We start from the raw sequence: 66,597 nt of genomic DNA, 5'->3' as shown, positions 1-66,597 counted from the left end.
GAGGCGGTTCCCCAAGGATCTGATTACACTTGCAGCCCCACCGCGTGTCCTATATCCCGAACGATGAACACCCTCTCTGTCATTCATCTAAGCCCCAGTGCTGTGGTGGGGTGATCTGGGAACCAACAGTTTAATTTTTCCGGACCCCTTTGGTGGGCACGCCCCCAGAAACTAGCGGCTAAGATCTCTTATCCAGAGACCATGGTTTGTGACTCACAGGGAAAAGCTGAAATTACTGAAGTGGGGAACTAGTCAGAATAAACCCTGCATAGCCAAACCTCCCACTCCCCATGGGCCCACCCCCAGCATTTCTCCCACGATCACCCTGCCCCCTAGCAGAGAAGACTATCTTAGGACCTAAATTTTTCTTTAGTGAGTACAAGATGAAGATCCGAAGGTGAAGAACTTCTGTGGTCTTAAGGATTTTTCCCTCAGGCTATGATAGAATCAGGTGGGCCATCATCTGTCACTCAAAGTAAAGCAAATGCCAATAGCCCGGCCAGGTATACTTTGTTCTCACCCAATTCAAGTGTGAAGTAGCTTCACACATCTTCCCAATCCTCAGAAGAAGAAAAAAAACTGCTTATATCCAAAAACACTACGGAATTAGAATTGAGGTGATATTTAGAAAGGGAGATAAAGACTTTTTTATTAGAGAATTACAGTTATACATAGTAGTTGTTTTCATTTTGACAAAATTGTATATGTATGAAATTTGATTTCAATACCCATCCTCCAACCTCACCCTCCTCTCGCCCCCTGTTCTCCTTACTGTATTGATCTTCCTTTCATTTGTTTTTTATTCATGTTTCATTGGTACATATAAATAATGGTGAAATTCTTTGTGGTACATTTATATAATGTGATTTTGTTAAATCATTTCATATTTCCTCCCCTTTCCTGTCCCCCTTCCCTCCAGCTCAACCTCCTTATTCTACTCCACTGAACTTCCCTTTATATTTACGCTATCCAATCCCTCCACCACTCTCTCCTTTTTTCTCTTTCTTTACTTTAGCATCCACATAGGAAAGAGAAGATGAAGACAGTTTAGGTTTAAACCTCCATGGCGTATTATCTTGTGATGTCCTCAGCACTGTCTCTTTTCCCAAGCTCCTATTAGTACTGCACACCTGGATTTTTTTTTATCAGTTATTACCCAAGAGGCCCCCATCTCAAATTCTAGTCTCCTTTAAGTCTCTTTTAGTCCCTGACTTCTCTTTCATGGACAACCATGATTTATCTCTGTGTCATGTCTTCCAAATCCATCCATTCCTTCCCAAGCATCTATGCCTCAAAAACAACTATCTGACTCCCTAAGCCCACCCACCTTAAAAGACCATTTGAAATTATAAATAATATTCTCAAGAAATGTGTGCTTACTTTATTGTATGCTACTGAATAACACTGGAAAAGTGCTTGACACAACCTTCTTTTTCTAATATTTCTCCATTCCACGTTTCCAGTTTTCATTATTTCACATTAGTGCAATGTATCAGTCTGAGTATAGCTTGGGAATTGGCACATGGCATTTGGAATTGAAATTATCTGCATTCATTTCAAATATTTTATCTGTCACTCACCTGCTTTGAGTATTTCACTTTACAATGCCTTGGTTTCCTTATCTCTTGAAAATGTGAATGCATGAATTCAACAAAGATATATTGAGAAATTACTACTTATCATTTGTTTGGTCATTTATTCATACATCAAGTATTTCTTTCATATATTTTTATTAGTGCTCATAGGTTTGAACAAACTAATTGATGTGAATCTCTTAATATAGAGTTTTATCATATATTCATTGAGTACGCCATCATTTTGCTACCATTGTTTCCTCCATTCTTGAGAAAGGACATTTTCATTATGAGGAACATAGATCCCTGTTTATACCCATTTCATCAATTTGCCATATGTTTCCCCCACTCTCTTCATCCCAGCCTCAACCTTGAGGAAGTCAGGTACACTGTCCTTTTTGACTACTTGAGTCTGTTAGCTCATCCTGAATTTTCAAAGAATTAAGAGATAATGAGCTTCAATCAACTCTAACACTCTATTAATTATAGAGCAATCTTTCTGCCATTCCTTGAAGTCATAAGCCAAACCCCGGTTATCACTCTCTTGTGGATATATAGGAGTTATACAGTTTATCAAGTTACAAATCAGTTATTATATTGTTTATCAGTGAAGAATAAATAATATATTTTATCAATTATTATAATAATGAGTATGATTTAATAACTTCAAAATTCAGTTTACATTTTCCTTTCTTCCAACTTAATTTGTCCATTGGCACATCAAACCAATACAAATGATGTTAGCAAGAATAGAGATTAACTTTCCCCATTGATACAAGTTGGCAAATCCCTGAGAAAGGTAAGTCCTTATTTTAAACCACTAAGATTTGGGGGTGATTGTTATACAGTACTAGAGTACCAGAACACCATTGTGCCATAATGTAAAATCATACAAGTTGGAATATCAGGATTGTAAAAGCTCTGGAGAGTATCAAGGGAAGTCTGCTTCTCATAAATGGTCTTAGTAAGCTCAGAGAAGTAAAGTGAGTTGTCTTTGATCAAAGAGAAAGCACTAGTATATATGCAATTTTAATTTTTTCCATCATTTAGGACCTTTCCCTGTTCCGACCTCATTTCTATGTCTTCTTTCATTTTCTGCAAAAATTTTCACTTATTTGAATTAGTTTGCTTCCAAAAATAATTCAGAATTTATTTTTTTCTAGATAAATATTTATAAAAGGGCTCATGTATTTGGTGTTTATTTTTGCTTTTTCTTAACCTTAATGATCCATAATTGCAATCTGTTCTGCAATCACCTACATCAAAGCCAAAACTGGCAGAATGCAGGGTTTGGGGGTTTTGTTTACACTTTCAAGTCTATACTTTTTCAACCTTAAGGAGAAGACATGAAATTTAATGTTCCCAAAAGGGATTTAGAAAATACTGTGCCTGAGAGTGAAAAGCAAGAGAAGCCTGCCCTCCCTAGGCTGACTCAGGTATGGAGAAGGGCAAAAGTAGGTGGTCAGGGGAAAATATCCAACATCTCTTCTTTGTGTCAAATCCCAGGTAGGCAGGAAAGCCTTTTTTAAAATGCTTTTATTAGTGTATTATAGTTATACATAATAGTGGGGTCTGGGTTAATGTATTCATACATGCATATAACAGTTTTTTTTTATTTCAATCCCCAGTATTTCCCCCTTTCCTCCCCTTCTACTTTACCCCGATCCCCTTCATCTTCTCTATTTGTCTTCTTTCTATTAATTTATTAGTTTTTAATTGCTGTATTATAGTTAAACACAAAAGTGAAATTCAGTGGGCTAGTCATACATGCACATCACATAGTCTGGTCATTTCATTCTGCTGTTCCTGCTCTTTTCCATCCTTCCTCCCTCCTCCTGGATCCCCTTCCTCTACCCCAGTGTTCTTTCTATTTTCATGGGACCCCCTCCCTCCCTGTTTTCAGTTCTGTAATTCTCTCTGACTTATGAGAGAAGACGTTGGACTCTGACTTTCTTGACCTGGCTTATTTCACTCATCATGATATTCTCCAGTTCTATCCATTCACCGGCAAATGCCATGATTTCATTCTTCTTTATCACTGAGTAAACCTCCATTGTGTCTATATACCAGAAAGGAAAGGCTTTTTAAATAGTCTGGGGATGAGGGAAGGCGATTGAAGCAAAGGAGTTTCTCCTCTGTTCTGCTATGGAATCTTGGAAAGCATGCTGGGGTGATGTCAGTGTTAGTCACGGGCACTTTAGCAAACAAACAAACTCAGGAAAAAAACAAAGAAATGAATTCCCTTTCTCCCCACAACCCTCATATGACATGTACAGACAAAAAAAAAAAAAACACACACACAAACTCCTAAACCTTGAGGATGGACAGAATAGACATTAAGGAAGATAGTGGTTTGATGGGAGCTAGAAATCAAGCCCAAGAAACAGAGGATTCACCATTGGCAGCAAATAGCCAGGACCAAGCTGTCAGCATTCTGTGTCAGATCTTAATCCAGGATCAAACCAGACCGTTTACCCCACAGCAAGGACCCAAGAGGATCCAGAGGATCCTACATGAATCTGAAGTCCCCTTTCCACCTCATGTACCCAGAGGCCTTCTTGTTAGAAAGAAGAGAAGGAATCATCTGAAAGACTCAGTATATTGAACCAAAAGAAACTGAGTTATTCCAAAGACATCGTTTAAATCAACAGTGATAGGGAGCTATGTTTAGATTTACCAAACGTTCGACAAAAACAAACTATCTCAACCAGAAGAGACTGATTTACTAAATCATTATGTTCTCGTTACAGTGAGTCATGAGCTCATAAAAAAGATCAGAGAAAATAGGGAACTATACTTCAGATTAAACATGGCATGCTTAGCATAGTGATTTATTAATTATTTCGCATGGAAACTAAAAATAAACAAATAAGACTTTTAAGAAATAAAAAAGGCACATATAACCACAAGGACAAGAAGGACCAGGCAGGGAACAACAGTACTTAGGAGATGTCAACACAATTTTGGAAACTTGAAAGCAGATGGAGATTGGTAACTTAATTAGAAGTCCATATAAGGTTAAAAGTCAGGTCTACAGAGGGGTTCTTATGGAGAAGCGCACCAATTTTCAACACAGACATCCAAAAATTTCCATGGCTGAAATGAGCAGGTACTATGGAAGTAGATGATCTATCTGGGTGATCTAAAAACAAGTATTGAATTACTCAACACCCCATCTTCCAGCATGCTGGCATCCTTCTCCTAGCACAGGGTCCCTGGAAGCTGTAAACAAAGGAGGTACCTGAATTTGCAGGACCCAAGATTGGATTTTGAAGCTTTTTGTCTTGTGAGAAAGACAGGTAGGAGGGGGTAACAGATAGGAAGGTGAGGTTAGATGGAAAGGGGTAACAGAGAGGGCTGTCATCATATGAGGAGTGGGAAGAACACAGAAAGCAGGGAAGAAATATTCATACAAGACAAACTCCAAGGAACTACTTGACAAGGTCCTGTCCTCTAGTGTAGGGGGAGAATGCGGGGGAGGATAGGTTATACCAGGTACAATCTCTAGGTTTTTCATTTTACACTGTTTCAAGATATTAGCTTGAAATACTTGGTAAAATAAACTTTCACTGGGTCCAGTGATAAAGTATTTTGAGTAGAGAAGGCAATTCATTATCCCCCAGCTCTGTAGCTGTCATGTGAAGAAGGGCCCACCCCACAATGAAGAAGTAGGAAAGGATCAGGATTGAAAAGCAAACACCAAGCTGAAGACCTTAACTAAGCCCACCCCAGGAAGTAGCTAATAGTTTTCCCTGCAGGTCATAAAAAGAAGTCTCACATCCAAGAATTATTCTTTTTTTTTTCTTTTTTTCTTTTTTTTTTTTTTTTGGCAGGGGGAGGTTATTACAGATTGAACTCAGGAGCACTCAATCACTGAGCCACATTTCCAGCCCTATTTTGTATTTTATTTAGAGACAGGGTCTCACTGAGTTGCTTCGCATCTCACTGTTGCCAAGGCTGGCTTTGAAATTGAGATCCTCCTACCTCAGCCTCCCAAGCTGCTGGGATTACAGGCATGTGCCACCGCACCCAGCTCTAAACCTAGTTTTAATCCCTATTCATTGGTTTACCAGCAAACATATAGTGAACACCTTCCACATGCCAAGTATTGGACGAGCCACTCAGAATGCAGCAGCAAACTTAGAAAACTTAGGAAGGAGCCAGGAAAGTTCTCATCATGAAGAAAAGATTGACCTGGCTTTTCAGGAAGCGCTTCTCACAAAATATCAGGGAAGAGATTTTCAAGAAAGAACAGCAGAGGCAAAAGCTGTGATATGGGACAGTAACAAAGAAGTCCTCCATTGCTGGAATTCCATACACAGAAGAAAGCAGAGACCTCAAAGAATGAAAACCTACTCACGAGTTTTATGTTCATGGTTGGCATACTTAATTTAATACATATATATATATATATATATATATATCAAATGATTGAGTAAAGGAAAGTTACCAATGAAAGAAAATTAAAAGGAAAGACCAGTCAATGCATGGAAAACTAGGAGAATGAGTTGCCAAAAGACAAAGCCAAGAAAAGAAAGAGAAATGGGACCATCTGGGTATAGTGCAGCTTAAAATCTTGAATGAAATGAAAACAGAAACATGTGCATTGGTTTTGCAAGAGGGGCGTCATCTCATTGCGAGAAGAGCATCTTGTGTGGAGGGGGAGAAGGCAGCCAGACTGCAGTGGCTCGAAGAGCGACTGGGAAGTGAGCAAGTGTCAGCAATCAGGAGGCACAACTCCCTCAAAATGTTTTGCTGGGGCAAAGGGCCAAGAAATGAGGCAGAAGTTCAAGGTGATATCGAATCCTGCCTCCTTCCCTCCAAGGGACATAATACCAAGTTTTATGCTAGTGGGACTTTCCAGTAGGGAAAGAAGGTGGCGATGCACAAGAAGGCAGTGTATACTTTGAAAATATACAATTTAAATAGTTTAAAGGAGAGAAGAGGACGCACAACTGTAGCAGCACATCGCTGAGAAGAGAATAGACACAAATGCACAGTCAGGTGGAGGGAGGGACTGAGAAGATGTACATCTGTGCCTGCTAAGTGTAAACCCTGCTTGAAATAGCAGTTCCCTTCTACTGGTTTACCTTTTCTCAAGGAAGAATATATATATATGAATTGGAGAAGATGTGGAGAGAGAAGACAGTATTATTTTTTAAGTTAAAAATTAAATAAGGCAGGTGCAAATCTCATCTCACAACATAGTTGGTTAGGAATGTAATTTAAGATTAAGATTAAATGGAACTTAATCTCTACTTCACAAGGTGATTGATAGGAGCTGAATGGTAATCAACTCAGGATCTTACTCTTGTCTTAAACCTTACTTTCGATCTCTAGTATGAACTAGAGGTTTATATAGTGCTAAGCCTGCAGATTGTGTCCTAGTTAGTAGTTATTGAAAAAACATTCTGACAACCAAAGAGATGCTTTTTTCTATGTGGTCTTGACTCTGAGGTTCACATAGATTACTTTAAAATTGTCCCTGATCTCCAGCTACAAAGGCCTTTCAGGATCAAATTAACTCTAACTTTGTTCTGCTATGAATCATGATATTATTTTCCTGCTGAAAGTGAGGGTTTTAGATGTGTTGATGCCAAGGAGTGGGAAGAGGGATGGAGGGAAAGATAATTTGACATGTGGATATTAAATAACCGATAGCTCTGGGTGCCTGATGGTTCATTTTCATAAACCTGTGGTCATCATAAAGGTTGGAAGAATTGGAGTTAAAGACCAAGACAGAAAGCCAGGAGTGAAAGTCTTCAGAGAAAGTGAAAAGAAGGAAAGAAGAGGCCAGTGGCAGGATAAGGAAAGATAATAGAACAGTTAAATGCATCAAGCTTCAAAGGACCTGGGTTTTTAGGGGTTTTGTTGTTGTTGTTTATTTGTTCTGAGGAGGGAAAAATAGAGAGAGTTTTAGAAGCAACAAGTGAGAGCCACAGATACTTGGCTATTGAGGTTTATGAGAAATGGGGTCTTGCAAGAGTCACAGAAGCAGCTTCTGTGCTTAAGAGCCAGATTAAAGAAAAGACATCAAAAATCAGATGAAGGAAATGTGATATATATACACAATGGAATACTACTCTTCCATAAAAGAGAATGACTGTATGGCATTTGCCAGCAAATGAATGAAACTGGAGACTACCTTGCTAGTGAAATAAGCCAGTCCCCAAAAGCCAAAGGTCATATGTTTTCTCTGATATATAGAAGCTAACCCACAGTAAGTGGGGTGGTGAAGGGAAAAAAATAGAAGGGCAGTAGATGAGACAATGGGGAATTGAGGAAAAGGAGGGGAATAGGAAAAAGAAAGACAATGAAATGAATCTGACATAATTTTCCTATGAATATATTTGAAAACAATATAGAGATTCCCACCATGATGTACAACCATAAGAATGGGGTCCTACCTACAATAAGGTACATTTAATGTTCATATAATAGTATCAAAATGCATTCTGCTGTCATGTATAACTATAAAAAAACAATAAAAAATAAAATAAAGTAACAAAAAAAATCACAGGCAGCAAAGAAAGCAGGCTGGAGGTTAGAAGTTGTACAGAGAAGCAGAAGGTGATCATCAGGTCTTCTATGGTCCGAATGTTCATGTCCTCCTAAAATTCATATGTTGAAACCTTGTCCCCAAGGTGACAGATGGAATTAAGAGGTGGAGCCTTTGGGAGGTGATTATGTCATAAGGGCTCTCACTTCATGAATAGAATTAGTGCCTTTATAAAAGAGATGCAAGGCAACTGTTCTCCCCTCCTCTGTGTGTGGACACAATGAGATGCTGAATCTGCAGCACCTCGACCTTGGAATTGATCCCCCCCCCAGAATTGTGAGCAATAAATGTTTGTCATTTATAAACCATCCATTCTAAGGTGTTTTGATATAGTACCCTTAACTACAAGACACAGAGGTGCATTCCCAGTCAACATAAACTCCCCAACCAAGCCTGAAATTTTCTGTGGAAATTACCCTGTGTGTGGAAATTACTCAGATAGATAGATAGACAGACAGACAGACAGACATTCCACTAATTATAAAATAGATGTTAAAAATTAAATGAAGTACTGGGAAATATTTATATACTCAAGTCCATAAATACTTAGAATAAGTTATATTCCATTATGTATAATATGTCAAAGTACACTCTACACTCGTGTACCTAAAAACAACAAATAAAAAATTTAAAAAAGAATGTAGAATAAAATACGGGCACCCTTATCACCAAACTCAAAACAGAGAAGAGTGTTAAAACAGATGAAAGCACCAAAGTGAATCTCCAAGGCCCAAGGGCCCAAACTTCAGAGCCCAGAGTGGGCAGGGAGAGCTTTGGCCTGAGCTGTGAGAGGTCTGCTGTGAGTTGGAAACAGACCCCGGCCTGGCCCACTGGGTGCTGAGAGAGAAGAGAGAACATTGCAGGTACACTCATCTTCAATTTTTTATTCTCCTGTTTGTGTCACTCGTTCTGGGAAATAAGGCTAAACCTTCAGACTCTATCACACACGATTATTTCCTCCCTGCGTCCTGAAAGGCTGCTCTTTTACCAATGCACCTTTTCACAGGATCCGTGCTCCAGATCTAATTAGTTCATCACTTCAAAGCCAAAAGGCTCCTCTCTGTCTCACTTTGAATACCCTAATATCTACTGGGAAAATTCTTTATCACATATCATCTTTTCACCAATATCTTTTCTTTTCACTTTTTCTCTTTAATACACATTTTCTATTTAATACATATTTTCTATTAGTGAATTACAATAGTTTAATGCTGTATTTCTTGTAAAATTTGTAAAAGAAGCATGGACTATAAGGGCAGAAGAAAATCTTTAAATATTCCTTTCAAACTCTGAGAGTGTCTTTTCATTTTTTTTCTACTTTATAGCACATGATTAAATTAAACATAACTGCCCGCTATTTCAGCCTCACAATGAATCAACCACTGTCTTAAATGTTTTAGACATTTCATCTTATTTAATCTTCACAAATGAAGCAAATACTACCCTTTTGCCTACTTTACTGGTTAAGAAATTGAGGCTTAGAGAGGTTAAACTTGCCCAAGATGGTGAACCTAGGAAAGGGTACAGCTGGAGCTTTAACAACTTTGCTCCTTCAGTCACTAACTATTGCGCAAATTTGAGCCCCTATCTGACACCTATGAGTTAAAGTGACTTTATATATATACTCTTGAATCTACAGACAACCAAGATTAATCTTCAGATCTTAGAGGCTCTGAATAACAGGTGAATACATGACTACAATGATTGAAGGTTTCTTTGAGGAAAGTTAATGGAGAAGCCATTTGGTTTTTTGAATACAAGCAGCAAAGCATCATTCAAATAATTGCCACCAAGATCAAGATCATTAGCTTTGCTCATGAGTATTCTAATATATTTGGAAGGTAACACCTAAAATTAAAATTACAAAATCCTTGGAAGAACATTTTGCTCTGCATCTGAAATCATGCTTTCAAAGGAGTTGTTCTTCTAGCATTAGTCTCATCATTATAGTGGAAAAGAAAAATATATATACCTAGTTATGATGGACCCTGAAACTTTTGGGTCTCCTGCCTGGCAGACAATTTGCTTTCTTAAGCATTTTGATAAGTTTGTTCTTCTGCCAAAAGGCCTCTGCTGAGAACACCCAGTTATTAGTACAAATCTAAGGCGATGTCACCCTGTCTTATTTTCAATTGAACTTGACCTTGAAGAAATATTAAATATGATTTGTTTAAAGGGAAGACGAAGAGAATTACTTCATACTCCTGCCTCTGTCAGCTCTTCTTAATCAGAGGAATTTCACACCAAGAGGAACCTGTGACATAATGAATTACTAAAGTGTGAAATCCTCCAGAGAAGGTGTGCTGCTACTTTATGGTGATGGGGCTGAAAATGTACTACTGTAAATAGATTTTCATAAGACATCCCCTGTCACTTTTTGCCTAGTGAGATGAAGTAATTTCCCCATCACTGCGTCTTCAGATTGGACCTGAGAGAAAAGTGAGAAAATTCTGGGATCTATTTTTAAAGAAAACTTGTTATTACATTTCACCTTCAACTTGATCTTCAACTTACATAAAGTCTATATTACTTACATTTTATAGTTACCAAAAAACAAGATGGTAGCAATTTTACTGAATACAGATAGTTTTGAATTTAAGAAACACTAATATTTTTATTTAAGATTCTTCAAAGGCTATCAAAATCCCTCTGTGGAGAGCTAGTTTCTGATCATCTTCTGAGGATCCTGCACATATCACATGTATCAGCCCATTCAAACTCTCTTCTTGCTTTGTCACCAAGGACAAGGTCTCAGAGTCATGGACTCAATTCTCTCCTTTATCTGTCAGTCCCTGGTCCCCTTGTATTATTTTAAAGTTTCACATTGTCCATTTGTGCTGCTGTAACAGAATACCATAGACTGGGCAATTTATAATGAAGAGAAATATGCTTTATTTACCACAGTTCTGGAGGCTGGAGGGTCCAAGATCAAGGTACCAATTGTCTGGAAAAGGTTGCTTTCTACCTCCAAGAAAGAGCCTTCCTGCTGTGTCCTCCAGAGTGTAGGAGCACTGTATTCTCAGATGACAAAGGAGAAAGGCCAACTGTTGGGGGAGCCCTCCTTTATCCCACTCACGAGAGAGGAGTCCCTGTGGTCTGATCACCTCCTAGAAGCCCCACCTGTTAATACTGTCACATTGGCCATTAAGTTTCAATGCCTGAATTTTAGAGGGGACTCCTTTAAACCATATCCCCTACTCACCTTTCACTCCCATTTCTAATACCACCGTCTTCTGCTCCATGCTGTGACCTTTTTAGGAGGAAAATGTCACTTCCCAGCCTGCCATGATTTCCCATTATCACCAGGATAAAGTCAAAATTTTGACTTTATCATTTGTAAATTGCATGGTGCGATCTCCTAACTCCCTCATCTCCCAAATTCTGTCCCCATCCTCAATAATTCTGAACTACCATTTAAGTTATTCTTAAATGAATTATCAATCACTTATGTTTTCTCTCACTGCTACATCCCCCATTCACCTCACCTCTCCATCCCTTTTCTGGCTTCCTCAGTACTACCACCCCACAGGCCTGGGGTCAAGGCTGTTTCTGTAGCTTCTATAGTAATAGGACACCCCATATTATCCCACTGCTCTTGCTCCACCCCACCCCCACAGGGAAAGGAAACCAGGGGTATATGGGGTTTTTGCTTTTTCAATACTTTTATTCCTAAAGTCTTGCTCAGTGCCAGAGTAACCATAGGTACCATATATTAGATAGATGATTGAATAGATAGATAAATAAACTAATTAAACAAATTCATCCTCTAAATTCCTAAAATGCTATCACTTGCCAGTTTTCTCTCTCAGTCTCTTGGTATGTGAGATAGGAAGGATAATGGCCCTCACAGATAGATGTCCATAGCTCAATCTTCATTACCTGTGAATGTGCTTGTTATGGTTTGTATTTGGAATGTCCCCAAAGGCTCATATGTTGAAGGCTCGGTCCCCAATGCAGATGTGTTCAGAGGTGGGGCTCTTGGGAAGTGATTGAATCATGAGGGTTCTGACCTCGTCAGTGGATTAATCCATAGACGGTTTAAAATGTGATGGCATTATTGGAAGTTGGTAGAAATTTTAAGAGGTGGTGTGCCTAGTTGGAGGAAGTAGGTCACTGGGGCCATGCCCTGATGTATATATCTGGTCCCAGGCCCCTCCTTGTTCTCTTTTCCTCTGCTTCATGGCTGCAAGGAGGTGAGAAGTTTTCCTCCACTATGGTCTTTCATCACAAGGTTTCTGTATTGGAATCAACTGACTGAAACTCCTGAAATCATGAGCTAAAATAAATCTTTCCACCTTTAAATTATCGTCTCAGGCATGTGGTCACAGATATGAACATCTAACTACTGTTGTCATTTGGCAAAGGGCAATTGACACTACAGATGGAAGTAAGGTCGATAATTTGCTGACCTTAAAATATGGAGATTATTCTGCATCATCTAAATAAGCCCTATAAACAGGGTTGAATGGGGAAGAGGGAGTCAGGAGGGTTAGAACTGGAGAGAAGAAATCATAAAAAAAAAAAATCAGCCATCCATTTTTGGCTTTGAAGATAGAGGAAGGGGACCAGGAGATAAGAACTGTGGTCATCCTTTAGATGCCTGAAAAGGTAGCAAAATGAATCCTTTCCTAAATCCTCTAGAAAGCGGTGTAGCCCTGGTGACACCTTAACTTTAGCCCAATGAGACCATTTTAGACTATTGGCCTTCAGAATTCTAAGGTAATAAATTCATGTGTTTTTAAGCTATTAATTCTGCTTGTTAACAACATCAATTAGAAAAAATTTTCATTTTGGCTTGAGTTTTCGTTGTATAGAAATGTTTAGCAACTTCTCCAGTATGAAGCAATGTTTCTAAATGTGTGTGTGTGTGTGTGCGCGCGCGCGTGCACATGCACTTGTACTGGGATTGGGCACCAAAGGTGAATACATATCAGATGCACCCCAGAAACTCCTTATTACTTCAAACTCACCATACTTAAACCAGACAGTATTAAAAGAGTGTATCAGGAAATATTTTGTGGCACTTTTTTCAAAACACACAAGTTCTGCCCCTACACACATGCACACAGTAGAGGACTATTTCTCTAAAATCTCTGACTATTGACCAACCACTTCTTGAACTGAGACAATTTCCTCCATTCAGAGGAAGAAGTGTTCTACAGTTTTCTGTCTTTTGAGGATACATAGGAGTAAAGCCCAAAATCAGGGTAGGCAAAGAAATCACCCAGTCTTCCTTGATTAGAGGTCATGAGTAAAGATCAGGAACAGGCTTAAGTGTCACACTTTGGAAAAGAGTTTGAAAGCAAGAAATGATGTGCTCTTTCATTCTATTTTAAGAGACCACATTCTACCAATAACATATAAATAAGAGATCTGTGCTTATAGGAATTCAAACATTCCTAGGAATTATAACTGCCTACACACTTAAAATCAGCTTTCAGTACTGAACTGGTTGGAGCCCCCCAAATTTCTTATTTTGTAGTTAAGCAAATCAATGTTGAGATTTAGGACTTGTCCTAGTCACACAAATTTGTGGTAATGATGATTCTAATTCTAGTTTCAGTACCTCTGTCTCTATTGCACTCTCTCTGTAACATGGCGTATGGGGCAACTCATAAAAATCTCACCTTCAAAGGCATGTGGTTTTGATACTTCAAATGAACCTCACAGTTCCAAACCTGCTCCACTTCAGATTTAGTAGTAGACAATAAAATGCCAAAGAGGATTCCCAAAAGAAGAACCAGAGTGCATAAAAGCCAAATGGTAAGGGATTCATTCCAGTCATAAAAAAACAGAAAAATCAGATGGAGATAATTAAATAATTTACTCCACTGCCAGGGCAGGGGAGCTTCAAAATACCTGTCAAGATGATAAATGTTATGACTCTGTAATGCACTATTTTCCATCCTGCATGAGACTTTTTGTGTTAGTCATTCTGTGCCTATCCCACCATTGTCTGTTGTCTGGAGTTGCGCATGATGGAGATGATTCACATCACCCATAGGCTCTCCCAATGCATTACCAGATAGAATTTTGGAGTTGTCTTTCTGAGTAAGGGTTGGAAGCAAGAGATGGGGTGTATTCTAAGGATGACGAGAGGATGCTAGCAAGTTGACAGAGAAATGAACTATGGCTCTTTGTCCTCCATTCTCTCTCTTAATAATTAAACCCCATGTTTTAACCAGGGGAGAACATGTCTCCTACAACAGAAGAAAAAGCACTTCTTAATCTTTGTTGTAACTAGATATGATTGCATGACTACCTTCTATCTAGAAAATTGTGAAAAAAGAAATGCTATGTGACACTTCCAAATTATATCCTTAAAAAAACATGGGTATGCTCTCTTGTCCTTTCTACCCTCCGGGTCTCTAAAATGTGGAAGTGAGGAGAGAAAGCTGGACCCACCATGTTGGGCCTTTAGCACCAAGAACAGCAGAACAACAAGGTGGAAGGAGCCTGGGTCCCTGCTGAGACTGAATACATCTGTCAGCATTAGACCACACACCAGAGAAATAAACTTCTGACTTATTTGAACCATTATTATTCTTTTCGATAACTGGTTTTATTTTATTAATGTTAAATTCACACAACATAAAATTATCTATTTTGAAATGTAGAATTCACTGATATTTAGTACAGTCATAGAAGTAAGCAATCTCTTCTATCTACTTCCAAAGCATTTTTATCACTTCAAGAAAAATTATCATATCCATTAAACAGTAACTCCTTATCTCCCTTCCCTCCCCTCTGTCAATTACCAATCTGATCTGGACATTTCATACAAATGGAATCATACAGTCTGAATCCTTTTGTGTCTGGATTCATTCACATAGCATATTTTCAAGGTTCACTCATTCTGCAGCATCCATCGGGATCGCATTTCCTTTTACAGCTAATATTCCTCTGTATGTGCAGATCACATTGTGTTTACCCATCCATCTAGTCTCCATTTTAGATAATCTGAAGTGAATGTTGAAACCAGTTGATGATTCTGCTGGCAGATCGATGGTGTCCATTTATAATTCAGAATTAAACAAAATATGATTACATAATCAAAATATCATCTAAACTAGCTTTATTAACTTTAAGTGAAATTATCATTTCTTCCAACAATGTTATAATGAATAGAAATATTACTTGTTATTTAAATATGTAGACTAAGAAACTGGAGGAAAAACACAGGTCAAACACCTGAAAATTGTGAAATTTTTTCTAATTTTAATCTTACTGATCATAATTTCATTTCTTTTAGCAGTAGTTTCATTCTCAGCCAAAAAGATGTTATGTATTTTGATCTTTATCATAATTATCATGGCTTCACACTGCTAACACTAACACCAAATCCAATCATCACATGCAAAAATATTATTTAAATGTTAACTTTAATTTCTTATGATAGATCTTCTAATAATATGTCCTACAATTAAATTCACACATGTAAAAATTTAAAAATATGATAAACAACTTCAATGTCAATCAATATTGAACTGGTTAAACAAATCAGACTATATCCCTACACTAATGCCTACTAGCAGACAAAACAAATGAGGAAGCAGTGTGTATGACCACAGACTGAACACCAAACTAACTTGTTCATTTCAACCAAACAGAACAAAACTTGCATTTTAGAAAAATAATCCATCTCAAAAAAAAGAAAAGAAAAATAATCCATCTCTGAAAGGGCATAAGAATTCTACAAATTAAAAAAAAATTTACAATTACTCATATAAATCCAGGGACAATAATTTTCTTTGGGGGAAATGAGTATAGAGGAATAGAAGCAATTGGGAGAATTTTTACTTTAGAGTCTGTGGTATCTTTTGACATCTAAACCATGTGAATGTGTTAACTCTTTGAAAAATAAGTCACACTTACATTATAAGAATATGGTGCTGCCTTTATTGGAGAGAATTTTGCAGTGGTTACACTATTTGATTTAAAATGCCAAGGGAGTAGGAAGTGGGGTTTTTTTGTTTGTTTATTTGTTTGTTTGTTTTTTGTTTTTTTTTTTGGTCCCTCTTTTGTAAATGAGGAGGATTAGGTACAGAAGGGCAAAGTACCTACTTCTGCATCAAGAGAGATTCAACCTAAACACCATGTGTGAGACAAATATTTGATTAAACAATAGCTCTCAGTGAGTGAGATCTCTGGCTCTCACAGAAAATGAACAGATCAAAACTCAATTCTGGTTATATCACCAAACAAGTTCTTGAGTACATCTCATTTTTCTCAGCTATAAAATGAGTGATAGTATAATACTATCTACTTACACATGTAAAATGATTTACAACTGAAGTAAATTAGTATTGTAAAGCTTCCAGGATGAACCAGGAACTTAATTAATATTGAATAATATTGTTTATCCTCTACTATATTTTAACTAAGACCTGAAAAGATTTGAACAAATAAAATAAAAATACAAACCACCTAGGTCATGTTTTCAACAAAATCATTTCATTTTCTTCTTGGGCTCACAGAAAGATTCGTTCCTCCATACCTTGTTTCAGGTGGTTCAAATCACATGACTCTGTGCTGGACAAAGGAGAGTAGGCGAAACCATACATAAAACATCCTGACATGAAGTAAAATGTCACCTCCTGAGTCTCCATTCTCACTGCCTGCTTTTGTAGCAACCCAGGAGACTGCATATTGAAGATGGAGATGTCACAAAATGGAAGAAGCCTGACCCTAAAAGACTGCATGGGGCAGGGTCCCCCTGCCCATTGGCATTCAATTGTGGCACAAGCTAGCGATAGACTTTGTGCTTAACATCTGAGATGAGGGGAAGGGTGACTTGGGAGTTTTAGTTGTGTTTGATTGATGTTATTGCAGCATTGAATAGCCTTTGTTTTACATGGCTTTTGTAAAAGAGCAGTATTTATTAATAGCAATAGTTTAAAAGATTTTTAAAATGTGTCTGTCACTGCATGAGTGTGGGTTTACTTCTATGTGTCTGTAGTTCCCTTCTCTCTCTCTCTCTCTCTCTCTCTCTCTCTCTCTCTCTCTCTCTCTCCCTCTCCCACACACACATACATGCACACCCCCATACACATAAACTTGAATCCCCTTTTGTTTTCTTCTTTTCCTCAATACTGTCTGCAAGATTTTGTTTCTTTCTTAGTTGGCCATAATATAGGATTAACATGTTTGCTACGATATTGGGATCATTGGATAGCATGTCTCTCTAAATTTTGGAGACCTGTGCTGCTATTTGCATGACTGCTCTACTTATGGTGATGAGAGATCCACCTCTACTAACCAGAAAATCTTGCCTGTTCAAAGAATTGAAATGCAAAATTAATAAATAAATAAAATCATAAAAAAAGAAAAAAAAGCCATATTAAAAAAAAAGAAGGAATCAATGTTACAGTAGAAAATATTTTGGCAATTTTTAGAGTGCGACCTTGGGAGATTTCCTATTGTTTATACAAGGAAATCAGTGCCATAACTCAGAGAAATTCTGAGTTGTCTGGATAACTTCCAGTGCTGCCAAATGTTTAGAAATATTCCCAACTAGTGAGCATTTTTACCTAAGCCTTGTGGTTTTCAAAAACCACACAAATCACTGTTATGGGCAAGTGGAGAATTACTGAATTGTGCAATTTGGCTGGTTCCTTTAATGTAGGTTCCCTTATTTTAGTTCTGTCAAAGCCTCACATTTATTACCCATTGTGTTGCTGAATCTTTAGATTTAAAATAAACAATACCAACAAAACCAAAATGATTCAGAATGTCAATGCAGTATATTTTCTTTATTGAAAAAAGAAAGTACTTGAATAACACAGCTGTGGCTTAAAAAGAAAAGAGAGAGAAATTATTTTAAATGTGTGGGTAAAGAGAAACTGACAGAGATGAAAAGAACTAATACATTTTTTTTTCCCAGCGCAGTACTCAAATGTGTCCTTCAGTTCGACACACAACTAGGCTAGAACTAATGAGTCAAATGCTAAAACATCTTCTGAATATTCTCATAGAGAGTACTTACAAATACTGTATACAAGTTGACTTGACAGATTATGCTTCTAGAAGTTTCCCAGATAATATTCAAAATTCTAACCATCTATGGGGGAAGGACATTTTTACAATAGTAAATGCATCAATTGCTATCACAATAAATGAAAAGCTTATGCTACTCTGCATCTTCCCATTGCTCGGGATATCCTTTCCATCTTAGGTCACTAGTTTTTAATCACCTAGATAGAGTGAGCACTTAACACATGCATGTTATATACTTGTGGTTAAACTTCAATAACAACACTTAAGTTGGCATTGACCATGTATTTTCTCAAGCTTAAAACATAAATACAAATAAACACTACATTGTTTTCAGTATTTCAAAACATGTACTGGAGCTTGCCATTTAGCTGTGAAGCCCTGGTGAACAGGAGTGAGATTTCAGAATTTAAGTAGATATTTTTTTTTTTTACCACAGTCACCATCATTACTGTGACTCTCTCCATCCATAACACAGCTGTAACAGGGTAAATCTGGACCTGCTCTGTTGAAGAGAACTGCATTTTTGAGCTACAACATGTTTACTGATTTCAGCATCTATTCAACAGCTGTTCATACCCATTCACAGAGGCAGAACAGAGTTATATTAAGCTCTGCATCATATAACCATGCCAACCCTTGAGCCATACTCTCTGAGACCAGAATCATGTACGGACACTGGGGTGGAGGTGGGAATCGCTTAGTTAGATGGTTGGATGGTTGCTTTTTGTTTTGTTTTACAGAGCAGCAGATTTAATGCTTTACCTTAGGGAACTCCAGATAAACCCTATAATTGAAAGCCCAATGGGAAGGAGAGAGTTCTAAAAGTAGTGTCTGAACCCAGTTGAATTAATAACTAGAACAACCAACTGTTTTGTGTCCCACTAGAAATGTGTAAAAGCAGTCTACTTCTTTTAAAATACGAACAATGACCACAAGAAAATGCACAATTTTCCAATTTCAGAGAACTCCAAAAATAACACAATTATTATTCACCACATATCTTGACAAAAGCCAAAAGTCTAGGTGAAAGATAGACCTATTGTATCCATGCAAACACATGTGTATATAAAGATTTATATACATACATACATGCATGAATATGAATATAAATAGATGAATTGATAGATGAATACATATGTATGTAGGTAGATGATAGATAGAAGTTTTTTCCTCAAATTCTCTCATGAAGTGGACAGATAGATTGTATAACTATTATAGTATTTGTTGTCATACAATTTGGATAGCATGCTTCATGCCAATAAGCCAAAAAAAAAAAAAAAAAAGAATGAAAACAAAAAGTAACCCTGAATTACTGGTATAATCTCTCATTGGGTTAGATTGAAGTTTCACCTCTGCATAAGAGAATCACCTTTCATTCAGGCCTTCCCAGTGTTCTGTTCACAAGACAGAAGGAGCAGCATGTCCAGAAGTGGTCAACTACTCCTGTCCTGGCCCAGCTTGTCCAAATGGGAATCTGCACCAAGCACTCCTCCCTCATTATCCCAGAGAAGGCAAACCACACGCATAACAAATATACTAAGTCTTTGGTTCCTTCATCTACTTATTTTACTTGGTCATCAGCCTTTTATCTTGTTTTCTCTTTCTATGCTCCAGAAGACTGTGTAGCTTGATTTCTTAAGCTTTGCATCATATAACCATGCCACCATGATGTATGTTAAATAAACTTTGGTAAGAAGAGCTGTACTAAGGATACATGATAGTCAAAGATTGACATGCCACCATATACATTTCTCTGTTAATCTTTGTTAAGGGAATGGGGATGGGTTTAGGAAAGAAATCTGATTGTCTTGCGTCTGGGATTCTGCACAGGGTTGTTTTTCTAGAAACACATTCTCCTAGATATGCTTCTTTTAGCACCTTTTTTTGACCTTCCCCAGACTCTAACCCCAAACCTTCAATCTAGATTCTTCTACACTAAGATTCAACACAAAGAAGGTAGCTTTAGTTGTCTGTGATTCTGCTGAAAAGTCTCAAGGACTTTGAGATTCTTTGGTTTTATCCAATATTTTGCATCTTTTTAATTTTTCTCTCCCATGTGGAAATAAGAAGTTATATGGAAAGACACATATCATGCTAACAATACTCAGATAAACTGGAGGGAAGGGTAGTTTCCAGAGACAGAACTGCCAGAGCTTATTCTAAGTTCAGGAAACCCTCCACTTACTCCCTTCTAACCTAACTTATGATGGAAATTCCTCACATTGTCCGTTCACTCACCTTTAACTGACTTTTTTGTTTTAACTCACTTTTTCACCTCCCCACCAAGTTATTAGCTGCATCCTTCTCCTGCTCTTCTCCAGTGTCCCCTAGGACCTCTAGGCAGGCATTCTCTTTAATTTGGAAAAATTATATACCCTATCTTCCTATATAGGAAGTAATTACTGCAGCCTTTCTCTGTCTCTTTTTCAACCACATCTCCAAAATCCCTCTGAAAGTTACCCACAACATATTGCAGATATATCCACTTACCCTTGCTACTTCTGCCTCCTTTTTCCTTAGTAATATTATTATTATAGAGCAACAGCCATACTTGGAATATTTTACTAAACACCCGATTAACTTTCAGGAGAAGAAGTAGGTGGGAAAGCCCTGAGAGATGAAGTCATCTCTGCTCCATCCTTAACCATCTGTGCCATTTGGGAAGTCTTTGGGGAAGGTCTCTGAGCCTCAGTACCTCCAGGAGGGAACCATGAATATGATTACTGACTTCCCATGGCAAGTGAGTGCTTAAAACTTTCATTGGTTTCAAAATTTGGTGTTAGTAGGATTCCTGGGGGAGCATGAAATAAGTGGTTTTTGACTCTGGATTATTGCAACCTAATTTAAACCCAATCAGTTCAAACAAGATTTATTTTTTCACAATACAAAGACCATTGGCTACCATTATGCATACTTGAAATAAGAAACCAGGTAGCCAAGGCAGAGAGAATTTCGCCTTTCTTTCCTGTTGGTGGCACAGATGTCAAAGTCAGTACTTACTGCATCTCTTGGGGTGACATCTAGTGTGTGACTGGCTCTTCTGCTTTTCTCTGGTTCCTATCTCTTGGACTGACTGATCTTCTTCTCCCTGGTAAAGTCACAGGGCTGCCCGAGGCAGTCCTGTCTTAGAGGAGCAGATCTCGTGTTTGCACATCCAGAGATGACAACTCTATAAGAATTCTTGCCTTTGGTTGATGCCTTTCTACTCTGCCTTTATTGCCCTTGTTTTTTTAAATCACTATTATTAAAAAAATTGGGACTTTTCAAGTCCATATATAATTTGTTCACCCCACCAAAAAAAATAAATATTTACTATTATCCTCATTTTCAAATAAGCAAACTACAGCTCAAAGAGACAAAATATTTTCCTAAGAACCCACTGTCAAAGGTAAGAAGTGATTCCCTAACCCTAATTATTTGATTCCAGCATCAATGCACCCTTCACTTTACCATGGCCTCCACATGTTTAATAGCAAGTTTTAAGTTTATACTTTCCTTAATTATGAGAGTGGATATAATAAACAGTAGAATCATGGTACCTCTTTTAATCTCTCCAGAGGCATTTCTCTTTAATCACCTGCAATGAATGATTGTTTATTACATAATTTTATGGTCCAGATATATACAGGACAAAAATTTACTGAATTACCCTTGGTAATTATAGCATGTGGAAAAAACCTATCACATTTGCTTACCTTGACCTACTTTAATGAAGTGACAATGTTCATTATTAGCAGTCTTACATCTAAGTGTTCCCTATCTCTACACAAGTCTGTCTCAGCCAGAATAAATGCCTAGTTAATCAGAAGTGTTTAATTTATTTGAAAAAGCTCTAATAATGCCAGTGCTTAATTTTCTGTAGCTATTATACAACTGTCCTACTTCCCATAATACATTTGAAAATAATGGTATAATTATTTGTAATTTTTTGCATGATTTGGTACTCAGAGGATAATATACCTACAATGCCATCTAGAAGCAGTTCTTTGACCTTGATAGGAAAATTGAGAAAGATAGCAAATAGCTATCCTTGCCATTTTCTATTTTTCCCTATTCTCAGCTATGGATAGATACCTCCATGAAGGAAACATTCAGTGGTTCCACAGAGGCTCTTCCACCACTGATGGGACTCAGATCAGAGTTTTGAAAACAGGGTGCATTTTCCATGGTCTAGAGGAGTAAAAAGGATGTGAAGATAGTCCATAGGTTGTCCTCAGAAAACTAAATCTTTCAATTTCTCCCTTCCTACCCTAAAATATGAAAAATATAATGTAGATGCTAACAAAAGCACCAGACCCTGTCTAAAATATTTTGAGAAGAGTATTACCACCAATGCATTCACAATTGTCAAGTAATTCTGTGTTAGACAGGATCCACCACATCCCTAGTTTATATCAAACAGAGCAGATCAAGAGTAGGGGCAGATCCTATTTGTCAATGAAATATAATTGTGTAGTCAAAAGAAAATTGCCCTGGCAGGTGTGATGGTACACACCAACAATCCCAGCAACTCAGGAAATCTCCTGAGTTGGAAGCTAAAGCAGAAAGATTGCAAGTTCAAAGCCAGCCTCAACAACTTATTGAGACCCTGTCACAAAAAAACAAAAACAGCTAAGGATGTAGCTTAGTCCTTGTATTCAATCCCCAGTACTATGAAAAGAGAGAGAGGAAGAGAAAGAAGAAAAAAAGAAATTTTCCCTAGACATAAATATCTAAGTTCTAATTCCAGCTCTGTAATAAACTTTTAACCTTGGGTGAGACATTTTCTGTGCCTTAACTGCTGAACAAGAAATATTCATACTCCCCTCTCCAAAGGCATTGGAAATTTTATCTAAGACAATAGAGGTAAGAATAATCCAAAAAATATAACACACAATGGAAACAAAAACATATGATTAAATGAAATCCTTTGCCTACTGACTTTGATCAAATGTGTTTGTTATACTTTTGTTCCCCTCATTACTGTAAGAAATTAGGACTATATTAGAACCAGCAAAGGATGCACAAGTCTTGAGCTATTGTTAAGATCCCTTTTAAATGCATATTGTGGTGGTCAAGAACTCTTGTTTACAGGTCACCTGGACCTAGAGTAAATCCTACTGTGTGACCTTGCCAAGTTATCATATATTTCTGAACTTCAATTCCCTCTTTTGAAAATGGGGTGACATATTCATATATAAATCCCATCTCACAGGATTATTATAAGAATTAAATCCATATGAAAATATTTAACAGAAGACCTTGCACATAGTGAGTACTTGATCAATGTTATAAATAATGTCCTTTAATATTTCTTCCATAGGATGTAAATAAAATCTCCTATAAATAAACAGTTCTAGATACAAGTTTGAAAGATACTGGTTTAAGTAAGTTTCTATTTGCAAACTTCTCAGAACCATTCTTGTGCTCATGAATAAAACAATTCTTCAAAATGCAGTGATGATATCATTTTCCCAAAGTATTTGATAATCAGAATCTATTATTTTTACAATAACTGTGAAGTACTGAGTTTAGGGGATTGTGCTTTGGAGAATCTTGTTCTCACAAAGCAGATACTCATAATACTGTGATGATATTGCAGGATGTTATTCTCTTCAAAATAATGGAGAGTGATAGGGAGGGAAGAAAGTAGGTAAGTATAAATGTGAAAGAATATAGTTTATGAGTTGGTCACTCTTGAATTTGGGGCATGGATACATTAGACTTGGTTATATTATTCTTTTTTTGTACATGTTTGAAAAATTCTGTAAAAGTTGTTCAAATATATTAAACCAGGAAAAAATGTGTATAGATGATGGCATCTCTTACTACATACAACAAGGTTTAAGAAAAATGACTAATCTCATGGGGTTTGCAAGATTCATTCAAGCAAAGGTAAATTATTTGCTGCTTTCATTAAAATGGGGATGAAATTCTTCCCACACCTCAGAATCAAGAGAGGTCACCAGTGGTGACAGCAGTCAAGGAGACTCTAGCTGGGACATCCGGAGGCAGTATCATATCTACTCATAATCTCAGCCTTTTTCCCACAAAGCCTTTTGCATTTAGAAAATGGAATGTAAATTATATTTGTAATTCAAAAAAAAAAGTTCATAACTTTTTCTCTTATGAACCTGTTAGATGTGCTATCACAGTGAAAATCAACTAAAATTTTAATAGGAGTTAAAATAGAACCAGTTTTTGAATAACCAAGAATGGAATATGTCGAACATTTAAGGGACATAGTGCGATAGTGGACTTAAAGCCTGGTGAACACCTTCATTTGAACTGAAGCTGCTGTGTTGGGAGAGGGCTGAGGCTTTTTGTTGCCAGGGAATCCTAAGGAAATTGCAGTTGACCTGGAACCCATTTCAAAAATGCCTAATTTATTATAGTAAAAGAATTTCCTCTCCTGCTAACAATGAGATCATTGGGCAACTCTCAGGGGCTTTTTAGGCAAATTCTCACTAACTGCTCTTTTACTCTAAATGTCATTATTTTAACAGACCTCATTATTTTGAATTATGCCCAATTCAAGGTACTTGCATATTTGAGTCATGTATTTTGTGCTTTCAATTCACTTTGTGCATTAACAAAATCCTATTATTGTTCATTTAACCTTTAGAAAGTTCACAGATCGCTAACCTGCCTGTCACCAAGATTTGTGTTCATGCATTAGTCATTTCCCAATTGGACCATTTCACGGTCTCCTGGCAGTCCCTTTCCATTCATCTATTTTGTGTTTACAATCCACTCAAAATTTATAAGGTGATTCAGTTTCCATCCTCTAACATTCCTATTTCTGCTCTCCCTCTAGCAGGGCATAATGACTTTTTTCTTTACCTAAGAGTTTAAAATGAAGGTAGAAGCTTCTTATTTTATTTCTGTTTGGGAGTTCCAAATAAAGTTAAAAAGAAAGAAAGAAAGATAAAAGCCATTCTATTGAGTCATGGGGATGATGATTTTCCAATGTCCTCTTTACCAAAAATGAATTCAGATTTCTCTGGTTTGACTACATATTCTGCAAAGATTTCTAAAAAGGGGGATGTCCCAAGAGTATTAAGAAGGAATTCAGTGGAAGAATTGCAGTTTCTGCCTACATGGAATCCATATCTGGAGCCTGCAGTGGGCTTGGGCAATGACTTACACACTAACTGTTAAGAAAGAGAATATTGGGGCATTGAAAAACCAACGCTTTCCTCACTGGAACTATAGCTTTTGCCTGAAAAAAAAAAAAAAATCCCTGAAAGGCTCTCAGATATCACGGCAAAACCATCAGATGTAAACATGGCTTTCTAAACTGATGACCCTTCCTATCAGGACACCCCTTTGCACTGTTCTGCCAGTCATAAATAAAAGCCTGCTTTTACCAATCCATGCCCCTTTCAACTCAATATGTCATCTGCAACAGAACAAATCAGATTATCAATGTGGAGTGAAGCTGTTGCAGAAGAGATAGCCTGATTTCCTTTGGTCAAACATTCTAGACCAGCTTTCACAAGTCCCAGTTCAGTAAAGAGTGAGGTCCTTACTCACTAGACTGAGATGTGCATTGCAGGACATGGGAAGCATGGGTCTAACACTCTCTAGTTGGTAATTTGACCACCATTCTGGACTAGAACAATTCAGCCAAGATGGTTGACTAGGATATTGCTAGGATGATTATTTTGATATTTCTTGTTAAAAACTTCTCTCCTAGTAACTAAGAACAGAGTAGGGACGAAGAGCATGAGAAGAAGATTAACATTAAACAGAGATGANTTTTTTTTTTTTTTTTTTTTTTTTTTTTTTTTTTTTGCTGGAGAAGAATAAGCTCCCAGAGGACTAAATTCATGTTTCATTCAATATTATCACCCAGGCACTTACTGGGCTGAGGTCACATAGTGAACCAGAGGCAGAACCCTCTTCTGATGCCTCCCTTTGTCATGTTCTTTTCAATATTCCTGCTGTTCAGGGCTTTGCTAGAATCACAACAGGGCCTTGTGCTCTTCTCCTGGGCTGCTGAGAATAACCAAAGCAAACTGTATCTTTGAATGGGTATCCTCCAAATATATAGAAGGAACCTCTTATCCCACTTTTGGATTTTCTATGACAGATGAGCTTGGGATATTGTGAAGTCTGAGAATTCCATTTGGAGGGCTTCATCAACACAAGTGTGGGATGATAAAGACAATCAACAAAATCGAATTTTCTCATAGAAAAAAAAGAGAAACGTTATGTTGTTGGTTTATAAACAGATCATCATAAGCTCTCTGGTGGCCAATTCTCCCACAGAACAGACTCCTTAATTGAACTAAATTTCCCTTCTTGCCAGGCTCCACATCAAATTTGGCAAGTCAATTTCAAAAATATACATATCTTATGTGTCAGGCTCTTTATTGCAAGTTTATGTAATTATACATTCCAACCAACTATTCTGTACATAGTTTTGAATTTCTAGGGAAGTAAACTGGGACTCATTTCCAAACTGTCATGTTTCATTTCCAGAATGAACACTAAGGAAGTTAATGAGCAACTATGTGAATTGACCTAGGAGATAAGGCAGGAAGAGGTACTTTGGGGTAGGAGAAAAAAATTCCCTATCTCATGCCAGTAACTTAAGTCAGAATGTTTTTAATAAAGAAGAACATTTCCTTTTCCTTTGCTACCCAGAGCTCACATCTCATTAATCACCAACTCTTGTCTATTTTTATTTTCAAAACACTTTTAAATTCCATTGGCCCCTCCTCCACAGCCCAGGCACCACTCTTCAGACCCTAGTCTGGATTAATTTTTCTCCTGTTTCTTTTTAAAAGTCATCCTTCGATGCTTCTGGAATTGTGGAGTATATAAGAATTACCTGGGACATTCATTTAAATGCAGATTGTAGGCATCATTCCACAAAGAGTCTAATGTAGGGTGTGGCCAGAGGCCAAATGATCTGCAATTTAAATGAGCATCCCGTGGCAACTCTAATACCTGGGCTCCAAATGCTGCATTTTGATAGGAATAACAGCTACATTGGCCTCAAAATGTATAGTCTAAAATGGAAATCTGAAAGCAATTTACACATACTAGATACACTCACATACTTTCCCACAACACGTAGGAGCAATAGAACCTACTGACCATGATAACGTGATTTTCAAAGACATTTATAAACCCTTTCCTTGTCTCCTCCCCAACTTCTCAGAGCCTTAGAGACATTATACTAAAATACACAGTATGCTCTTTTTCACAAAACTCTGATTCTGAAGACCCTCCTAGAATATTTTTCCTAACCAATACTTATCAAGGATTCTCTTTTCCAAGAATACCCCTGAGTCTCATCCTCTTCCCTCCCCTATGTGATTTAGGGTAACCCTCTTATGCTCTTACTACTCCCTCAGCAACCTCTGGAACAGCTTCCTCCCAAATATACTCATGTTTTTTCCACCACACCATGGCCTCTTCATATAAGAAGTGGGCCCTATTTTTTGCTTCAGTCTTTATAGGAGGAATCAATAAATAAAGTCTACTTCAACTTATCCTCAACTGTGATCCTATCCCCACATAACTGGTTCCTTATCCTTTAAGCAAAGCTAGGACTTGATGCACCTGGTCTAGACCTCCTCAGTTCTTAACTCCCTATTCTATTTATAAACCAAACAAGGAAGCACAAGTATTGTGAGAGATCTAGACTAGGAATTAAAGCAAGCAAGAAGATGAAAACCTAAATGATGGAATAAATCGCTGTCAACCCATATAGCAGAGCAGTAAGAGGCACAAACTCTGGAGGACAATTGAGAGAGGGGAAGCCCAGCTCTTCCATGCATGTGCTGTGTGATTTTGAGCAGACTGAATAAACTCTCTGTGCTTCAATTTCCTAAGAGGGGACAAAGAACATCCCTTCAAATTGTTGAGACACATAAAACAGTAGAGCAGATTTTGGTAAAGTTTTTCTATGAGGCACCAAAACATGCACAGGTTAGGATTTACAAGAGAGATGGTATGTCACTAAACCACTCAAAAGGACAAGTAGGTACAGACACTATGGGAACAAAGGGGCATGGTTATGTTCCAATAAAATATTGTTTGCAAAAACCAGCAGTGGGCTGAATTTGGCCCAAGGGTTGTAGTGTGCTGACCTCTCCACAAGACCAATGTATGGCACCTGTGAAGTTATAATATTATAATTGTTATTTTTTTTTTTTTGGTTAAATTTCCTTCTGGACAAGTGACTTCAACTTTTCATACATACGTTAATTATGTTCCCACTATAACGAGAACACATTGTATCTATTCACATACATTAGAATCAATATAAAATGGGCTGTCATCTGAGACTCACTATATCAGAATATTTCTCACCATTCTTCATTGATGTTTGTAATCAGAAATAAAACCAGTAGAGTATTTTCTGGGAAAGCACAGCTTCCCCTGTAATTTCAACCACTCTGAAGCACAGAACCTAAGTTTGAAAACCCCTGTAAGAGGCTATAATGGGAGATATAACAATAGCAACCTGACTGGTATGAATGACTTTGTTCACTTAAAAATCATTTATATTAAATGATACACTGTTAATTAACCATTGTGTTAAATTAAACTCAGACAATACTAAATAAAACCAAGTCACTACTAAACTACTAAATATGGAATAAATCACTCCCTTTCTTCCTTCCAGTATCACAGTCTACTATTATAGTTCTGCTTGCAGTGCTAAAAAAATATCTAACTGGATTTGGTGGTACACACCTGCAATCTCAGTGACTTGGGAGGCTGAGACAGAATAGCTAGTTCAAGCCCAATTTGGGCAAATTAGTGAGACCCCATTTCAAAAATAAAATGAGAAGGACTGGGGATAGCTTAGTGGTGGAGTGCTTGCCTAGCATGTATGAGTCTCTGGGTTCAGCGCCCAGTACCACATACACACAAAGAAAATCCTAATCCTAAGAATTATTTAGATATTCTTGGCATGAATAGTATCGGCATGAATGCTACTACCCAGGAATAGCCTAGAAATGAGACCAATAGCTAGATATTCCGATTGTAGTTCATGTTGCAATTCTAAATTCTAGGAACAATGAATGACTTAACCACTTCTGGAATTTTTCTCCAGGTGATAAAAATAAATATTTTTTAAATGAATTTAAAGAAGCCATCGCTGCTTCCTCTTTACATTAATTTTTGCAAGCAAATATTTTTTGGCCACATTCATTTAGAAGAAGTGGTTGCTCTCCTCTGCCTGTGTAGACTGAATTTATTGGATCCTCCCAATGCCTGCCTTTAACTTTGGGGCCTGGATCAGCAACAGCTGCTGCCACCCAGAATGAGACAGGAAACTCTGTCGCTCATTAGCTCTCATACACTCACATGCACCTCCATACTCTCATTTCTGCCTTATCTGCTTAACCCCTATATCCTCCAGTTGCTTTAACTCTTTGTCATGAGTACCCTTGAACCAGCCACTTCTTGCAGAGGAGCCCACCTGGGCTCAGGTTAACCTGACTGCTGATTGCTAGCCCTGTCCTGGTACTACATTCACCAATAGCAGGAAATAGCTCAAAATAAGTGAGTGGGGTCTTCTATCACCTTGGCCCATCTTCCCTTCTTTGGAGAGGTATAAACATTGGGGAGAGCCCCCATTTTACCCCCATCCTTAGTGAAAGTCCTCATCTGTGCCCCACATTCAGGCTCAAATTGCAGGATAAGATTATCCTTTGGATGGATGCCCTGTTGGCAGTAAATGCCTGCAAAACACTATCTTGAGAGTATTTGTACAATTTTCAAGCTTGGTCCTATATTTAGAGAAAGGTGGCAACTTATCCAATCTCTGGGAGTGTTGAGAGTTACTTGCTGCTTTCATGCTATTATTCTTCACTTCCAGTCCTTTCACACATTTCACCAGCCTGTACTCACACGTGGATTTGCTTCTACATGGATGCAATTTCAAAATGTGTAGGTTCAGATCTAATTCTGGACAGTCTGGATAAATCCCACACATTTGCTGGCAAATTTGGCTCTTTTTTTTTTTCAAATGGATCAGATGCTTTGTTTTTCCTCTAGCAAGTTAGATTCTGTTCATTTTTGTTCATTTGGGTGTGCATGTGGGGCAGGTGGGTGTTGGAAGCGGATGCCACTTGAGAAGCAGAAAATATTTAGAAAAGTATAATTTTAGAGATTAAGAGAAAATATCCTTTCTAAACAAGTTAGGTCTAAGCAAGTCAATCCTTGCTAACATAGCTGAATGTGAAGAGATGCTAAAATACCCAGCAGCTTCATTTTCCCCTGCCCTGCTTTCACAGGGAGGTGAATGGACTCTGTCTCCAGTGCTCAGAGTTCTCCCCTGGAATACCTGACAGCACATTGTACCTCTGTCCTGATGGTAGATCACACCAAGTGAGTATCCTGTTCACAGAAGACTCACATTCCAGTACCCAGGGACACTTTCAAGACTCCAAGTCCTTCTCTAACCTAGCTGTCTATGGGCTGGATGTTATTGCTCAGGCAAGTTCTGATTGTTACCACATTCAGTGGGAAATGATGTATAACCATGTTAGCTTTAACAGAACCACTCATTTGACCAATAGGTATGCCAGTTATCTTGTTAAATTATAGATTCTGGGTTCAGGTGTGGTGCCCAAGTTCTGTACTTCTAACCCTGGGTCTGTAGATAACATTTGGGTGATAAGGATTTAAATCACCCTACATACAGTAATATTATATATAGACATTAACAGGTTAAAAATCCTGGATACGCCTTCAAAATGCAGACTTCTCTGCTTTAAATACACACTCCAACTAGGTATCAGAGGACCTTGTAATGAGAATTCCTGTAGCTGTCTTGAGCCCAAAGATAATTTCTGATTCTTCGTCTAGTTTCACAAAGATTTATAGTAGGCAATTATTGAGTTCTTTTCGCAGCTAAGTGTCCACCAGAAGACCAGTCATCGTGATACTCCATCAGAGCTAACCAGACAAGTTTCCCTAATCGTCTTCTCCTTTGAGGGTGACTCCCTCTGGAATGTGCAGACCTCTACTCTCCTTCTAATGCATTGCCTGCCACCTCTGACTATGTATGGCTTAAATGAACAAGTATCTTATCAAGGTTCCAGTTCTAACACTCGTGATTTTCTATAGCAGAGTTCAAAATGGGGAGTTGCCACCAGATTTTGGTGTGTATCTCACCTTCCCAAATAGCTAGAATATCTCCTAGATCTATGGTGACCCAACATCTTGAGGAACATTCTCCTACCACCTTTAAAAGAGTTTGCAGTTGTCACTTCAAAAACCATGTGGAATAATTAAATGTGGGTTCTTCTAAGAATTAAAATAATAATAGCTTCCATTTGTTTGTGCTTTCAATGAGGAAGAACTTTCCTTAGTGTCTTACAGACTTCACAATAATTATTCACAACAAATCTTAATGAGGTAAGATTGTTTCTATTTCATAGGTCCAACAACTGAGGACACTGAGAGAGTAAGTAATTTGCCCATACAGCTGGTGTTCTGGCTTGGATATGAGGTTTCCCCCCAAAACCTCACATGAGAGACAATGCAAGAAGGTTTAGAAGAGAAATGATTGTGTTGTGAGAGTCTTAACCCAATCAGCAAATTAATACTCTGATAGGAATTAACTGAATGGTAACTGAAGTGGTAGGATGTGGCTGGAGAAGGTGGGAATTCAGGGCATGGCTTTGGGTTATATATTTGTTTTTAGCAAGTGGAGGCCGCTCTCTCTGCTTCCTGATCACCATGATATAAGCTGCTTCCCTCCACCACACTCTCCTACCATGATGTTCAGCTCACCTGGAGGGATGCAGCTGGCCTTTTGTGGGCTAAGACCTCTGAAACTGTGAGCCCCTAAATAAACCTTTCCTCCCCTACAGGTGTTCTGGTTAGGTCCTTTTAGTCACAGCAGTGAAAAAGCTGACTAAGACAGCTGGTAAATGACAAAACCCAAGTTGGACATCAGGCAGGCCTGGCTAATTCCAAAACTGTACCCTGAATTTATATGCTGGTCTCCCATGCTTTGGCACTGTTAGGGAGAGAAACATTGTCATCTACAGTGCCCAGATACCTGGCAAATCCCTTTTATTGTATCCTGAGGAAGAAAACCACTGATTCTTAAAGTTTTTCCTTGCTCAAGTCAGCATTCGGTCATCCAAAGATTACGAATCATTGCCCCTGGCAATGAATGAATCCTTCTCTAGAGGACCTTGCAGGAGCCCCACATTCCTCTCTCCATCTAAAGACCAGAAGCACATACACAAATAAATTTCCCAGGACCTGTCCTGATATTTTAGAGTTTCTAAAAGTATCCTGTCAAAGCAAAGCCTGATAGAATACATAGGTCCTCGTCTAGAAACTATTAAAATTAAAACGTGTGTGTGTGTGTGTATGTGAGTGTGTGTGTTAGGCAACATTTCTTCTAAAATCCCAAGTTCCTAAACAATTAAAACACATTTTTTACCTTCTTTTGCATCTCCCAAAATATTCAGGATGCTGTATACTTCCAGCACTTAATAAAAGTTCCTAAATATAAAGTACAATGAATGCATGCAATATTTGCTATGTAGATTTGGCCAATGTTTAAAACAAAAATAAAACCAGTAAAGCACATGTACAATTTAAATGCTTTTTTTTAATCTCATTTATGTTTTATGTATTCCAGGGCCTGTGGTAATGCAAGGGCATATTTGGCATGGCTAAGGGAGATATTCAAAATAATTGAGAAAAGTGTTTTCAATGTCAATGTTTGTTTCCTGTATAAAATTCTTGCCTTTTGCCACCTTTTCACAAGAGGAATACAGACTACTAACAATAGCCAAATATAGAATCAACCCAGGTGCTCATCAATGGATGAGCAGACAAAAAGAATGTGATTTATATGCACAATGGAATATTATTCAATCATAAAGAAAAATGCTATTCTGTCAATTGTAGCAAAATGGATGGAACTGGAAGACATTACATTAAATGAAATAAGCCAGGTACAGAAAGACAAGTATTACCGATTCCCTCTCCTGTGTGAAACTTTAAAAAAAAAAAGTCAACCTGAATATAGAACAGTGATAACTAGAGATTGGGGAAGGGAAGGAGAGAGAGGGTGGATAAAAGGAGTCTGGGTTTGATCAGTGCATACCGCAGACACATATTGATACGTTTCACTGAATGTCATTAATATGTACAATTAATGCACATTAATCAAAAGTAAAAAGAGGAATAGATAATGGTTATAACTTTGTCCTTCTGGACAATGAGGCCTGGCTCCTTCCCAACAAAATTAATTATTGAATCAACGGCTGATGCCATCTTCACTAACCTCTTTTCTGTAATGACATATATCTTCGCTCTCTATAAAACGTGCACTGAGGCTCTGGCAACCTTGAAGACACTTCCTTACACGGGTGTCATGGGTCCCCCCAGCACCCGCTCATCAGCACTCTCTGGCTCTGTTCCTGTATTGCTCTCCTCTCCTTTGTCTTTTCTTCCTCATCTACAGTAGCTTAATGAAGATATAGCCACATTCAGGGGGTCTGTGGTTCCTATTGCTAAAGACCATCAAAGACAGTGGTATGTTTTTCAAGGGAAAATTAAAGGGGACAAAATTTTCAGCTACCATTTCAGTTGTAAATAATCAGCATGTGTGACTCTTGAGAAAACTACATTTTAAGAATCAAATAATTGGATTTTACTGTGAACTATATTCCTCTTGCCTCACCCTACTTGGAAAAAAATGTCAAAATATATTTAGGTTTTATTATGATTCTTAAAATCCAACTTTGCAAGTGAATAAGGCATCTCTAGTCTTCATACCCATTTTATAAATTCATTTATCCATTCACTTATTAATTGGACAGGCCATGTTTAAATAGAGGTGCGTAGAAACAAGGGAGTTTAAAATGAAAAACCAGGGATTGAGGATTTTAGATTATCAATTCAATAGTTCATCCCATGTTTCCAAATCTCCCCTGACAGTTGCTTGTTTGATTCCAACCACTTAATTTCCAAATTCCCTTCACATGTCAGGCACCTGGGCACTTAGAGCCCAGAGGAGGTGCACATTGCCTGCTCAAAGATTTTGTGGTCTCTCTCAAACACCACTACCAGCACACAAAATGCAATCAAATCTTTTTCCTCTTCCTCTTCTTCTTTTTTTTTTTTTAATCTAAAGCAAACTTAAATTGAAAACTACAGAAGTGTTTGGTAACAGAGTTTCCTCAAATCATCAGACATCCCTGGGAAGCACAACTCAACTGGGGAAATTATTCACTCACAGCCAACCTTTGATGACTTCCTTATTCCTTTCTTTCTCCCTTCTACTCCAAGGATCAAATTTCTCTTTCTGTATCAATAGTGATAACAATTCTGTGCCTCCTAGTTCTTAGAGTATTATTTTTTTAAAAAAATTAGATTGGCAGATTTAAAATCATATATTTTAAATTGGTAGCAGGAATTAATTCTAGGATCTCTTCCCCAGAGAATTTAAACTCTCTCTTCCCTCCCCACTATGCTACTTCTGCACAGGTTTTTTTGTTTTGTTTTGTTTTGTTTTATTTTGTTTTCCAGTGGTGATGCTGGCCCAGGGCCTTGTACATGTGAGGTAAGCACTCTACCATCTGAGTTATATCCCCAGCCCAGGTTTTCTTTTAAGGCCACATTTCAGTTTAACGGTTAAAAAACGAAAGTGTACTTTCTATCTTCATTATACAGAACTATAATACCAATGTTAAATTTTACATTGTAGACAAATCTACACTAACCTGAATGTTATTATCTTCCTCTTTTTCCCTCTAATCTCTTCATGATTCCCTTCCACAATTATCTCCCTCAGATAATTGGAATAAAAAAAGGAATAAAAAATAAAAATTAAAAAGCCTCTTTTTCTTCCTTCAAGTCTATTGACACCGGCAATTATTTCTTTTAATTTTTCTTTTTCTGCCTGACTCCTTAACTCTATAATCTCCATATCATTGTGTGTGGCCTCAGATTATTTTCAGCTACCTATTTTGAATAGCTTCACCTATGTTGCAAATACCTTGTGTTCAACCCATCCAAAATATTATTAATTCTCTCTCCCCTCTCTTGAACCTTTCTCCTCTGCCAACACCATTTTCCACATTATTTCCTGAGCAGATGCCCCCAAGCCATCCTTGACTCTTCTAACTCTGTGTCATCAATTGCCAAGAACTACATTTTACAATATTTTACAGCTATATTTTCAACTCCATTTCCATTGTCATTCCTTAATTCAGGTCTTCATATACTGTCATTTCTTTAAAGAGCTGTCTAACTGGTCAGATAACCCCTGATCTTGATCTTTCATTTGTCCCAGAGGATCACCCTCCTTAACACCACCAGACTGGTCCTTCTTATCATAGCTGGCCCTACTTCTGAACTGTTACACCTACCTGAAAGTTAACAACAGCAATCATCAATATGCAGGGGGTGTTCTTGCTGTCACAAGCATGGTGCTAAGTGCCTTTTATCTCACCTAAGACTCACAATAACCCTGTGATACTTCACATCCTTATTTTACAAGCTTGCCAAAGGGCACACTAGGGTGCAAACCCGGGCAGCCTGACTCTGTACTTTACAGCTGTGCCCCACTCCACACCCCTTCATGCCTCTATAATTTACACATCTGCCTTAAAGTCCCTTGCCTCTGTCTTCTAATAACAATTTTGTTTCTTTTCTCAAACTTTGATAAACAATCCCAAGCCCCACTCAGAGTTAACTTTTTGCTTTATTCACAGAGCATGTTTTGTAGCATCTATTTGACGCTTATCTTAAACCAATGACAACATCAATCTCTTCTTCATCCCCTACCCCAACTCTCAAGATAACTCAAAATGAACTAAAGATGGTACCATACATAGAGGGCTGAGCCTTGGAGGTGTGTCCGATTCTCTCTGAACCTTCAAATGCAAGGATGGAGAGATCATCAATGGCACAAGTGGTCGCTTTCCTCCCCTTTTCTATTTTTTAACTAGAAGTTACCAGAAGGTAGAATGAGAATCCATGAGCAAGACTTGGTTCATAGCAGAAGGTGGAGGTAGATGGAATGAAGGAAGTGTGGAGGATACCTGCCAGCTATTCTTTAATAGCAATGCAGATGGTCATGCTCCTCAGATCAGGAGAGATGATCAGATTGACATCAATTTTACTAATACTATTTGAACCTAGTATTTACAAGCCTGCCACTTTCATTAGCTGTTAAGGGACAAAGGTCTGCCCTTCAAATCTTTCCATCTCATTCAAAATTGTATATCTTTATGGATTTCAAAAGGTATTCAATGAAGAAAAAATGAACAAAGAAAGAACAAAGATCACAAAGAACAAACAAGAAATAACAATTACACATAACTATTTTCACTAAATTCATTTCTTAAACAACTACAGCTAGTAGTACCATGCTAGATCCACTATATCAGTAACTAGACCCTAATAAGAAAAACCCACCTGTGTAAAATTAACATCAGTGGGAATTATTTTTGTCCTCAAATTTAGAGAGAAAGAGAGTTTTCCATTTAGTGATTTCAGACAAAACTCATTTCCCTATAGGACTTCTTTGCAGAATCGTTGCTATTGGAGTATGACCCTCTGTCAGCATGAATAGAGAATAGCTATGAGAACCAGAAGCATCTACCAGTCAAAGAGCCATGGCCCAACACACAATCCTGATGTTTACCCACCAAAAAGAACCCCAGAAACTGCATTCCGGACTCTACGTCAAGAAATGATAATGATGATGCAGTAAAATTAAATAACACCCTAAAAATAAAATATTCAACATTTTTCTTAATATCTCAGAATTATTACTGTTTGGCATGACAACAGGTTTTAAAGCACAATTAAAAAGAAAGTTCCAGGGATGCTCACTCATACTATTCCTTCAAGTAGTATCCTCTAATCTAGTTTCCATTGGCCACTAGAATTTTCCAGCAAACCCTGGCTAAAGGAAAAACAGAAAAAAAGTGTACAAAATATAAAAATATAATATAAAGAGAAAACTGTGGCTGCAATCAGATGTTAACAGCAGTGAAGAGGTGAATAACTGAATAAATGTGTCCATGAGTGATGCTGTGTCCATCTTCATACCTCTTGATGGATTTCCAGCACAGCAGAAGACTTCCTGACTGTGGTTACGGTGTGCAGCCTAGACATGGGAGAAATTCAAATTAATAGACATAGATATTTACACTAATGTATCCATATATATGCATATTATATACATATATACACACACACACACACTCATGTCCCCTTGACTACTTTGAATACTATGTGCACAAGACTTGAATTAGAATGAAAAATGATATTTCAATTTAGAATATTCAAAATCAAGGAATCTTTTGGGCAGAGCTTTCCAAAATCAAGATGCTTTTTTAACAGCATGTCCGGATTTCTCTAGAACAAAATCCATTGCACATCTGCTTACCATTCCTCTGAGCCTTGGGACTGACCTATTAAAGGAGCATTCTTTGGAAACAGAGCACTGCAAACTAAAGTGGTCAAGGGAGATTAAATTATAATAACTATGCCAGAGTTCAGGACTTTGTTCTCCCTTGTTCTTTATCTTTGCTAAAATATTAGGAAAGTAAAATACGTCTATCCTTCACTGTCCTGCCCCAGTGTGTCTTATGGATCTTTCTTTTCCATCTAAGACTGGTCCAGGATCTAATGACTCTTTCCTCTGTCACTGGCCATAAGTGGCCTTATTAGTCTTTGTGGAGATGGAGTCAAAGACCTATGACCACAGACAATTTTTCCTTTCTCAGCGTCTGCTTCACCAACATTCAACAATGACTGTGCATGAGATATGTGGGAGAATCAACCAAACAACTGAAGCTCAGGCCCAATCAGACAATGAAAAGCTGAATCTGCAGGTAGGGTCCAGGCCATAGCAGCTTTTCAAAATTCCCCAGGTGTTTTGATCACAGAGCTGTAGTGAAAATGCACTCTTTGCCTGAGACTACCTCTAAATACCTCAGTATGGGAATAATAATATTCAAAAAGGGGTCTTGCCACGTATTATCCTTTTGGTTCATCAACTTCTACTAAAATCTCAGGGAATTCGATTTGAGAGTGGGAGTGCATAAGGATGGGATAAGTTTAATTTGTGATGAACTGTTAAAATCCCTCAAAATTTATTTCCACCATCTCATATTCTCTACGTTAGCTTTTTCATTTGAATTCAAAATTATTTATTTCCCAAGAAGATTTCTCTTTATCAGCAAATGTGTTTCAGAGCTCAGAAATAGAACAAGGATGTCAGTCCAGTTCAAATCTACTTAATTGCACTAGCAGTAAGTTATCCACTCTGGATCGGCTTCATGTTCCTTCATCTCATGCTATGGGTCTCCATAGTACTCACCTGCTTAACTTCTTAATAACTACAAAGATAAATAAGATTTTGTTTTATTCACTATAAAGATAAAAATAAATCTTCTGCCCTTCTGCTTCTCTCTGAAGCAGTCCCCCATTCATCCCAACTCTCCTAAAATCTGCCACTCAGCACATCTTCCACACTGCCTCCCTGAAGAGGCTTTGGCTTCTAGAAGCCATGGTCTCCTGGTTGCTTCAGCACCACTGCATGCTACTCCAGGGGAAGCTGAAATTCCAGAGCAAGGAATGAACCCTTGCCTTCCTCAGCAGAGCAATTGCTATATTTTGTATAAATGGCTAATGAGAACAACTGAAACGTGCTTAACCTTGATCTTACTCGAATCTCAGTTTCCTCATCTGACAAGGATAAAGAATAACTTGGGCTCTGATTAACATAAAGTAAAAGAATCTGGCACTGAGCAAAAACATCATCTCCCTTCTTCCGTTCCTGTGCCTGCCCAATGCCTATGCTCTTAGCTAGTGGTTGTGATGTCCCAAACAAAAGAATCATCTGTTGTGTGAAATTTCGGATCAATACCAGGTGGGACAGTACTCTCGGAATAGAATGGCTTTGGTTCCGTGTAAGTAAGTTAAGAGTCATTGACACATAGTGATTGCTCCAGTTGACACAGTGAAGCATCTTGGTTGTTCCAGAATCAAAAGGAGAATCACTTTTCTCACTATCTACCCACACAATCCCACCCCTACATATTGTTTTAGGAATTTTTATGGACAGAAAATAAAATTCTTCTTATCCTACTCCTGGACATTACACTCCAACCTTGAGGTGATAGCATATCCTAGTGGCTTGAACCCCTTTAGAATTTTTTTAAAGATTTTTTATTAAGATGGACACAATATCTTTATTTATTTTATTTATTTTTATGTGGTGCTGAGAATCGAACCCATTGCCTCACATGTGCGAGGCAAGCGCTCCAGCGCTGAGCTATAACCCCAGCGCCACCCCCATAGGATTTTGAAACAAAGAGTGCATGATTCATTTCTAGCTTCTGAGATTTTACCTGAAGTCTTCCAAAGACTTCTTCTTCGTTGCTTTCAAACCACCAGTCTGGCAACAAGCAAATTTGTAATCAATGACCTGGTAGATGATCGGATTGTACATCGCTGCAGATTTTGCAAGGAGGGTTGGCACTACAGAGAGCTGGATGGGAATGGAGTCTGGCCTTCCAAACGCTGACCACACAGAGACCACTGCATAAGGGATCCAGGCAATCAGGAAACCAGCACAAATCAACATCGCCACCTGACGAGAGAAAGCGATGAAGAAGAGAATGGAAAAACTTCGTAAGTAATGAGGACCTAAAATGACAGGTGTGGAGGAGGAGCAAGTCACCTCTTCACACCCCGGAAAACGTATCTATTGCAATGCATTTATCTTGTTCCTAGGAATTATTTCATATGGACTTCTCAAAAGTTCAGCTAGAAGAAGCTTTATCCACTTATCACTTCCTGTCCATTCTCTACTCTAGAATTTTAATGTACCCACAGACCCAAAGTATAACCCTTTAATAACTGTCAGGTTTTCCCTGCATTTTGGGTAAGAAATCATAATAAAAAAGACATCTGTTCTCCTGAGCTTTCCAGACTTTTCAACCCACATTCACTTAAAAACTTGACAGAAAATACATTCACCTTGATGAAATTTTAAATCATCCACATTTGCCTCGGGAAACTGAAAACTCTGCCCAGGTTTGAAATTCTAATATGCATCTTCTTCAGAGGCTTCTATTAAATGTCATTTCTTTTGGCTCAGGTGTTGCTCAAGTTTGAGGCTCAGATTGTGGAAATTCACTAAGTATAAAGTAAAACACAGTCATCACACCTCAGCTGAAGTGAGACTGTTGTACAAAATGAGACTTTTCCAGAAAGCACCTTTCTCTCACCCAAAATTATAATTATCCAAAGGTCTCTTAACTTTCAGACCAAAGAATATTAGAGATACAGTTTCTCACCACCTGCAGTTCAGTTCCCTTAATAATATAGACCTACTCAAGACCCTACAATGACCTGCCTGATTGCTATAAGACAGCTCACTCAGTTCAACAGAACTTTATAGCAAATACTTCGACAAAACACTATGCCAAGTGCTATAAGGAATACCAGTGTGGCTTCATGCCTGTGTTGTCTCTCTCTAGAATACAGATAAATACAGTACAAAGCTGAATATGATTTAAGCTCCAGTTCAGAAGAGAAAAAAATTGCATCCTACTCGGCAAATTATGAAGAGTTTCACAAAGGATGTGACATATAACCTGCACTTTGGCAAGTGGAAATAAAAGAATAAGATTGAGACCAGCATGAGCAAAAGCTTGGGGGAAAAAAAAAATCATGAATGAAGTTTTCACAGAAATTGTGAATGAGCTGTAGATGTGGTGATGCATGCCTGTAATCCCAGCAACCTGAGAGGCTGAGGCAGGAGGATTAAGTTTGAGGCCAGCCTCAGCAATTTAGTGAGGGCCTGTCTCAAAATAAAAAATAAAAAGGACTGGGGTAGCTCAGTGGTAAAGCACTCTTAGGTTCAATTCTTGGTACTAAAAAGAAAGAAAAAAAATATTAGTGAGCAATTCACTTTGATATGGAAAAGCAGCAAAGGGAGATGAGGCTAGGAAGAAAGATATGTACTCAGGGTTTTATATGTTACTGAACTTGCACTGAATACTTTGTGCTTTGAGGCAGTAATAGGTTTTGAGCAGGAAATATGAGAGCTCTGCTTGATATTAATCTATAGGATGAAATGTTGCATGGAGAAATAGAAGCCTAAATATCATTGTTTATTCATTTAATCAACAAGTATTATTACATGTTTTGTGTAAGGTCTATTGCAATGAACAAAGCAGATACATCCTGCCCTCATAGAATCTCCATTCTTAGTGAGTTGTTGACAACTGTATGAACAAGAAATAAAAGGCGATTTAGTTAGAGTAAATTTACTAACACTGGAAAATACAGTCCAAATTTTGTTTGTTTTGTTTTTGAAACAGGGTCTCCCTAAGTTGCTCAGACTGACCTTGAACTTTGAATTCTCCTGCTTTGGCCTCCCAAGGAGCTAGGATTATAGGAACACACCATCATTCCCAGCTTTGGGCTTTATTTTAAAGTTGAACTATTTCAGAGAGAGAGCGCGCTAATTGATAGAGTGCATTACCTTCAAAGTATTCCTATACTGTGATATACTAGAATATTCTTTCTGTAAGATAAATAATAAAACTATATTTGAAATCAGTCCTCTAATAGACATCTGTCTTTTGTCACTTTGTTTGAACTTATTTTCATCATCCCAGTTATCCTCTGCTTTAGCATTCCCAGCATTACTCCCTCTCCTAGGAGTTTTATGGAATTGCCATCAAAGGCATCAGATGACTCTGACCAATCAGAGGACTACGTGCCCTTGGCTACAACGCTATGAACAGGGAGCTTGATCATCTTGGGGGTTTTAGAAATGAATGTCCCTTTTATCTCTGAGTTCCCTAGAAGCTTGGGATTATGTAAGAAGGAACCTATCTGAGGCTGCTTCACTTCCCTCCTCCTTCTCTCTTCCCTTAATTTAAGGGGGAAAATGTTATGTAAAAGATCAATGATAAGACGCGAAACACAAAGTGCTCCGTCGGTAATAAGTAAATTCACAGTATTTATGAATCCTGTTTTAGAAGGTTGATCAGAAATGTTTTACTTACAACAAAGTCATGCGTACACATGCCTGTTTCATTATACTTTAGTGGGAGCTAAAAGCTATTGAACATAGAAAATGGTCCAAGCCTCGGTCTATGACCTGCAGACTAGCCTGTCTATTCACACCTCACACAGCTTGGTGGAGTATATAAGAATGAAGCATGGCAAATCTGCTCTAAAGTCACAGACTCAGACTCCAAAATCTCAAAGCTCATTTCCAGAAATAAACTGCAGGGGGAAAAAAAAAACTTAATACTCTCTGTTTTGCTCCACTTTGCAAATAGAGAATCTGAGTCCCCAGGAGATAAATCAAGTGAGCCCAGCATACCTGTGTGTCCTGCAGCCTTGTTCAGTGCCCTGAGCCAAAGTTCTCACCTGTGTTTAGCAGTTGTAAACTCTTCAGACCTAATGCACACATATGGCTCCCTCTTCTGTTGAGTTTACTTTTCTATCAGTTAGGAGACGCTTACCCAAGAGAAATTTTCATTTGGTTTGGTTTGTCTGACTTCTGTTTGCAAATGGAACGGATGCCTCAAGGCTCCCAGCAAGGCTCCCAGCAAGGGCCTTCTTTTTCCAAATCTCCAAATAAACACTAACTATATAAATAAAGCTTGCCTTAGCATCTGTCTAGGGACTTAACACAGCCCCGTCCTTGCTTCTTTGGTGAGTCATATGATGTTTCACAGTGTCTCAAAAGCTGATTTCTATGTTGCTGCCAAGTCATTGATAAAAAATAGATTGGTAGTTAGTCCAGAATATCTTCTACATTTTACATGATTTCTACTTTTTTTGAATAGTATGCAGTGGAGGAAAAATTTCAAGCATTTATATTGTATTATCTCTTTTAAATGGACATAGGTGAATTACACATACACATAAATAAAGAGCACATAGAAAATGAATCATTGTGGGTTTTCTGGGTTTAGAATAAAGAAGAATGGCTAGAAATTAAGTTTAAAGATGAAAAGGGGACAAAAGGCTAAATCTAAAAAGACAATGAAGAATGTTATTTATGTTTCTGAAGCTTCAAAGTTAATATGAGACCCATTCACTTTCTATAACCTTCTCATTTTAAAATACACTCCACAATTATTAGGCATTTTAATATTAAAACCATTCTATGATATACTCCACAAAAGTTTCTAAAACTTTCCTGTTGTACTCCATTATTCCAGATTTTTCTACTTGGCTGTAAATGGTTTTAATCTTTCCAACAGTTTGTTCCTCACTTTCCTCCATTCTAGGTACATCTTCATTTATATTTTCTAAAACTGACCGCCCAAATATCTTTAAGCCAGTTCAAACAAAAATATCTGTGCCTGTCAACTTTTCTAAGTTGTTTACTTTGTTTAATTACTTCACTTTCATCTCTGCCTTTTGGTTCACTGGCAAAGCAGTAGAACTTCAAATTCCTAAATTAGACAATTCTTGTGGGAGGAAAGTCACAGGATTCGTGTTTAGCTTATACAAAAGAATCGCACATCTGCAGCCCAGTTCATTTTAAATACATCTTGCTGCACAGGACTAAGACAGTGTTTTCCAGCTCTAGTTAAGACTGGCATTAAGTGTCACAATAGCAAAGTTGCACATAATCACTCAATTCCAGTGAATTGACCAATTAAAGCAATCATTGAATCATGTGGTTGAAAGTAAATTCTTCAAGTTACATATGGCTCTGCCTCTGAGTCCAATACATTCAAACCTTTCTAGCACAAAGGTTTCTTAGGTCCTATCTTCCTTCAGTGGGTAAGGCAGTGTGGAAGGGTGGAAAAGTCACTGGCTGAGATACTTTGGGTCTCTCCACTAATCATCGTAAGTGGGACAAAATCCCTGAGGCTCTTTGAACATCCATTTCAGAAGGAGAGCCCAGTCCTCCCGCCAGGCTATTTCACACAGTTATGAATAAGACTTAAGCTAAGGTTAAAAGCTGTAAGTTACCTTAAATAATGAAATAGAAGAGGACATGGAAATGATGTGAAAATAAAGGCTTGAAAGGAGAGCCAAAGTGATGTAATAAATTCCCCATTGATAACAAGATTGAATAACATTACAGAACCAGTTAGACTAGTGATAACAAGGGCATTTCAGTGACTGGGGGAAGATGAAGTCACCAGAAAAGAAATCACTACATCTGTGCACTGAAGAGAAGGGGAAAGAGGTGGAGGTGACTGCTTTTAGGAAAGCCTGTGATTGACAGGAGCGTAGGGATGGAAAGATTTGGATTTTCTATCTTGGGTCCAGCTAGCAAGTACATGGATTTGCTCCTGAGCAGTGAGAAAATGATACTCAAAGGTAGTAATAGGGTAATAAATTCCAGTTCTGAGACTGTTGCCTTCCACTTGTGGGACTGCCTGTCACTGAGTGATTCTATCAATAACGAGTGGAAGGAGGGGAACTTGACAACTATCCCATGCTTTCTTGGGCTCTCAATGTCCTCATGTATATAAAAATCATGGTGGTGATACTTGACTTTCACATTACCTTTTAAGAAATTAAAAATGCAACAATCTTAGCATGTTTTCTTTGACTTTTTTTCCCCTTCCTTCTATTTAATCCACAGAACAACAATGAAGGCCAACTGTCCCAGACCCACCTCCACAAACTGATAAAGAAAAATTTTCTGAGATCTTTGATGCACTGCCATATGTTAACCCTGGTTGCAATCCAAGCAGAAAATATGAATTCATCCTTCAAAAAAAAAAAAAAAAAGAACTCCACACTTTCCAGATGCAATTTTCTCAAATCTTAAAATAACACAACTCTCTAAAAACAAGCAAACGCTGCAATTGAAAAGAGAGGAGGCAAACCAGGTCACGTCTCTCATTGTGCCTGTGTTGGGAGTTCTGGTTCAAACTAAACACAATATACCATGACCAGGCAGTGGTTGGCTTAAAAAAGAAAGAAAGAAAGGAAGGAAGAAAAGAAAAAAAAAGAGAAAGTAATTTACAAATGTCTGGTTCAACAAAACAGGGATCCTTCCCTGTTCATTATGGATGATCTAAGTCCTTGAAGTGGGACTATATTTCTTGGGAGGAATATATTTTCAGGTTGAGAAAACACCTGGTTTTAGCAATAAAAACCATCACCCATACCTTTAAATAATCGAACCAATGCATCTATTTTCACAAAACCTCAGAGTTTTGAAGTAATCAAGCTATCATTTAAATTCTCTCCCCCATCCCCTTTCATATATGAGAAAACTAAGACCCAGAAAGATCTACTAGTTTTCCCAAGGTGAATCTGTCAATATTCTGAGTTGCAAGTAACAGAAATTTATTTTGGCTGAGTGAGGCTGAAAGGGGATTTCTTTAAAGGATATTGGTTAATGCAGAGAGCATCACTGGAAAGGTTAATGGATATCCAGCAAACAGAAATGATAATTAAAACCTTATGTGTGAACTGGTTTTGACACAGATACTACTGCTGCTGTATCTCTGAGCTCAGGAGAGTGCTCCCTACACTTGATTCTCTGTCACCAGGCTCCAGACAGGCTGATCTCTGGTGCCAAAGTCCTTAGCTGTGCTCCAATCAAAGGGGCAGCCTATGAAGCAAATGATTGACTTTTTCAACATTACTTAACTCCTCCCCTTACTTATTACATAGCTCCTCCCCTTATCCTCAGCAAGACACAAAAGGTTGGCAATTCCTCAGACACAGAAGGGGTTCAACTACTGGGAACCAAAATAAATAACAAATGTCAATTATATAAGACCTTTCAGGAAGCTAGTGGTCAAGCTGGAATTGACTGCTAGTTTGAGATTCTTTTCATTATTAAGTGACTCTGATCTAATCCCCCTTTAACAAATGTATAGTAAACACTTGCCATGTTTGAGACATTGTGTCCTCAGAACACAAAGTGATCAAAAAGACATGGTTTCTCCTGCAGGCCTTATTGACTAGTGGTAAAGATGAACATTGAACATATAAGCACAAAAATAATTATGTGATTTTAAATTAGTTTGAAAATTGACATGTTCCAAGAAGGAAATAGAGAGGTCATAATGAAACATCATAGTAGGAAGTCTTGAATTCAATTTTGGAAATGTGTCTCTGGGAAATGATATTTAAGAACAACAAAGAAGAACAAAGGAAAACAATTAATTAATTGGTTTTAAAAAAAGAGCAATACAGTTCAGCTTTCCCACAAACTGCCCTGAGAATCCACACTAGGGAGTTCCCTGAACCTGAACCCTGGTTGATAGATAAAATTCGATGAGCAATAAAGGAGAGGAGGCTTAATAGTTTAAGAGCTTTAAAAAGGCTTCAAAATCAATGGGAAAGAACACAGAAAAAAAACAAAATGTCCCATAAGGTATAAAAGGAACAGAGGCACTCCAGCCAGGGGTCAAGGGACCTCTTAGCAGTCATCAAGGTGATTAAATTAACTTGGTTTATTCACTTAGGTATTCATTCAAGCAATCTGGATTAAATGTCTAGCAGGTGGCAGGCTGTAAGGTACAGAAGCAAATAAAATATGCAGCACCTGCCTTCACCCCACATCCTGTCTTGTGCAAAAGAGTGACAGATGCATGATTTGGTTTGACAAGTGTGGCTAAAGGAAGGGCTCTTATGGCCCATAGTAGGGGGGGAGTTTCTGGTAGAAATAAGAGATACCAAGAGAAGACCAGGTACCCACAAATTCTGTATACAAATGATCTGATGTCATAGGTGACCAACATATGAATTAACATGAAGTAGAAACATACATGGCATAGTGATATTGGGGAAAATCGATCTATACTTCTCGTATTGCCTTCCTGTCACTCCACCATTCTCCTCATTAAATCAGCAGCAAGAGTGTTCACTGCATTGTGTGAATATTTTTACAAGCAGAAATAACCAAAGAAATAAGACATTCATTTCTCAACTTCTCAGTTTCAGAATAGAAATTTGAAACTTATGGAGAGAAAATAGTTGAGAATAAAGGGTTTTGAGCATGGGGGGATGGGGGGAATGACTTTTGTGAAACCAAAATTCTAAAGGACTCCAGGCATTACTCATGAACAATTTAGAGGATGTGCCTGTAAGAGCCAGTTTTCCACTCTGAAAGAAAAAGAGCCTATAGCTCAGAGGCAAAGGAGAATATCAGAGAAGCTGGTAACTGACCTTGACATGGTGTCCTGAACCCACCTTTCTGAGTTAAGTGCCAAGTTAATAAGTGACAACAACCAGACCAGGAGCTCCAAAACATTGGCACCATGGCATTTTTAAAAATCTCCCTGGAGCTCATAGATTGCTGTGGGAAGAGCAGGGAGATCCCTCTGTGTGAGTATGTGTGTGTGTGTGTGCACTCACATGTGTAAAATACTTCTGTTTATAGTCTGTGAAATTTCAGACTGTTACAAGTTTAGTGAAATTAGCATTCTTTAAGCATCAATTAGAAGCAAGCTACAAAGTAGAGAAAGGTTTCTAGATGAATGCCAATTTTTAGCTTGACAAGATCAGACCAGCAGAAAGCAGTCCCAGATAATAACTCAGCTAGAAATAATTAGAGTACACAGAGAACTAAATGATTTTGATCCCTGAATCCAGGAATATAGCCTTTAAGTAATAAGCTTTTAAACCAAGCTGTTCTGAAGATCAGAAGCACCAAGTGAACAAGCAAATTGTTAATCCTGAGCAGTAGTTGAATGGAGGAAAGACTTCAGAGACTATGAAAAGACCCAGCATGAAGTTGTTTCTTCTTACATTACCTACTAGGAGAAATTGAGGTCAAAATTGAGTAGTAATTGAAAATGGTGTGAATTTAGGACAAATGTCACAACAGAAAGTTTTATTTTTCAATATGGCCGAATTTTGATGTAAATTTTTCCAAAAATATTAATTAGAAACATTTTATATTTAGGATATTAAAATATATTTTATATACCAACAAAGCACAGACATGTTATATATACTATTATGTAGTATGTGTTAGAAGAATAAACTATATATAGAAAAAAATCATTTACAAATATACATGTGTGAATATATATGTCTACACTTTTCATTTGACATCCATTTAGTTTATCTGGTCTAGGGTAAGCTGAATCATTTGATCAACACAGTTCAAGTCAAGTAGAATGACAACAAGAAATCAAATTAAATCATATTTACCAGTCAATATCTCATATATGTAGTGAGCTTTAGAAGTATTGGCTGGACAAGCTATCCACCCCTTAAGAATACAAATACACAATGGTTTAGATAAGCAATGATAACATTCAGAAGCACATAAGCAGTGGGAATTCTAGGTTTTCCCAGTCCCAACATTCCCAATCATCTGGGTCCTTTGAAGTTTTAATTGATCAGAAAACACCTCTTTAAATTGTGTCTGCAATTACCTTGGTGAGCTTCATTTCCAGAACGTGGCTGCTGTGGATCCGACTGTCAAAATGAGCCACCTCCTTGGAAGAGGACTTAACCTTGGCAATGATCTTCACATAGGAGAATACGATCACAGCGGTAGGGAGCAACAGGCAGAAGAAGAGGATGTTCAGGATGAAAACCTGGCCCCCAACTGAGGCCTGCGCCAGCCACCAGTCCAGGGTGCACGAGGTTCCGAAGGGCTCAGGTGCGTAGTCCCCCAGGCCCACCAGGGGCATGGTGGTCCAGAAGGAAGCATAGGCCCAGATGACTGCCAGGCAGATGAAGGCGTGCTTTCTCTTCAGCCAAACCCCTGGAGGCGGAAGAAGAGCATTACCCACGTGGAATCTGCCCTGCACCCAGATACCTCCCCTCGATATGTCAAATTCCACCTCCAAAGATTTATTCCATTGAATTCTGGGAGACGTGGGCAGATAACTGAAGCCTGAGGGAGAGTGGAGTGAAGCAGGGAAAGTTCCAGAGCTTGGGCCTTTCTCCAGGAGAGTGACACTTTGAAGAGAATTCACAGGGAAGACTTTCTCTAGGCACCTGGGAGCTTTGGGAGGGAGAAGTGGCAAAGGCTTGGAAATGGGGTGAGTAAAAAGACCAGAGGATACTGACAATGGAGGACCTTGTGAGAACAGTTCTCATCTCCACGGCCGTGTTAGTGGGTCATCCAAGGATCCAAGGGAGAATCCTTCAGGGGAGGTGTGCAATCACAAAGCATCGCTTGTGTCCTTAAAATACCTTTCCTCTTGAAAGCTTTTGTGTCTCTAATCTCCTTTGCCTTCCTAAGAACTCCTTGAGTGGGGATTGGTGCATCATGCTTATGACACTGCGGTGTGAAGCTAAAGTGGGTGACTATGCATAGTAATTTGTGGATCAGATTTGTACCCCCTGGACTGAATCTTCAAACTCTTCCCACAATGGTCGTATTCACACAGCCACTGTGGGAGAGGTAGAGAATCTAAGCAGGTTGCATTGTGTTCTGCAAAAGTAATTATGTGAAAATATTTTCATAAGAATAAAAAAAAAAGCTGTTTTTCGGTACTGGCTTCTTAACTTAAAGAAAATGGCAAGAGGAAGAAATAGTACAGTCATCTAAAAAAGGCTGTAAAACACTAATGCACTAATGATTATTTCCTGAAGTTCAACACAACCAGCAAAGACAAGCCAGCCTGACTTCATGCTGCAGCCGCCACGGAAAATGACCTTCATATCCCACTCATCACCTTGGAGGAAGAGGGCCTGGGAAGTGGCTCCTTACTGCTTTGGTTTTGTAGTAGTGGAGAAGAAATATCAAAGTGTATTCAATAAAAGCTAAATTCTTTCTTTAACATAAACTCGGGATCTGCCTCTGCTTAGGGTAGTGTGGCAACGACAACTTTGTTTCTAGTGTTTGAATGCTCATGTAACCTTTCCAGATATCCAGTGTTCCTGACAGTAAAATAAAGGAAATAAGACTACATTGTTTACATGTTTCAATAAAGGTTAAATAAAATAATGTAAGGAGCTTGCTTTGCAAACTATGAACCACTACATTAGCACAAATTTTTACTCCTCTGTAAATGTGTCTTGTTTAGCACTAATAAGAAATATAACAATGTTTCTGTGCTCTATTGTCTCCTTTTTTTTTTCAAATGCATGGCATTTTTGTATCATGAAGTACAAATTTCTCAAGCCCAACTAGATAAGGGTAGCAATCATGTAGCCACAAAATATGTCAGCGCTTGATTATCCGTTATAACAGATAAAAACATTGGCAGGGAGAACCACATAGATTCATGGGAATGTGCAGAGGCATACGGATAAGCATTCATGATTAGGGTTACTTAAGTGAGGTGTTTCATACTTACATTCGAGTATGGTGAAAGGCTGTCAAGTACAGGAGGGAGTAGATTAGTAGATTGGTTCTGTGTTGCTCCAGAAGTCAGAACTAGGACCAATGGGTGGAGGTTACTGGGAGGCAGTTTTGTCTCAATATAAGGAATAACATTGTAACAATGAGAGCAGACCAATCAGAGAATGGGCTGCCTTGTGCAGTAGTAAGCTCCCCGTCACTGGTCACTGGAATTATTCAAGAAGAGGCCAAGTGGTCATCTCTCAGGGATGCCTTAAAGCAGTCTACCACATTTCATGGGAGAAAGGTCTACATGTCCCCAAGCGACCTTCTAATTCCAACAATCTAGGACACTGTGTGGAGGGTTTAATAGTGCATCAGATTAAATGATGAAACCATATGACTGAGGTTAAACCTTAAAGAAGCTGGAAAATAGACACAGTTCCCATACTGCCGTGATCCTGGTGGTGGGCAGCAGCATCCCTTTAGTAGACAAAAAGCTTAAACTCAAGAAAATACTTAAAAACAGAGACATCAAGGTTTAGTATTCCTCAAGTACTCCCAGGAAGTTCAAGTTTCTGCCTCCTTGTCTATAAAGTTTATAGTTAAACTTAATATCTGCTTGGCATAACAAAAAAAATAATAATAAGCTTGTGGAAAGAATTAGACTCTGATGTCATCCAGAATATGTATAACGGTATTTTTTATCTTATCATAAATTTTGATTCAAGCTGCTTCTGTTGGATGTTGTAAATGTTCAGAAAAGGAGACGCAATTTGAAAAAAAAAAAAAAAAGAAGAAGAAGAAGTAAGTACTTTATCATGAAGATGGTGGTTCACACCCCCTGCTCCCATGCATGGTCTCTCTGGTGTCTAGGGGCTGTAAATTGCTAAAATACGAAGGGAAATTCTGCCCTAATGAGATTTCCAGGTCTACTTGATCTTCTCCACCTCAGTCTCCTGACCATACTCTGTCCCCATGTCACAACCACTCTAACAGGTTGACAACAAAATAGCTTCATACAGAGAGCATCAGAATTACTCCTTAGTTACACCTGGTTCTCAGTATTAACATAAATGCCCCCAAAGCTTCTTTTTCAGGTTCAATAAATTCCCAGAACCACAAGAAGCAAAAATGCTACAAATTATTTTTAAACAGTAAATGGTCTTTAATCTTTAAGGCAGGGGAACCCTTAGGCTCTGTAAACTTATTCACTGCTGTCTCTCCACTCACTAATTCTCTTAAGCTGTCATTTTTCTAGCTACCAATACCTCCCCCCAATTAAAAAAAAATGTTAAGTGGTATATCTGTATTTCTGTATGTGTGTCCTTTCATACAGCAATAGCAGTATGTCTCTCTAGACCTGAAGGTGAATTTTGGAATTCCTTATCTCCAAAATCACAGGGAGACTGGAACCTAAAGCAAAAACAGGAACAGCTCTTCTTATCATTACAGTTCCTATGTAGGGAATCAGCTAACCTTGCAGACCTCAGGCATTTTTGTTTGTTTATTTGCACAACAAAATATGGTAGAAGCTTACAGACTATACAAGAAAGTGATCATTTTTAAAAGCATTGCAACCAAACACCAGACATTATTATAAAGTAGTATTAAAAGAAACCCATTAAAAAAAAAATAAAAGAAACCCATGTTGGCACAGGTCAAATCTTTAAACATGTGTTAGAATGAGATAGGCTATAAATAGAAATACTCTTGGTCTCTGAGGTTATTAGTAATCTTTATTTATTAACTGTATAAAATATGTACAGCTATGATATTCAATGCAGCTAACTTTGACTCGCAGGGAAGGAGAAACCTTCCAACTTACCATAAGATAAGTAGCAGATTTTCAGGTAACGATCCAGGCTAACAGCTGTCATGGTGATGAGGCTCCCACAGCCAAAGAAAAATCCAGCCCATCCATACCAACGGCAGCCAATCCAGCCAAACACCCAGCGGTGACAGAAGCAAGAGATGATGGTGAATGGCTTGCCTACAACTGAAGCACCAAGCAGGCTGTCAAGGGAAGTTCCTTGTAGTTATTTTCCTACCTCCTCAAATCGCATGGCCCCACTTCACTGAAGCACAGGTGCATATGTAAACACACACTCGTGCCACACACATGCTTCATTATGCAGAACTTCTAGATTAATAAAATACTGGCTGCCCAGAGAGGTTTTCCAATATCCCAATAGCCAAACATAGTGAAAAAATACAGAAGGAATTTTCTAAAGTAATTCTGACTACAAAGAACTGTCTCAAAGATACTCAGCTTTAGGAAATACAGAGATGTGATGTCAATGGCAAGTGCCAGCCATCTGGTCATTTTTAATATTTTGCTGAATTGGCTCATTTGAAAACCAAGGGGAAAGGGCCATAGATTCACAGTGAAATATACAAAAGAAAATGTTCTCTTCAAGGACAAATTTGCTATACTGATTTCCCCTCAAGACTTCATTACTTTTCTTCCCTCCAAAGTTAGACATCCAAGCTGGAGTGATCAAGATGCAGTCATAGGAACAAGGTTTTATACAATACACTTTGCCACTCATTCAGCCACAGCCAACTCTGTAGAGATGGAGGCTCAACAAAACAGTGAGCCCATGAGATGGGATCCAAACCCAATACTGATACACTTACATAATCAAGTAATACTGGACAAGGCTACCTATTAAACATACTTCTTGGCAGTCAAAATTCAAGGCTCATTCAACTTCCAAAATTCAAGGCTTTGAGAAATTTTTAAATTTGCAAAATCTGAAAAGTAACTAACATTGTGTACCATAGCATTTCCAAATGTGTTCACTCAGAAACATATTTATTTTATATTAATTATTCCCTAGGAAATACTACTCCACAAATTACAAATTATGCTGTCATTTAACCAGGAAGAATTCCTTAAAATAATGCATCAGGTCTGGACTAAGGAATAATTTGATGCAAGGAATCTTTAACTTAAGTGGATGCCACATAGACATCCAATCAGAATAGCTGATTCCATCTGTTATTTAAAGAACTGATGATAGGATATTATATAGACTTGTGATTTTCTAATAATGATGATTTATTTCTTTTTGCTTAGTTTATTACAATGTCAAGGATTTCTGGTACAATGTTGAATAGAAGTAATGATAGTAGGTGTCCATGTATTGTGATGAATTTTGAAAGAAATCTTTCTAATGTTAAATCATTGAGTGTGACATTTGTCCTAGCTTGTATCAGCCAAGGATCTCTGTTCTCATTCTGGTTTGTTAAGAATTTTTTTTAACCAGAAGTAGATGTTATGTTTTTATTAAATGATCTTTCTTCATTTTATGAGGTGACCGTAAGTTTTTTGTTCTCATTTAATCTGTTAATGCAGTCTATTAATAGATACATAATGTTGACACAAATTTACATTCTTGGGACAAATGCCACTTTTAAATTTTTTTTAATTTTTTTTTTTAGTTGTTGATGGACCTTTGTTTTATTCATTTATATGCAGGGCTGAGAATCGAACCCAGTGCCTTGCATATGCTAGGCAAGCACTCTGCTACTGAGCCATAACCCCAGGCCCAAATGCCATTTTTTTAAAATAAAAAACTTTGTGTACACAAAGTTGTCTGCCAATGGAGGAAGGAAGAGATGAAGAAAGGGAGAATGAAGAAAAAGAAAAAAAAATATATATATATATATATTTTTAAAAAAAAAGGAAGCAAGATAGTGATTTTCATCCACCTCCATCTCTTCCACCTAGAGGGCATCATGAGTGTGTTGGACTTGAAAAAGGGAAGTTGGTTCCTAACACCCAGAGGCAAGTTAAGCCCTTAAGGGAAGGGAAAGCAAGAGGTTTCCTACCAGACAAAGCCCTGTTCAGAGAAAGGATGGGTTCTTAGGCTGTAACTTCAGAAGGGAAGGTTGAATTGATGCTGAAGAATAAATTATAAAGTACACCAGAAGCAGAAAGTATGAATTCCATGCACATTGTAAGAATAGTGTAAATAATTTTCTAAAAAAAAATGAACTTGTCCTTTTATTTTTGCTTATATTATTTCCTTGTGCTTATTATCAATGAATAGAACATACTTCATTCAGTCATAGTATTTAATCTTTAGCCTCCTCCAAAAGACTCTGCTGGGGAAGCTCTTCACATTCTGTATCTGATCTACATATGAAAAGAAAACTGAGTGATATGCACAGCCTGCAGGTGCTAGCACACAAACCACCCCTCACACCCCCTTCTTGGTGTAGAAAGGTATGCCAGAGTTCCTGTTAGTTCAGTCAATTGTCAAGTGTTTACTCAGCCTTCTGTAAACTAGACAGGTCTTCTCTAGGTGTCTAGACAGCACCACCATCCCACTTACTAGACTGGGCACCCTTCCACAAAAGCCTTTTAATCCTAGTTAATCTAACCCCATGGCCAGTGAAGAATTACATTGTAAAAGAGCTATTCTTTTCTTCAACAAATAATCACACAGCACCTACTATGTAACAAGCACAAAGCAAGATGCTAGAGGGCCAGGTGGAGATCATGACTGACAAATTGATTTTCTAATTGGGAGAGCAACTGAAAAACCAAATTTGTTTTACGTGATTTGGTATGATGGAATGATAAGTGGTTATTAGTGATGTGAAGATAAATAGAATAAGGAGAGAGACAGAAAGATGCCTAAATCATTGGGAGAGAATTTGAACAGATATGTAGAGGGAGAAGATTTCAGGCAGAAGAGAAAACAAACTCAAAGACTTGGGGGAGGGGAGCCAGCTGGGTGGGTGCCAGAGGCAGCAAAAGAAAAGTGAAAAAGATCCAGTGAAGTGTAATTAGCATCTGTTGTACCTATGGACCCCTATTAGTCCAAGTCTCAGGCTTCTTTCTGGAGTGGAGTTTTTGATGAGCTTCAGATAGGTTATCTAGAATGTTGATCTCTCCTCTAGGATACATCCCAAACTGACTGATGTTGGAAGCACTGGAGAAGGTGTTTTCTTTTGCTTCAAATGTCAGTGTCCTAGATGTTCTGATTTTATCTGGAGTGATCCCAGACATCACCATACTTTTAACTCCCCAGGTTAATTTAATATATATTCACAACTGAAAGACATTGGAACTTAGACAACACATGTTAGTTGCATAGATGCAATACATCTGGTCTTTAGGCTATGCCTCTGCAAGGTGCTTATAATGGAATACAGCAGGAAAAAAACAGACAAAAATTAAGATTTATTGGAAAAGCAAACATACTATAAATGTTCAGAATAATCTAGGTTAATCAGGGAAAGCTGTCACGTGAAAGAAAGTGCTTTCTGATGAATTACTCCAAAGACATGAAGAGTAATAGAGTGATTTGTGCAATTTTAGAGCAGACTTGCTTGGCTGGAAGCATTTTTGGTGTATCAGACCAATTAAGGACATTTTTATTCAAACATAGTCTAATTCAGCCTTAAGCATGAGTCTGCTTTTATTCACTGGTGAAGGATGTAGTTGAAATGACAGATTTCATTCAGGCATTTTGTGTTCAGTACCAGGGAGAAAACCTTCTGAGACCAGCTGGCTGACCTGGCTGGGAAGCTACCATTCCTGTTGTGGCACCGCCATCGTGTGGCAAGAGTCAAAATGGCAGCCATTGTGCAGCCTCACAAATTCCCAGGGGGCGGTTCATCCTATTTTCACAGAAAGGAGGGACCCGGCACATAATGTATCTCTTAATGTACACGTTCATTTACTATGAGAGCTCATGTTACTCCAGCCTGTCCTTAATATGTAAAACCTTCCCAAATAACCAAAACCAAAAAACTCCCAATAAGAAAGGACCATATCTACTGCTATGTGATAGTGATTCAACAGGTAAAGTCTTATTATTGAGTCTTGCTTTTAGAAACTGGTAGCAGCAGAAAAGAAACACACACACACACACACACACACACTTTTGAAGAAAGAAACATTATCAGAAAACATTTTAAAAGAAAACTAATGATGAAAAACTGCTAAAAGGTTTCTAGAGAGAAGAAGGAACCAAAGGAGTGGGGTTCAAATGCTATTTCCCCAACTCTAACAAGCTAAGACACGAAACTCAATAGCAGATATTGGGATTCAAGGAAATATTATTGTACAAATAGAATTTTATAGAAGTAAGCAACAAGATGTGACTTATCCAAAGTCACTCATATTTTTAAAACCCTTATGGTTAAAGAAAAATTTTATTCCAACTCCTCCTTTTGGGGAATATCAAAGAATAAAAAAAAATAGGATAGAAAACATGGTTCTCAATTTTGTCCATGTGTTAACTTCCCTGGAGATTCTAGTTTTAAACATCCAAATGCCAAGGAAATATTCTCAATCACTTAAATTATAATTTCTGTTATGGAATCTATCCATGAGTTGCTTTTTTTTTTAAGTCCCCTAAGTGATGTTTTTATGCAGCCAACATTGAGAATCATGGAACCAGAAGCTTCCTGTACTTGCAATCAGTACCGAAGTCACAATTAAATATACCATCAGCAGGGCAGCTCTTTCTATAATCACCTCTCATTTACCCTTCAAGATCCCTCCCCTTCAGTGTTCATTTTATCCAAACTTCCATAAGTTTGAATAAGGGTGAGAGGAGTGTAATGGGCCCCAAACAGTGACCTGAAGTCTGCCCATCAGTTTCTGAATTCTGAATAAACCCAGTACACCTTGAGACTAAGGTAGAGTGTGCTATTGCAAATTGAACCCTCAGCATCTAAAATACCTGGCACATAGAAAATACCCAATAAATTATTTCCCTAGCCAGATAACATACCACTGACAATCCCAAGTACTATGACTCTGATTTGCAAATGGAAAGCAAAAGTAGGTCCTGGTGAAGAGTAATCTCTCCGTCAATGAGTGTTCAGAATGGGGACTAGTTTAAACCCACAATGAGGAAATTATATGATTGTGTTACCTGAAATCCCCAGGTCACAGACTGCTAGGTTGATAGTCATTATTTCAGCAGGTCTCAGCTTCTTCTTTCGTCTAGAAGACATATAAAGGACATACCCATTTCCAAATGTGGACAGAATCCCTACAAAGAAAAATAAAAAATCCCATTGTTAAAACTAATATTTAGAGTTCACTTGGATATGAAACACTTCTCAATTTCAAAAATGGACACCACAGATTTAGAGGGTAATGAGAGGACTCTAAACAAAAAATCTAAATTAAGAAGATGAAATAAAAAAGCATGAGTTGTGAGTAACAGGCATGGGATGGGTTGCCTCCTAAGGGAAAGGAGTCAGGGATTATAAGACTGAACTTACCCAGAACAAGGAACGGCTAACTTCCCAGGTAGGCTCAGGAGGGTGTGGGAATCCCAATGGTCAGTTCTTGTACTGGCCCCCAGGGTGGAGTATTTTCCTCAGCCATTTTACAGATTATTGGCTTTATAAAGCCTCGCCCCCTAGCAAGTGGGATCAACCCCTTGGCCTTTGATAAATTCTGAAGATGAAGTCAACCATTGGAGATGACTTCAGTGTCACTGCAGGCTCCTGAGGGAGCGCCAGCATGCAGGAGAGGCAGGGACTAGAGAAGTCTAGCATGACCCCCTGCAAGCAAAGGGTCATTTTCTGGAGAAAGATCCCAGGACAGACTCCTGGGGAGACTAGGACGCTGAGTGTCTGGCAGACAGGACAGCCTTCAGCTGCTCCTGGACTAGGTATCAAGGGTCAGTGGGTGACAAATGATAACATGGGCACTCCCCTGCCACCAAGGGGAGAGACAGTGACCCTCAACCCACCAAACCTACCGACAATGGCAGAAATGTGTACCCGTTTTTTATATCCTTTTATTAATGACTAATTGACTTTCACATTACAATGAAACTGTTCAAAAAGTTCTTACAAACCCAGTTTAAATCCAAAAAGACCCAATCCCTACTGACTTTAAGAAAAGAATACACCTACTTCCATAGCTTAACATGTAGAGTAGATTTCCTCAGGAATTCTTGCTTCATAGTGTAGCTGTGTATAAATGAGAATCTGGTACAGCTGCCTTTAGTAGTAAGGAATAAGGAGAGTATTAACAGGAGAAACCCAGATTTTTCTATTTTAATTTCTATTTTAATTTCTCCACCACAATTCATTTGTGGGGGCAAGGAAATAAATGTGTGTCTCTGCTGATGGTATGAAACCACCAGGAACTGACTGCATTCTGCTCTTAGATTTCTGACTCTCTGGAGTCAGTGCTGCTTCATGATTTATTGAGACCTCTTAAGCTCTCTTATAGCAGAAGAGGAGAAAAATAGAAGAGATGATGGAGACCTAGAGCAAACCAACTAAAATGATACTCCTGTCTCATTAAAGGAAACCATTTAGCAAGGAACACTGGGAAAGCAAAGTGTAAAAATACAGCCTGAATAATTATCAAGCTAATTCCAGCTCTGTTGTATCGAAAATGAGATTTAAAATCTTAAGTGTGTATATGCATTCCATACGCAAGGCTCATTGGAACACCCTTTGTCATCTAGACCTTGTTGGAGAATATTTTTCTTTTCTTAAATTTTCTTTACCAACCCTATTTCATAGGGTTTTACCCAGTGCCCAAAGCATCACCAGAAATAATCAATTCTCTCTTAGATACATGTAATTATTTCCACAGGCAATCTTATCTGCAGATGAGTGTTAAGAAAAAGCAAATGTATTTTTGATACTAATCAAAGGAAAACAAGTTTTTGAAGAACCATGGAGTGGACATTTTAAAACTATCAAAATCCTTGATATTTTATGAATTTTTAAAAATTTCTTAGATAGCCAGTTAATAAACTAGGCATTTACATAAAAAGTGGAGAGTGGAAAATGGGTCTTTATTTCTCCTGCATTCCAAACTCAAATTTATATTTTGTTTCATTGGCTCCCCTAAGACTCCTAGTATTGAACAAAGATCACTAAGAATCTTATTCATTTCACCCTGGCTCTTTGAGAGGAATCTGGACACATCCACATAACCTCTCCTAAGAGAAGGTGACAACAGGGGCCGAGCCCAAGACCTGGGTCTAGAATGAATCCAAACCCCTCCAGATGGCCCTTGCCTCACCTCAGTGACTCTTGTGTGACACATTTGTCTGTACTCCTTTCGCTGGGAACTCTTTTTGGACCTGATTTTCTATCTCCATCCCAACTTTTCTTGTTTGATATGGTCCTGACTTCCCTTCTAACCTCACATGCAGCAAGTGGAACACTCTCCTCATTTTCTCTGGTACTCACCCTGGTTGCCTGTCTCTCTGCAATCCTTCATTCTAAGAGTAGAATAGACTAATATTCCTCTCTATACTGTATTGTCCACAGAGATTGCACCTTTTCATTCATTCCTTGCAATCAATTGGAATAAATTGAATGCAATTTCCGGGACACTTACTTGTCTGCCTTTTGAAGTCATTGAAAATGTACATTTAATAGAAATGTGATGTGAATTTTACTACAAAATAATCTTTGTTGCAGCAGAGTGTTCAGAATTTTATTCACTGATCTCTACCCATCAACTTCAGAGTAGCAAAGTGTGGGTGCTCAGTCTATATTTGTGTTTGAAAGGACATGGGATTGCACTTGGAAGAAATAGAATTTGAGTAAAAGACTAACAAGCAATGAAAACAAGAACCCAGGGAATCACTTTGATGTATAATTTCTGATCCAATCTCATAGATTCATTTTGCCTCAAGCACTGACCATAGAGGGATCTTGAGAAATTTCTAATGAGTTTTCTAATTTTAGGAATTAAATGAAATTCTTTGCCAGGAATAAATAGATGAGAGAAGAAAAGGAAGAGAAAAGGAAAGGGAGGGAGGGAACAAAGAAGGGAGGAACAGAGGGAGGGAGAGAGAAAGAAACAAAGTAGAAGAGAGAGGAGAATAAGCAGGCTTGACCCAACATCTGAAAAGATTAAAGGCAGATAAACCTAGAGACGTAACCCACCTGCACACTGGTCACCCAAATTTAAGATGTCGATTTTAAATTTAAGAATAGTATTGTGGTTAAATCCTAATTGTCTACATTAGTGCAGTCCAATAGAAATATAATGTAAACCAGAAATGTGAGACACATATGTATTCTAAATTTTTACCTTAAGCAAAGTAAAAAATATAGAGATAAATTGAATTTAATACCTTAATATTTAAGTTACTCTGATCTATCCAAGATACTGTGGTTTCAATATGAATTCAATTTTTCAAAATTGTCAATGACATATTTTTACACAATTCTTTCTGGTACTAAGACTTCAGTATGCGGTATATGTCTATACTACAGTATGACTCATTTGGAAGTCAACAGTTCATGTGCTCAGGAGCCATATATGGCCACTGCTTTGGATAGCATAGAAGCAGATGTACCCCTGTGTGGATTGTGCACACAAAATTTTTGATCAAGGCTGACTTCCATTTATCACCAGCACATTTTCTCAACGCTCATCATAGTGACTTAACTATTCTGATGTGATGGGACTTTACATTTAGATAAAGTAAATGCAATATGTCTATTGTCACTATATTTCCCTGGTCCAAATTTTCCTGGATTGTAAGAAGAGGAAGCTGAACTAGATGATTTCTAAGGTTCATTCTTAGTCTAAAATTTTCTAATTATATCAAAAGTATCTTTTAGAAAGTTAAAGAAAATCTTTAAATAATAGAATATCATCTCTTTTTTATTATTCAGAAGATAAACTTACTAGCAAAGAAACCAAAATGAAATACTGTCTCAAGATAAACAATTTTTTCTATAAAATTATTTGCATTATCACTGGAACATTTATCCCTAATACTGTCAGTAATTGTCATTTCTATGAAACATTTATTGCATGCCACAATGCCACCCCGCCTTCCCATTCTTTAACTCCACTAAAATACCCAGATAAATGTTGAAATCATTTTTGCAAAATCCACATATCAGCCTGTGAATTTTTAAAAACAGTCTTTGCATAGAAGAATTAAGAATGCTTACCAATTATTGTCAGGTAAAAGCCAGCCACTAAATCCGCTTCCCAGGAAAGTTTGGAAGCAAAGGGATCCTCATCCCGAAGGTAGTGTGGCAGGTGCTCATCCTGGGGCAGGGCAGTGTGGTTTAATGCCATGCTGTTCTCAAGCCACCAGGGATCTGAAAAGCAATTTGGTAGAGATCTCAACAGACCTGAATAAGTCAACTTGAATCATCTCAGGATCTTGCTTCCTGTTTGAAAACAAAAAGCATGTTTCCAGCATCATACATGATACTGTAGTAAATACCTGGTGAAATGGTTAGCATTTTTCTTCAATGATCTCAATATGTCAGTGCTTAGTTATTCAGTTAGCAGCTTCCTCATGCTACCCTCTGAGCCATTTCACCTCTCCCTGAGGTTTATAATAGGTTGAAATCCAAACAACTGGTGTATTGGTTCTCAGACATTTTTGCAAAGGTCTGAATTATGAAAAGAGATTGTATAGAGTGTGGAGGTGACAGGTACTTTTTAGTTTGTCATAATATAATAATTTTTAATTATTCAAATTGCCCAGAAAAGCTTTGCCATTCACTATGTGTTCAGTGATCTTTAGACTTTTGCCACAGAAAGAAATAAAGCATTGAGTACAAATGAACATGGATGCTTTATTGCATTGAGTGCTGGGAGACTGTGCCGAATGGCCTAGAGTTGGGGGGCATGTAACAAATAATTCAATCTTGATTGTAATACACACGTATTACAATCCATTGGAAGTTTTGATTCTAGAGTTTCCTAACAAAAAGCAACTTAATTATTTCTCACAATCACATCTTCAAATCCAAGATAAAAATCTTGAGTTATAAGGAACTCCCAAAACAGTTCTTTGTACTATTTCTTTTGAAATTTGATTTTTTTTTTACAAAGTCTTTGATACAAACTTTGCAAGAATAAAAGTCACATGGTATTCCTCATAATGAAAACCTAGACTGGTATGTTGTTCCTGAGATAAAACATGCTGCTGATGTCATCACTTCCTTCAGGACAATTGTTATTTGATTTGAAAGAAGTACTAATGCTGATATTTCAACCACTTTTGAACTTGCTTGTTTCCAACTGAACCAGTAGATGTCACTGTTCAGCCCTCTGGGAAGTGATTTGGAACAAAATAGATCAGCCAGCATGTAAAACAGTGTCCCTCACAGCTGGTGACAGAGTAATCAGCACATACCAAAGGATGCAATTCAGCCTCTCCATAGAGACAGATTTCAGCCCTTTCTAGCTGCCAGTTTACAAACAAGACTTTTAAACAGATAGAGGCCAGTTGACTAAAGCTGCTGTCTGCTTCCACGCACAGTCCGAGGACAGTCACATGGGTAATGTGCCTTCACACTCCTTCTCCCAGGAGCTATAGAAAACCACAGGAGAAGTCGATGACTGCCAACCCCACACCATCAGGCCTGTCCCAAGTCCAAGTTTATCTTTATATTTCAAGATCTGATTTCTCTCCTGGTAAATTCACTCATCACAGATTCTCACAATTCAATCCTGTCCTCCACTTTAGATTTGGAATCATAAGATGAGGGTCTGAATCAGCTTTGACATTCACCCTCTGATCTTGAACAGATTAAACTCTCTGATCAACAACTATTTCTGTAAAATGAGTACTTCTTATCATTCTTACCCATTGCTCACACTTCCTATAGAACGACAGGATAACAAATGTGAAAGCACATTGCAAATTAGGGTACCAGGAGTCCTGAACAGTTTTTATACACTGGGAGACTTACTTTTCCCAAACTTCTCATCCATCAGGACATAGTTATTATAAGACAGATTTGTTTTTCAGGGTCCTATGCTGAATGAATGTACGTATGTGTATTAACTCAAGTTTTTCCTGAATATCTACACAGGACATGAGACAGAGAGAGAGAGGGGTTTACCTTGTCACCTAGACTTAAGGAACATAATTATCACTCTGGACAGACAAAAGATACAACTAATGGTCAGGAAAAAAAAATAGCAATAGCATAAGAATATAAACAATGAAATGTTACCTTATTTAGTTTTAGATAATAATTTTCTTAATCGAGGAAATAATTGTTATCTGAGAAATTAATGTGTATGTAGTTGTGTGTGCACAATCTCAGGAATGATCCTTCTTATAGCTGGAGGTCCCCAGGGCCTTTCACAGCCTAAAGCTCAATATGTTGGTATTGATAATGGTGATATAAAATTTCAGGTGTACCCCAAAAGGCTTTAATAGGCTATGGGAACTGTGGGATGAGGGAAGACTGACTCCACAGAGGTAGAGTCCACAAAGGTGCAGGACGACCTCCACCTTGGATTGGCAAATGAGATCTTGCTCTGTAGAGCCTCAGATACCTGGCAGAATAGTTGTTTTGACATAAGTTATGTGGGCTTGGTTTTTCTAGATGCATAGGATAAATTTGTGCTGTTTTCAAGTTTGTCAATAAAAGATTTCAGTTCTTTTCTAAAAGACAAATGAAATACTTCCCTGAGAACAAGTAAAAGATATAGAGAACCTTAAATATATGGCTATTTGGGAACTTGTGCCTCTTCCTTCTTCAAGTTCATTCTCAACTCCTGCCATTGCACATGTTTTCCCCTACATGAATTCACTTAGTTCTTCCTCTTATTTACCTCTACATGCCTGGGAAAACTTTCAATACACAAATAAAGATGTTAAGAGTAAGGAGTAAGCACAGGATTGTTACCTTTTTTTTTTTTTTTTTTTTTTTGCTGTGGGGCTATTTCTCCACCAATGCAGACTTAGACTTTTTGTTAAAAGCAGGCTGTAACAATGTTAATATAATACATCCTTCTGCACAACACCCCTAACTGTACTATTTAATAAATGCAATATACAATTATGAATACATTCATTCAGAGATCTGTTTTAGGGAATTCCTTTCTCCATATTGAATGGGTCTGAGCTGCCTCATTGTGTAGATAAATTAAGGTCACTTAGTTGTTTCCTTCCCTCTTTTCCCTCCTGTGTTTGAAGACTGCCTATAAGCCATTGTGTCCCACTCTGTTTTCCCAGGGGTGAAGGACAATCATAGCCACACACCCCAGTTCCCTGGGATGGCATCCCATGACCACAGCCAATGGTTCTCAGCCAGTGGCACATCTGAATCATGTATACCTTTATTTTTGCTTTGTTGTATATTATTATTGTTGTTGTTTTGTGTTCTTTAAATATCATGATGTGGGCCCAATTTCCAGAAACTGTGACATCTAAAAACATCATTTCCAAGAGGATCTGACAGTGTTCACAATTCTCCAAATTTTGCAACCATGAAAGCTTTCTTTAAAACAACAGAAAATGTTCTTTTTAGTTATACATGACAATAGAGTCTATTTTGACATATTTATACAAAAGTGGAGAACTTCCTTTTCTTGCACAATATTTCGTAAGAATAGTGCTTGGAAAGACTGTTTATGTGGGGAAATGCTGTGTTAGTAAGATTGTGCTAAAGAATAAAGAATTAAAAGAATACATTCTTGATTTGGAATTCTAAAAGCACATTGCATTTAGAGTAACTTTAAATTGGAAGAAGGGAGTTTGGGGTTGCTGTTGAAATACTGCACAACACCAAAAGTGCTTTCTTGAAAACCCAGATATTTCAGGGAAGGTATAAGGGATTTGAGGGAAAGTATTCTTTCTGAAAAAGGAGAATAAAATAAATAACTTCACAAGATTACCTCTGAAATTATGATCCATGCAAAGTTACAAATTAAACATATTGGTGCAAATTATAAGTGATCATTCATGTTAGCATTATCCTTTCAGCAATAAAATAAATTCCCCTGCTCTCATTCCACTAATCAATGGTCCTTTGACTGTGAATAAAGTCTCCTGAAACTGGTCTCATAACAGTTTATTACAGAAAAGCTAAAAACATTCCCAGTTGTCATCATACATAAAAGTTTTAAATGAGTTACAAGAATTAACCTTAAAAATTCCACATTTAAATATTAAAGGATAACTTGAGGCACCATCAGACCCATATTCTCATATCCAATCTGAAAGGACTACACAACTGCTCTGTCACAGATACAAGAAACAGAATGGCAAAGGGTCACCTCCAAGGAGAAAATAAACATAAGTTAATGTCAAGGGAAAGAGTTCAATTCTGTTCAACTTTATCAAATCATAAAAACTATTAAGCAATGAATTTTTCCTTTGACCCACTAAATTTTCTCTGATATAAAACAGGAAATAGCAAAAAGCGTGGCACCATGGATAAACACTTGTGTAGTATGACCAAAAGTGTCCTGCTCCAAGTGGTCTTCCTCCTTGGCCTGTTACCAGTTTTGTTTTAAAGCGTTGTCACTACAAAATTTCCTTCTAAGGATGAATTTTCTGAGAACATAAAACTTGAATTCATTAGTATCAATGAAAACTTTAACATAAGGAGTTTGGAGTTTATGAAAAGTTACTACTTGGTACCTCACAGAAGGCAGCCAGCCTGAAAATAGGTGTGACACAGGTTATGCCTACCAGGGCACAGAGGAAGAGCTGGAAACATGGTAGTCCACAGGTATCTCTGAAACAACATGAAGGTCACAAAACAACAAAGACACACTCTAGAGTTAGGGAAAATGTGTCAAATAAAGATAGGTAACCACAGTTGAAATATTCAAGCTCTAGGGATATTTCATCCCTAGTACTTAGTGCTAAGCCTGTTAAATGCAAGCAAGAAAACTGTTTATTAGGAATTTGGAGGTGGTAAAGCTAGTCTACCTAGGCCTTTGTCTATTGGTGATTGCCCGTTTTTACTACTGTCCTGAGGGATTACTCACAATAAACCAACAACAACAAACAAAGGATTTGTGGTCAGATGTATTTTCACATAAACTCCAGAAATTGGTGCCACAACTGAGGCTAGTTAGGAGCTAAGAACCTGAGCATAAACTTTCTTTCACCCCAACCCTATGGAGTCAGCCCTGGTACAGGTCCTGGTAACATACAAGAAGGGCCTTTTGAAAGAATGGGAAGGGCAGCTTTTCTCTGGCTCCTTTAGTCTCTCCCCTTCCACTTCTAGCTTTTTCTTTCCCATCTGAGCCCCAAAGTGGTTCCATGCATTTCCTCTTTCCTACAAATTGTTCTCTTAAAAAGTGAGTTGATAAATTTTGTGGACAAAATGATGTCGATTTTTTAATACATTTAGTGGGAGAAACACTAATTGTCAGAATCGTAAAGTTAAAGAAGGGCATAGAGAAATATATCTGGAAATATATACACTAAGGATTTAACTTGATTTTGTTATGTATAGTGATAGCATGGTTATTATAGATAGTAATGTTAGAAGTTGTTCTTTCTTTACTTTTTATTGGG

The 66,597-nt window shown here is 37.9% G+C and overlaps 1 protein-coding gene across 1 annotated transcript; it reads right to left on the bottom strand.

The window, feature by feature from the left end:
• Window positions 1-17,898: 17,898 nt before the first annotated feature.
• Window positions 17,899-61,474, bottom strand: Opn5 (opsin 5). The gene is made up of 7 exons (XM_015487933.2): window positions 61,262-61,474; window positions 57,238-57,357; window positions 52,164-52,334; window positions 48,474-48,808; window positions 39,483-39,724; window positions 37,174-37,231; window positions 17,899-18,631 (listed from the first exon to the last, which is right to left on the bottom strand). Exons 1-7 carry the CDS (start codon window positions 61,389-61,391, stop codon window positions 18,575-18,577), a joined length of 1,113 nt encoding a protein of 370 aa, XP_015343419.1. The 5' UTR covers window positions 61,392-61,474; the 3' UTR covers window positions 17,899-18,574.
• Window positions 61,475-66,597: the final 5,123 nt, after the last annotated feature.

The sequence above is a fragment of the Marmota marmota genome, unplaced genomic scaffold (genome assembly GCF_001458135.2).
Source record: "Marmota marmota marmota unplaced genomic scaffold, marMar, whole genome shotgun sequence".
Lineage (NCBI taxonomy): Eukaryota > Metazoa > Chordata > Mammalia > Rodentia > Sciuridae > Marmota > Marmota marmota.
The sequence above is the reverse complement of the archived record's forward strand: the minus strand, read 5'-3'. Positions and strand labels throughout refer to the sequence as shown.

Bases quoted from the DNA above. Each gene is read 5' to 3' on its own strand.
- Opn5 (XM_015487933.2), bottom strand. From the start codon at position 61,391: ATGGCATTAAACCACACTGCCCTGCCCCAGGATGAGCACCTGCCACAC. The intron at 52,335-57,237 runs GTAACACAATCA...TTGGTGCTTCAG, and splicing joins CTGTGACCTGGGGATTTCAG to TTGTAGGCAAGCCATTCACC. The intron at 18,632-37,173 runs GTATGAAGATGG...TCTCTTCAACAG, and splicing joins TGCTGGAAATCCATCAAGAG to AGCAGGTCCAGATTTACCCT.